Source organism: Schistocerca gregaria, chromosome 4 (genome assembly GCF_023897955.1).
Source record: "Schistocerca gregaria isolate iqSchGreg1 chromosome 4, iqSchGreg1.2, whole genome shotgun sequence".
NCBI classification, from domain to species: domain Eukaryota; kingdom Metazoa; phylum Arthropoda; class Insecta; order Orthoptera; family Acrididae; genus Schistocerca; species Schistocerca gregaria.
The window spans coordinates 74,705,856-74,777,944 of record NC_064923.1 but is presented as its reverse complement, the minus strand read 5'-3'; positions in this window follow the sequence as shown (position 1 = coordinate 74,777,944).

The window sequence follows — 72,089 nt, the reverse complement described above, 5'->3', positions numbered from 1 at the left end:
ATATACATCAGAGTTACAGGAATTATAACATAAGTAAATACATAAAATAATGAGAATGGTTTTCAGAACATTAAATTCACACATGAGCACTGAAACAGAACAGGATTAATAAGGTCTAAACATCTTTACAAAGAAAATAATATAGTATTTGAAAAATTCTACAAGATAAATCTTATTAGATAAACACATAAAGAAAGGAAGAAGACAAATACACAAGGGTACACAAACACATAGTTGGATAACACAAAATGAAAGGATAGGGTTTGTTTTCAGTGTAACATTTAAACTGCACTCCAACCCAATTTCATTCCATAGATCTTTCGTCTTATTTGAACATTTGTTTCCACAAAAAAAAAAAAAAAAAAAAATCCTCTCCAAGCATGCTTTCTGTATTTATGTTCACATATTTCTTACCTCATTATTTATTTTCCAGTATCCTACCTCATCATTTATTTCCAAGAAAATCCTACCTATACCTGCTTTCTGTACTTTTTTCGTATAACTTCTCAATGCATTTCTTCCAATTCATTGCAACTCATTCTCTTATATAGTCTACCTCCTCTGAAGCTAACTGAAACCTACTGAGCTCAGATGCTAAACTAAGGGACACAATGCAGCAGCACAAAACAATTAACACAAACAGCAATGACAAAAAAATGCAAAGTGGCAAAAAAGGCAGCAATATAGGACTTACCAAAACAAATGCAACATTACAACTAATATGAAGCAATGAACAGCAACAAGAAAAATAAATCAGTAGTAAAACTCGCTTGACAGAGTAATACAAAGTGAAAGTCAGTAACACTATGCCTGGAAAACAGCAGTAGCAAATGCAGTAACTTATATCTAAACTTGACAAAGCTCAAGGAGAAAAAATATTTCAGTAAAGACAACAATGCAGAAAAAGGAAATGTCTATTCACATATTAATATCTATGTCATTAAAGTGGTGCACCACAAAACTAATTCTATAAAAGATATTACCAAGTAGTTAAAAAGAAAATTAAGTATGCAGTAACTGTTATTAATCCCCTCTTATTGTTCTTTCCTTTCCAAGTGCTCCTTTTTCAAAGAACGTGGATCATAAAATGATGATTTAATAAATCTGTTGACAGAAAGTGTTCACATTAGCAAATGCATTTAATTTTATTTTATAAAACCAATGCTGCAACACAGCTGGAAACCAGATATCAAATGAAATAAGCAACTATGAAAGGCAAAGCATAAAAACATCATTCAATAGTGACATTTCATAAGTTAGTACAAATTCTCTCCACTCTCGTAGAAAGACGCTTGTCATTATCAGGTGTGCAGATGTAAGCAAGTATCTTTACAAGTAATGAGCGTGTGAGCGTGTCGTTTTTGCGATGCTTTCTACAAAGGAATGTCAATAGCGAGGATAATGGCCTCTTTTTTTTTTTACACCTAATGGCTTTCTTTTGTCAGGTGGCTGTCGCACAGCTGGGTGCCCACGACGCATTATGTGCAGATGGTCACGTAACTGTCTTACCGAAATTTTTACGACACTGGTTTCCGCTGCAGTGGCAATCTCATATAAAAAAATTTCACAGGTCAAGAATTTGCGTTACACGTCTGTAGAAACAAAATCCTATTGATATAACAGCGTCCAAAAAATTTTCGTCGGCATTGCAATACATTCACACATTTACATACATTTCATAACTCTTAAAGGACGATTTTTGGTTTCCAACAACCTTTTTCACAAGTCAAGAGTTCCTAATCACTACTCATTATTCCTTACCTTATTACACATATACATATTCGTCGACACTTCTTCAATATTTCATCATAACAGATACGTAGCATAATCAGATAACTCATATAGCATCAGCTTATTGATCATAAACATATCGCAACAGCATAATACACATAGTCATCGTAATAATAACATCATAACACCTCAGTCAACTCTCGAAATCGTCGTAGCTTCCTCCAATAATTTCAAAACCCAAAAAAAAATTCTCTGCTCATGTCAAAAGTGACATCTGCCTCAAACATACTTTAAAAATTATGATCCCATACCAAATACATCATTCAAAGCTCTCATAGTACACAATGGTTCTGAAAAATATGAAGGGTTCACATAGCACAGACAAAATACAATTTCATAAGTGTAAAGTTATCCAGCTGTGTAATTGCAAAAACATCTGTCACTGACGTAGTAAAAAAAATGTTTGTTTCTCTGTTAAATAATCAGATCGCTGTGTAATTTATGTGTTAGAGAAATATGGTACCGATGGATAAAGTTGTATAAGCAAATACCATATTAGCTAGGGCTCCTTGTGCTTGCCATACACATGGTACACAAAGTAAGCGTGTACCCCCCTGAGGATTAATGTAATTATATCCTCAGGTGTTGCAGATTACAGCAATGGAATGAAATGTATCACGAAAAACTTTCTTTGTAATTCAAAAATCTTGAAAAATAAATTTAAGTACAAAATTAATCACTCAAATGCGTGTCCTGTAGCTCTAAATGTGCGTCTTGCTGTAAGAAATTCTGCGGAAGTGTCGTAGTTATCCTCCTCTGAAAGCTAAGTTCTGCGGAAGTCAATGTACTTACCTCATGATAAACAAAAGTGAAATTCTTTGCGTATAGGTATCGTAGTTACTACGCTTACTGCCGTGATGAAGTAAGTACTGTACTGTAACATATTGTTGTGCTACAGTAAAGGCTGTCTCATTGTAGCTGTACCACAAAGTTACTACTAAAACATGTATTACTTTCCAGAATAATACAGAAAACATGTGCAGATATAAAACAGGTACAGTGCAAAAGCAATAATATAAATTGTGTCATTCATTAGTAGCATCGTGATATAATCGTGTAGCTGTCAAATAAACTAACCACTGTGACATCTGGTATCTTGCAGAAAGTACTTTAAATCCAGAATTTATTTTCAAGTAAACCAAAATGTTGCATTAAAATCTCATTAGCAGTACCAGTATATGTTCTAAGTATGTAAGCCTGATAGTCGTTACATAATCGTGCAACTAACAAGCAAGAATGTACAAATAACAACACTGTGTCGTCTGTTCACTATAACAATGCATTCGTAATTTCTGCTTAAATATGTTCCCTAGGTTCAAGACTGGATAGTGAACTTCAAAACATTGTTGCATGTTAACAGTTTCTAAGTCTGACAAAGCATACTAGTAACGTGAAGTGAAAAATTTTATGGCAGACACTAAGTTAAAAAACAGATTATCTCAAAATAAACGGTTTTACATGTGAAATGTGGTGCAATCTTTTACTCTTCCTAGTGGACAGAGTTTAAACTGCAAAGCAATTAACATGTTGTATACGTCGGTAAGGAATGCTAAAATTTTTCTCAAGGTTAGCGTCTATATTGTTTTTCGCTGAGCCAGCCGGCGCACGTGGCTGCCTGCGGTGGGAGTCATTGTCTGTCTCTTTGTTGGCGCGCGTCGTTATTGGAATTAGGAGACCTAACTTCTACAAATTCACCTTGACGAGAAGGCCCTGCCCTGTTTGATGCTCGCCAGTTCTGATGCAATTCAGGTCTGTCTTTACGATCATATCGTCTGTCGTCATGTCGGTAATTTCTGTAATTAATTTCTTGTCTGTCACGTGGTGGAGACTTTCTCTCTGAATTATCACTGCACGTTGGACCATTGCGTCTGAAGTTATACTGTCTCCCGTAATAATAATTGTTTTGGTTCCCATATTGTCTGTTTCTATGGTAGTCTCTGTGATAGTCATTACCACCGAGAGGTGATCTTTCCCTTTAATTATTACTACTCTACCAACGGTTGTCATACGGTTGGTGTCTGTTTTGGTCACGATTTACGTTGTACGAATAGCCTTGTCGTGTATTATTTCTGTCATCGCGGAATTGTGACAGGTGTGACCTGTAATTGTTGTGCTCCTGTTTTCGCGTTCCGCGATTGTCAGTGTCAATTTCCAGTTCTTGTAACAGTCCCTGAAAAGCTTCAATATCGTCTTTGCATCGTCTTGCTAAAATAATCTGTCGTAAATGTTCAGGTATTTGATTAAGCAAATGTGGATGAGTTCTGAGGGGCTGTATGGGTTTGAAAGATACTGATTCTTATGTAACATGTCTTCGAAATATTTGACAAGACTGGACAATGCAGATTGTTCAAAATGTTTCATCATTATGATGCTATGTTTTGTGTAACTTGAGACGAATATGCTGAGAGGAAGGAATGATAAAATTCTCCTTCACTGTGGCAATCGTGAATGACCTATCGCATTCTTACAGCTGGTTCATTCTCCAAGTAGCCACACATAAATTCTAATCTGTGCTCTAATGACCAGTTGGGAGGAAAACAATGAAAGAATTGATAGAGCCACGCTTGTGGATGAATGTCGTTGCCAGAATTCTTAAATGTTTTGAATTTACGTGCAGCAATGAACAGCTTATAGTCAAAATCATCGTGTCGGCGAGTAGCATATCGGTCTTTGTTACGTCGTGTCGGCGGTTCCATCTCAAAATTCGGTGCACCTTGCCAATTTCTTTCATGATTTCCGAAATGCCCTGTGTTATTGTTTTGTGGCTTTTCCGTATTTCTAAGTCCCTCTTCCCATGTTGGAGCCCGAGTGTCCTCTGAAATATGTAATTTTTGTATTACCTGCGTCAACTGATCTTGTACTTCCCGTATTTCTCTTTTGTACTGTGTATTGATTTGATTTTGATTTTGTTCGAATTTTCTAATTTGTTCATACTCTTCTGTGTCAGTGAAGGCTACGGGTCTTGTGTCATTCAGATCATCATCTACCTTTGTAGATAAGTTAGTGAATTGATCCGAAAGTTCGGCTACTTTCTCCGATAGTGAACACATTTCCTCGGTGTGTTTTTCTGAACCAAGTTTCAGAGTGTCCATTTGTGTTGAAATCGAATCTACTGTGTCCTTTAAGTTTTCCTGAGTTCTTGCAAGTTGCGTAACCGAATCGGTGGATGCAACTGAGTCCATTTTAGCTTGCAAGGTGTCGTGATTTTCACGAACAATAGTCTGCAGTTCTTTTATGGCTGCTTCGTGATTCTGTAAGGCATTTTCATGCCGCGAAAAAATAGGTTGAAAATGCTCACAAATCTGTGTTTTTACGTCATTACAGATTTTTTGACATTTCGATTCAATGTTATGTAACTCAGTAGTTAAATCTTCATGTGTTTGTTCAAGTGTGGTGTCTAACTTCCAAAGATTTTGTTCCATTGTGTCTAACTTTTGCTGTGTTTGTCTCTGGTGTTGTTCCATTGTGTCTAATGTTTGAAGCTTTTGGTGTGTTTGTCTCTGATTTTTTTTCCATTTGTTGCATTAATTGCAATAATAATGTATTAGTGTCTGGAATATGTTTCTCTATGCTTTTTGGCAGTGCATTTGCACCGGCAACATTCACATCTTGACAAGTAGCAAATGTGTCTTGACTTATTTGAGAAAACGGTGAGGACGCAAAACCTGAATGTACAGTATTTCCTACATTATGTCCTGTCATTTTGGATTCCTGACGCGAGCTGTTGCCGACCGATCGATCGATAATGCTTCTCTATTCACTAATTGTTTCACTGTCTACACCATTATTTGCAGCCCGCTCCATTTCCCTATGCACTATTACCAAAGTACTACTTTGACATTAGTTAATTCATTACATGGTGGCGCTAACACACTGCTTTCGTCTTCACTGTCATTCCTCAGTTTACTTTGGAGCCTAGTATTACGTTTTTCACACGCCATTATTGTCACAATATTTCACATGATAATACAGAAAAACACAATTTGATGTGCAAAAACAAGAGAACACATGAACATAGCAAATAATATCTAGTTAATTGCAAGCACAGCTGCGAAATACTTGGTGCAAATCTACATGCATGCCACAACTGTTTTACTGTAAAACAATTAAAGACTGCCACTACAAAGGAGATTCTCTCTTCAATTACGCACTAGCAATAAAGAAAATCTACACTAATTACACAAACTAGAAAAAAATCAGAAGATTCCAGTGAGGTATCCTAGGCTAAGGATCGACATATGAAACGTCCCCTTAGAAAAATTATTCTACACTGTGCTTAAACTGACATACAATATTTTTAGCGCAACGCAATCTGACTTTCAAAAATCCATACAAACGAATGGCCCTGACTAACATTAACATATACGTTTCACAAATCACTTACCTCACAAAAATCTTCCTTACTCGAACTACTGCAATACAATGAGCACCACTACTGCCATCTAAATTAAAGATTCAAACTACGGAAGACACTTACTACTGATAGGGATAGTTAGCAAATGAATGATTTTAATAGGGAACAAACAATGTATTTACCTTAATAGTCATAATATATATAGCAGTTCATGACATGCAGTCTTACAAATTTCAAAACTCCGCCATCTCTCTCCCCACATCCACCACTGCTGGCGGCTCACCTCCTACTGCGCAACGCTACGCGCTGTTATCAGCCAACTGCCCAACACTACAATGGCGAGTATTATAACAATGCCAACCAGCCACTGACTGCACACAGCACAGCCAGTGATTTTTTATACAGGCCGCTATGTGGCGTTACCAATAAAAAAACCTAAACAGCCTGCTTACATATGGCTGTTTAGATTTTTTTATTGGTAACGCCAGTAGCACTCTGTATGAAAAATCACTGGCTGTGATGTGCGCAGTCTGTGGCTGGTTGGCATTGTTGTAATACTCGCCATTGTAGTGTTGGGCAGTTGGCTGTTAGCGGCGCATAGCGTTGCGCAGTTGGAGGTGAGCCGCCAGCAGTGGAGGATGTGAGGAGAGAGATGGCGGAGTTTTGAAATTTGTAAGACTGGATGTCATGAACTGCTATATATATTATGACTATTAAGGTAAATACAGTGTTTGTTCCCTATTAAAGTCTTTCATTTGCTAACTATCCCTATCAGTAGTTTGTGCCTTCCGTAATTTGAATCTTTTATTTAGCTGGCATTAGTGATTCTCGCTGTATTGCAGTAGTTCGAGAAACGAAGATTTTTGTGAAGTAAGTGATTTGTGAAACATATAGGTTAATGTTAGTCAGGGCCATTCTTTTGTAGGGATTTTTGAAAGTCAGATTGCGTTGCGCTAAAAGTATTGTGTGTCAGTTTAAGCACAGTCTTGAATAATGTTTCTAAGGGGACGTTTCAACTGTCGGGGGTGTTGGTTAAGTTCTCCTGTAATCCCTGTTTCTTTCCTGATCTCAAGTCCCCTCCCTTGTAGCTTTGTTTTGTCACTTTTTCTCTTCCACATGTATGTAAAACATGAGAGGAAGGGTGGGTAAATGAGTTAGTCTTCCCTTTCAGAATTTAATAATTGTTTGGGCTTGAAATAATTGGTTGATTTTCTTTTTGCAGCTGATATTAAATGACAATTTGATTATAGTTGTCTGATTTTAATGAAAATACCAATCTGATAAAAAATTTAAAAAAGGTGCTTATCGTCGCCGCCACTAAAGCGCGGGGTCCCAGTTTCGAATCCCGACCGAGTAGCAGACTTTCTTCACTCTGGGATTGGGTGTCCGTGTACTTCACACCACTTCGTCTCATCTTTATTGACGCGAAAATCGCTGAAGTGAGGTCAAACAGAAAGACTGGCACCAGGCGGCTGAATAAAACCAGCTCCGGTTTTCTGGGCCACTAATACCATAGGTTCATATTTTATTACAAATTTGCAATTAATACTTCACACAGTAAACCTGTAGTAATAATTACAACCATTGTTTTGTTGTTATTATTTGGACTTACTTGCTATTACTTAGTGTTGCAAAATACTAACATGAATTCCTTACAGAGGAAAGGAAAAACTGTTAGAAGCCGACCTCGAGGAGGATCAGTCTGCATTCCGGAGAAATTTGGAACAGAAGAGCTAATATTGACGCTACGGTTTGTCTTACAAGATAGGTTAAGGAAATGCAAACCTACGTTTATAGCATATGAAGACTTAGAGAAAGCTTTTGATAATGCTGACTGGGGTACTCTCTTTGAAATTATGAAGGTAGTGGGGTAAAGTACAGAGAGCCAAAGGCTATTTACTACAGAAATCAAATGGTAGTTGTAAGAGTCGCGGCATGAAAAGGAAGCAGTAGTTGAGAAGGGAATGATTCAAAATTGTAACTTATCCCCAATATTATTCAGTGTGTACATTGAGCAAGCAGTAAAGGAAACCAAAGAAAAGTTTCGAGTAGGAATTATGGTTGGAAGAGAAGAAATAAAAACTTTAAGGTTTGCCTATGACACTGTAATTGAGTCAAAGACAGCAGAGATCAAGGAAGAGTAGCTGAACAGAATGGGCAGTGTGTTGAAAGGACTGTATAAGATGAACATCAGCAAAATTAAATCGTAGACAATAGAATGTAGTCGACTTAAATTAGGTGATGCTGGTTAGGTTAGGAAACGAGACACTTGAACTGGGAATTGAATTTTGTTATTTGGGCAGCAAAATAAATGGTGATGACCGAAGTAGAGAGGATATAAAATGTAGATTATCAATGGCAAGGAAAGTATTTCTGAAGAAGGGAAATTTGTTGTCATCGAATATAGACTTAAGGGTTAGGAAGTCTTTCTTGAAAGTATTTGTATGAAGTTTAGCCATGTATGGAAGTACAACATCGACGACAAACAATTTAGACAAGAAGAAAACAGAAGCTTTCCACATATGGCGCTACGAAAGAATGCGAAACATTGGTTAGGAACATCACGTAATTACTGAGGAGCTACTGAAGAGAGAAGAGAAATCTGTGGCGCAGCGTGGCTGATATAAGGGATCGGTTGGCAGGACACGTTCTGAGACATCAAGAAATCACCAGTTTTGTATTGGAGGGAAGTGTTGGTTGTAAAAATCGGAGAGAGAGACCAGCAAATGAATACAGTAAGCAGGTTCAGAAGGATGTAGGTAGAAGTAGATGCTTCGGAGATGAAGATGGTCATACAGGATAGAGCAGCGTGGAGTGCTGCTTCAAACTAGTCTTTGGACTGAAGACAACAACACTAATAACGACAAAAAATGCTGTGTGACAGTTTTAAAGAATAAAAAAAGAAATAAATAAGAACAAGAGTTTTCCTTTGTGATGACTAATACAGGGGACCTGGAGGAGGAACTCCGAACCATTTCTGTAACGTAGGGATGGCCGTCAAACCAATGATTCGATCATTTCACTAGTCTTTGTAATTCCTTTTGTTACAGGTGTGTAAAACTGGCCGTAACATTGTCCGTACCGACGGCTTAGCTAAACCAGGAGCATTATAACAACTCGCAGTAAAATGACATTTGACTTTATGTTTGGAACCATGAACAAAAGTGACTCGCCAAAAGAAATTTCTGTCCTTAACAAATTGGCTGCCCTGCGAAGAACGGGAAAAATTCACCCAACGACAAAGTTAAATGATTTTCACGCTAATTTAATGGCAATTTTATTTGCTGCCCGTCTCGTTTTTTTTTTCTGTTTTTGTGATGATTTCGTAGGTGGCGCAATGGAAAAAATTTTGACGCCTGTGAGATAATTGTTAGCCACTGAGCTGGTTTATTTCGAAAAATACTCGCCATTGCAGCCAACGTGTTTGTTATACTGTTTACATGCAGCTGCTAAATCCGGATTTCGTTAACCGATTTGGCATTAGCGCTTTTAGCTGTTCATTAAATACTCCGATGTCGATTCCGAAAATGCGGTTATAGCTGCCAGATTCCACTTCCACAACCGCTGTTCTCTTCCATATAAACGCTGTAACGTTTTTGAATCGCGCTTGCGTTGTAAAATTCCTATTTTCTTTTAAAAATCTGTGTTGTTACGAACTTACCAAATTTACTTGTGTGGACGAAGGAAGTTATTTAATTCCGTTATTTAATTGAAGAGAAGAACATTTTATCTTCAGTAGAAGCAAATAAATTCATGAATGATGTATGTTCGGTGGATTAGAGAAATCTGACTGGCAACAATGGCCGTATTCTGCATGGCTGACTATTTTATACGGTGCTATATCAACCTGGAAGGCTTGTAATACTTTTTGAACTTAATCTGACAATTTAACCAGCGTGCTTTCAACGTAAATGACATGAAAATATGCCGATTTTCACACAAAAGTTTGACCCTACATATGAATAATGTGATCTGACTTCAACTGATGACGCATTAAGAAGTAGGAAAAACATTCATAGTGCAGCGTTAAATACAAAAAATCTCAAATAATGAACACACTCAAACCTTCTAGCTCGATATGAAAGTATATTTGCGTCCTCTCTTATAGAAAGAATGCTTGCAAAGGGGGTATAAAACCACACGTCTTATAATCTAACAACTGTTCGCAAAAAACACCGACTCACAGATGTCACTCAGAATATGGGTGTATTCAGGTTTAGCGGAAATTCTGAAAGCACAGAGCGCCACAGTCCTATATTACACTTGCTATAAAATGCATGCAAAGTGGTTAAAACTATTCCTTCTCATCACAGTTTGTCTGAGTAGCTATTCCGCTCAAGGCGCAACATATTTAGTAAATTCGTATCAACAACTGATTTAAACAGGAATAACCTTCTCAGGCTGACCCTTGGAACACTGCTGAGCATTACGTGTTCTGCTTGTTTTAGATTCATTTTAGTTTGAAGTATTGTGCAAGGTCTTCATCTGTGTGTTAATTCAGTTCTTTTTAAATTTTACATAAAGACCTTCAGCCGTGTTAAATTAAAATTTTGAAGATTGATTTTATGAAAAAAATTATATTTCCGTAAAATTTGTTCTACCTGAAGTTGTTTGTAGTCCACGCCCTAAGCCGTTAGTTGTTCCATGTGTTATGTGTGGCCTTTAGCCGAGGATTTACGTGGACCCCTTTTAATAAGGCCTTCAGCCGTGTGTATTCTTTAAAGGAAAAATTTTTATGAGAAGGAAGGGGTTTATTGTAATTGTTTGTCTGACATGTTGTTCAGGCCTTCAGCCGTTGTTTTAAATTTGTTTGTGGCCTTCAGCGGTGCAATAAGTTAATATTTCTTTAATTAGGCTTTCAGCTCTTATGTTATAAGTTTAAAAAGAACTTTATTAATTTGTTTTAATTACAGTTGTCCTTCAGACGTATAGCGTAGGCCTTCAGCCGCTAATTGTTTTCAGTTTCATATTTTTTAAAATTACCTTCTATTTTTAATTGCTTTGGATTTCTAAGCCAGGCCTTCAGCCGTTCTTTCTTTGGTGTTGTTTTGGGCCTTCAGCCCAGAAAGCATCTCAAGTTTTCTTTAACTAGGCCTTCAGCCGTATTGCCTAATTGTGATCTTTTAAAAGCAATGTGTAAATAAGAGGTTCTTAGAAAAATAAAGTTGTGTGTTTGTTTGTGCAACTCACAGTAACTGTTTACGGCGCCATCCACAATCGTAAACTTATCCTGTGCGCTCTCTGAGTACCTACCAACCAGGTTTCACAGTATTCAATACAGCTTCGAGTTTTTATTCATCAAAAGATAGCAGAATTCAGTAAAAAGGTTACATATGCCTCTCACGAATCACATGGTTTACAAGACCATAAAGCGTCAAAAACAGAACGAATGGAACCCCCTGTACGAGGATCATTGTATAAGTAATACAACATTTTTGTTTTTAAAGAACAGGTTGGATTTTTTCTGGGTTCCAGTATATTATATTATTCCTCACTCTTTTGCCCACAAAACAATGTTGTTTATATAATCTCTGTCCAATGGACTGCCTTACACCACCTTACTGGTAGGGCCTGAATGCTTGCATGGTACAACTCTTGCTGCATCAATAAATACCGTCACCGTCATCCATGTGCTGCTTCCCGGCCTGCCGCTGTGGCCGAGCGGTTTTATGAGCTTCAGCCCGGAACCACGCTACTGCTGCAGTCGCAGGCTCGAATCCTGCCTCGGGCATGGATGTGTGTGATGTCCTTAGGTTAGTTAGGTTTAAGTAGTTCTAAATCTAGGGGACTGATGACCTTAAATGTTAAGTCCCATACTGCCTAGAGCCATTTGAACCATTTTTTGAGCTGCTTCCCATAGAGTGAATCCCTCACTGGGCCAAACAGTAACGAGATTTGGGCTTTAGGGTCGATGACGTAGGACAGTCCAGTGACGTTGAAACGTCCCCTTACAAAAATTATACATAACTGTGCTTAAACTGGCACACAATAGTTTTTAGCGCAACGCAATCTGACTTTCAAAACTCCCTACAAAAGGATGGCCCTGACTAACATTAACCTATACGTTTCACAAATCACTTACCTCACAAAAATCTTCGTTACTCGAACTACTGCAATACAGCGAGCGCCACTACTGCCAGCTAACTAAAAGAATCAAACTACGGAAGGCACTAACTACTGATAGGCATAGTTAGCTATTGAAAGATTGTGATAGCGAACAAACAATGCATTTACCTTAATAATCATTATATATATATATATATATATATATATATATATATATATATATATATATCAGTTCATGACATCAATTCTTACAAATCAAAACTCCGCCATCTCTCTCCCAACGTCCACCACTGTTGGCGACTCACCTCCAACTGCACAATGCTACGCGCTCTTAACATCCAGCTGCCCAACACTACAATGGCGAGTATTACAACAATGCCAACCAGCCATTGACTGCACACAGCACAGCCAGCGATTGTTCTATAGAACGCTACATGGCGTTACCAAAAAAAAACCTAAAGAGCCTACTTACATAGCCCCCATGCTCCCCACAAAAAAATTTACAATTTGTTCTGGGCAGTGGCCAATACAGATTTGAAAATTTTTTTCATAATTACAATAACAAAGAAATGAAATGCACACATCTATCGATACAATGTTGGTCAAAAGCTAAAATTTTCTCACTGTCCATAAAGACAGTCCTGATCATTCATCAAAGTAAAATTGCAGTGTTTTTCTCAAAGTCTGAGTAGTAAAAGAAAATGCACACAGAAGTAGTGGATTTCCATGCAGTCTTGAAGAAGTAGTGTTGTCCTTCCAACGGAAAGACAGTGCTGACTCTTGACATGCAGACAGGTAATGGGCCACAACAGAGCAAACCCACAGCAGAGTCAGTCGAAGTTTTGAAGAATATTGGTAGGTAGGTCATCACAGAGTAGACCCCTTGTAGTCCTGGTAGAGATTATGGTATTGGTCGGCCACCAGAGATGCAGACCCACTGTAGACCTTGTAGAAATAATGGTATTCGTGAGTCATCAAAGGTGTAGACCCACTTCAGTCCTTGTAGAGATGGCTAGCAGCCATCTGTTGCGACTGTGCAGGTGCACAATCACCATCGAAGAGTCTTGCGGAGAATATAGCAAGTCCATAAACCACCACTTGTGCCCTCACAAATTTTTTGAAATGTCCTTTGAACCAGCAATGCTGTTATCCAGTCCCTTACTGAATTATTAACACACGTGCAAACACTATCAGGCCCTACTTCTCACATATTGTCCATATACTATGACCAACAGAAACGTGTGCAGTGAAATGTAATTTACAAGTTACTTAATTTGATTAACTGGTGTCAATTACAATTTTGTAACATAAGAATACAATGACAAAGGTACAAAATACATCTTTAAAGAACATAACAATACAGATAACATTTGCAGTAGTACAGGCTTTACAAAAAAATCGAAATAGCAAATACATCAGTGTTACAAAAATTATAAGTACATACATAAAAGATCAGAATAACTTTTGAAACATCAATTTCACACATGAGGATTAGAACAAAACAGAATAAATAATGTGTAAACATCTTTATGAAGTAAATAACATGTTATTAATACAAATTATATTTGAGGATAACAGTATTCCTCATCATAGTGAATAAAGCTTAGTGTTAGAAGAGAAAAAATTCTATGAAACAGTACACAGAGACAGGAAGTAAATAAATATACAAGGGTACACAAACACATAGTGGGATAACACAAAAGGAAAGGACAGGGTTTGTTTTCAGGGTAACATTTGGTACTGCAGTTCAACCCAAAACTTCATTCTGTAGATCTTTCGTCGTATCACAACATTTGTTTCCTCCAAAAAAATCCTATCCAAGTATGCTTTCTGTATTCTGTTCACATCCTCTTTCAAAAATAGTTTTTCTCCACTGTACACTACTTTTTTGGCCAAACGATTTTCTTATAGCTTCTCAATGCTTTTCTTCCAATTCATCACAGTTAGTTTCTTATATAGTCTACCCCCTCTTAAGCTAACTTAAACCTACTGAGCTCAGATGCTAAACTAAGGGAAGACGCAATGCAGCAGCACAAAACAAATTAACACAAACAGCAATGACCCAAAAAATGCAGATTTGCAAAGCAAGCAGCAGTAAATGTAATAACTTATATCTAAACATGACAAACCCACAAGCAGAAAAAATATTATACTAAAGACAACAATGCAGATAAGGGAAAGTTATAATCACATCTTAATGTCCATGTAATTAAAGTGGTGCACCACAAAAACTAAAGCTACAACAAATTACCAAGTACTTGACAAGAAAAATATATATACAGTTACTGTTATTAGTCGCTTCTTATTGCTCTTTCCATTCCAAGAGCTCCTTTTTCGAAGAATGTGGATCATAAAATAATTATTTAATAGATCTGTTGACAGAAAGTGTTCACATTAGCAAATGCATTTAATTTTATTTTATAGAACCAATGCTACAACACAGCTGGAAAACAGATATCAAATGAAATAAGCAACTATGTACAAAGCATAAAAATATCATTCAACAGCGATGTGGCATTTCATAAGTTAATACAAATTCTCTCAACTCTTGTAGAAAGACGCTTGTCATTATCAGGTGTGCAGATGTAAGAAAGTATCTTTCCAAGTAATGAGCGTGTCGTTTTTGCGATGCTTTCTACAAAGGAATGTCAATAGCGAGGATAATGGCCTCTTTTTTTTTCTCCACCTGCGCCTCTGAAAAGCACACACTAATGGCTTGTTTCCAGGTGGCTGTCGTGCAGCTAGGTTCCCACGACGCATTACGTGCACGTGGTCACTTAACTTTCTTACCGACATATTCACGACACCAGTTTCCGCTACAGTGGCATATAAAAATTTCACAGGTCAAGAATTTGCGTTATTCATCTGTAGAAACAAAATCCTATTGATATAACAGTGTCCAAAAAATTTTCATCGGCATTGTAATACATTCACGCATTTACATACATTTCATAACTCTTAAAGTAAGATTCTTGGTTTCCAACAACCTTTTGCACAAACCAGAGTCCCTAACCACTACTCATTATTCCTTGCTTTATTACACATATACATATTTGTCGACATTTCTTCAATATTTAATCATAAGAAATACGTAGCATAATCAAATTCCTCATATAGCATCAGCTTATTGATCATAAACATACCGCAACAGCGTAGTACACATCGTCATCATAACATCATAAAACCTCAGCCGAATCTCAAAATCGTCGTAGCTTCCTTCAGTAATTTCAACACCTAAAACAATTCTCTTCTCATTTCAGTAGTGTCATCTACCTCAAACGTACTTTGAAAATCATGATCCCATACCAAATACATCATTCAAAGCTCTCATAGTATCTCAATGGTTCCGAAAAAATAGGAAAATTTCACAAAATACAGACAAAATACAATTTCATAAGTGTGAAGTTATCCAACCGTGTAATTACGTAAACATCTGTCACTGATGTAGTAAAATAAATGTTTGTCTCTCCCAGTTAAATGATCAGATAGCTGTGTAATTTATGTGTTAGAGAAATATGGTACCAATGTGTAAAGTTGTATAAGCAAATACCATATTAGCTAGGGCTCCTTGTGCTTGCCATACACATGGTACACAAAGTAAGCGTGTACCCCCCTGAGGATTAATGTAATTATATCCTCAGGTGTTACAGATTACAGCAATGGAATGAAATGCATCATGGAAAACTCTCTTTGCGATTCAAAAATCTTGAAAAATAAATGGCTTAAGTGCAAAGTTAATCTCTCAAATGCGTGTCCTGTAGTGCTAAATGTGCGTCTTGTTGTAAGATAATTCTGTGGAAGTGTCGTAGTTATCGTCCTCCGAAAGATAAGTTCTGCAGAAGTCAATGTACTTACCTCATGATAAACAAAAGTGAAATTCTTTGCGTATAGGTATCGTAGTTACTACGCTTACTGCCGTGATGAAGTAAGTACTGTACTGTAACATATTGTTGTGCTACAGTAAAGGCTGTCTCATTGTAGCTGTACCACAAAGTTACTACTAAAACATGTATTACTTTCCAGAATAATACAGAAAACCTGTGCAGATATAAAACAGGTACACCGCAAAAGCAACAATGTAAATCGTGTCACATATTAGTAGCGTTGTGATATAATCGTGTAGCTATCAGAGAAACCAAATGCTAAGTCATCTTTAATCTCACCGAATGTACTTCAAATAAAGAATGTATTTTCAAGTAAGCCAAAATGTTGCATTAAAATCTCATTGACAGTACTGGTAAATGTTGTGAGTATGTAAGCCTTATAGTCGTTACGTAATCGTGCCACTAACAAGCAAGAAGGTACACACACAATAACACTGCGTCGTCAGTTCACTATAACAATGCATTTGTAATACTTGTCTAAATAAGTTGCCCAGTTTCTTGACTGGATAGTTAACTTTAAAACATTGTTGCATGTTAACAGTCTCTCAGTGTGACAAATTGTACTAGTAGCGTGAAGTGAAAATTTTTATGGCAAAGACTAAGTTAAAAAGCAGATTATCATTCAATAAACGGTTTTACATGTGAAATGTGGTGTATACCTTTACTCTTCCTCAGTATACAGAATTTCAACCTCAACGCAATTATCATGTGGTATACATCGGCTAAGAATACTGGAGTTTTTCTCAAGATTATTTTTCTCTGAGCCAGCCGGCGTACGCGGCTGCCTGCGGTGTGAGTCATTGTCTGTCTCTCTGTTGGCGCGCGTCGTTATTGGGATTAGGAGACCTAACTTCTACAAATTTACCTTGTCGAGAGGGCCCCGCCCTGTTTGAATCCCGCCAGTTCTGATGCAATTCAGGTCTGTCGTTATGATTATATCGTCTGTCGTCATGTCGGTAGTTCCTGTAGTTTCTTTCTTGTCGGTTACGTGGTGGAGAATTTCTCCCTGAATCGTAACTGCGCACTGGACCGTTGCGTCTTAAGTTATTCAGTCTCCCTTGATAATAATTATTTTGGTTTCCATATTGTCTGTTTCTCTGATTGTCTCTGTGATAGTCATTACTACGGAAATGCGATCTTTCTCTGTAACTATTATTACTCCGCCAGTGGTTGTCATATGGGTGGTGTCTGTTTTGGTCACGATTTGCGTTATAAGAATAGACTTGTCGTGTCCAGTTATTGTTTCTGTCGTCTCGGAATTGTGACGGATGTGAAATGTAGTGATTGTTTTCCTGTTTTCGCATCCCGCGACTGTCTGTGTCAATTTCTAATTCTTGTAAGAGTCCCTGAAAAGCTTCAGTGTCGTCTTTGCAACGCCCTGCCAAAATAATATTCCTTAAATGTTCAGGCAATTTCATTATGCAAATGCGGATGAGTTCTGAAGGGCTATATGGGTTTGAAAAATATTGATTCTTATGCAACATGTCTTCAAAATATTTGACGAGACTGGAAAATTCAGATTGTTCAAAGTGTTTCATCATCTTGATGCTCGGTCTTGTGTAGCTTGAGACCAATATGCTGAGAGGAAGGCATGATAAAATTCTCCTTCACTGTGACAGTCGTGAATGACCGATCGCATTCTTACAGCTGGTTCATTCTCCAAGTAGCCGCACATAAATTCTAATCTCTGCTCTAATGACAAGTTGGGAGGAAAACAATGAGAGAATTGATGGAGCCACGCTTGTGGATGAATGTCGTTGCCAGAATTCTTAAATGTTTTGAATTTACGTGCAGTAATGAGCAGCTTATAGTCAAAATCATCGTGTCGGCGAGTAGCATATCGGTCTTTGTTACGTCGTGTCAGCGGTTCCATCCCAAAATTCGGTGCACCTTGCCAATTTCTTTCATAATTTCCGAAATGCCCTGTGTTATTATTTTGTTGCTTTTCCGTATTTCTAAGTCCCTCTTCCCGTGTTGGAGCGCGAGTGTCCTCTGAAATGCGTAATTCTTGTATTACCTGTGTCAGCTGATTTTGTACTTCCCAGAATCTCTTTTGTATTGCGTATTAATTTGATTCTGATTTTGTTTGAATTTCTTAATTTGTTCATACTCTTCTGTGTCAGTGATGGCTACAGGTCTTGTGTCATTCAGATCATCATCTACCTTTGCAGATAAATTAGTGAACTGATCCGAAAGTTCGGCTACTTTCTCCGATAGTGAACACATTTCCTCAGTGTGTTTTTCTGAACCAAGTTTCAGAGTGTCCATTTGTGTTGAAATCGAATCTACTGTGTCCTTTAAGTTTTCCTGAGTTCTTGCAAGTTGCGTAACCGAATCGGTGGATGCAACTAAGTCCATTTTAGCTTGCAAGGTGTCGTGATTTTCATGAACAATAGTTTGCAATTCTTCGTGATTCTGTAATGCATTTTCACGCCGCGAAAAAATAGGTTGGAAATGCTCACAAATTTGTGTTTTTACGTCATTACAGATTTTTTGACATTTCGATTCAATGTTATGTAACTCAGTAGTTAAATCTTCACGTGTTTGTTCAAGTGTGGTGTCTAACTTCCAAAGATTTTGTTCCATTGTGTCTAACTTTTGCTGTGTTTGTCTCTGGTGTTGTTCCATTGTGTCCAACTTTTGAAGATTTTGTTCCATTGTGTCTAACTTTTGAAGATTTTGTTCCACTGTGTCTAACTGTTGCTGTGTTTGTCTCTGATTTTGTTCCATTTGTTGCATTAATTGCAATAATAATGTATTAGTGTCTGGAATCTGTTCCACTATGCTTTTCAGTAGTGCATTTGCACCGGCAACATTCACATTTTGACAAGCAGAAAATGTGTCTTGACTTATTTGAGAAAACGGTGAGGACGCAAAACCTGAATGTACAGTATTTGCAAGATTATGTCCTGTCATTTCGGATTCCTGACGCGAGCTTTTGCCGACCGATCGATCGATAATGCTTCCCTGTTCACTAATTGTTTCACTGCCTACACCATTACTTGCAGCCCGCTCCATTTCCCTATGCAATATTATCAAATTACTACTTTGAACGTTAGTGAATTCATTACATGGTGACGCTAACACACTGCTTTCGTCTTGGAGCCTAGTATTACGTTTTTCGCACGCTATTATTGTCACAATATTTCACAAGACAACACAGAAAAGCACAATTTGAAGAGCAAAATAAGAAAACACATTAACATAGCACTGAAAATAATAACTAGTTAATTGAAGGCGCAGCTGCGAAATACTTGGTGCAAAGTTACATGTGTGCCACACCTGTTTTATTGTACAACAATGAATGACTGCAACTACAAAGGAGATTCTCTCTACAATTACGCACTAGCAATACACAAAATCTAGACTAATTACACAAACTACAAGGAAAAAATCAGAAGATTCCAGTGATGTATCCTGGCAGGGTCGCCATATGAAACGTCCCCTTAGAAAAATTATGCATAACTGTGCTTAAACTGACACACAATAGTTTTTAGCGCAACGAAATCTGACTTTCAAAACTCCCTACAAAAGGATGGCCCTGACTAACATTAACCTATACATTTCACAAATCACTTACCTCACAAAAATCTTCGTTACTCGAACTACTGCAATACAGCGAGCGCCACTACTGCCAGCTAACTAAAAGAATCAAACTACGGAAGGCACTAACTACTGATAGGCATAGTTAGCTAATGAAAGACTTTAATAGAGAACAAACAATGTATTTACCTTAATAATCATAATATATATATCAGTTCATGACATCAATTCTTACAAATTTCAAAACTCCGCCATCTCTCTCCCAACGTCCACCACTGTTGGCGACTCACCTCCAACTGCACAACGCTACGCGCTCTTAACATCCAGCTGCCCAAAACTACAATGGCGAGTATTACAACAATGCCAACCAGCCATTGACTGCACACAGCACAGCCACTGATTGTCCTACAGAGCGCTACATGGCGTTACCAATAAAAAAACCTAAACAGCCTACTTACAACGTTTGTGGTGGACAGACTTGTGTGAGGTCATGCGTTGTCATGGAGAAGAAGTTAGTTCGCATTTTTATGGCGATGAACATATGAAGTAGTTTCTTCAGTTCCCTGAGGGTTGCGCAGTACACTTCATAGTTGATGTACCGCGGGGTGTGGAGTGATGGTCGGGGGAGGGCAGGTGAGGGGGACGGATGGACGGATTGTGTGGCGCCACTCCATGGAGTACCCTTTTGTTTCCGATTCGAAGTTTCATCGCCTGTGAAAACTGGTCGTACGCAAGCAATCCCGCGCAAATGGTCCGTCCTTGCTGTTTATGGTCTTCTGTTAGGGAGCGAAGAACTCAGTGGCCATACACCTTTGAGTACCCCAAGTGGCGAGCTAGTGTATCAGCACTAACAGTAGAGAGGTCCAATTTAGCGGGTGAGCCGTTTGATCGTGATCCGAAGATCATCTCGAATGACAGTGACAGCACGTTCCAACAGTGGAGGAGTCACAGCTGTGTGCGGCCGGACGATACGCGAGAGATCGGACAGGTTTGCACGGCCTTGCTGCTATGATGACAGATGCCTCCCCCGACGACTCACCTTGCTTTTGTTCGCTACCAGATCTTCGTAGATTTTCTGCAAGCGCCTACGAAAATCTGCAGTGCTCTGGTTTTTCTGTCACTATTGGAACTTCACGAACACATAGGTGCTTAAGCTGGAACATTTCACGATGTCCCGTGAAAAATTCCGCATTTTTTCAAGCAAAATTCGCCGTAAAAACAATGGTTTGTTACTTATTGAATGCTCATGGTAATTTATGATTCCCGTAATAGTACTAGGTAAGTGGCACAGTAATGTACACTATGACCTACTTTCACGGATGAATAAACGAAAGACCATTATTTATCTTTGAACATGGGGCAAAGTCTCCCAGACTGAACAAAGGATTTAACCTTGGTCACAATGTGAGTACATTTATAAACCTTTGGATTCTACGAGGGAAGTATTTCGCCAAACCGCACTTGTAAACGATGTTCTCACTGTAAATTCCTGTATGTTGCAACAGAGAAATGGCCATTGAAATGAAACATTTGGCAAGTCGTCGAATTAGAGCTATAAATAGTGTGGGCACCGTGCACGCGAAACATATAGCCCCAGAGGTCCCGCAAGCACAAGTGTGTTTTGGGGTCCATTCCACACGGTCAAGCTACTTCATGCAGTGACTGACAAAAGTATTCGGCTACCAGGCTTATGTTTTATTTTTATTTCATTATATACAGGCATAACATATAACAGGAGTTGTCTCGGCACAAAATGGTATAGAACTATGTACAAAATAGCAGAACACCATTTTCTTATTTGCAAACTTAACTCAAACGACATAAACATTAATACATAAAAAAACACGCCCACTATCACAGCCACAAAAGTTTTCGGGCAGCAAGTAAAATCACAGTCTTGTACATTTTAATACCTTGTATGCAGTCCTTTTTACTTAATCACTTGTCCCAAGCGTATGAACATGCTGTGAACGAGATTTTGTGTACAATCAATACTTATTTGTCGCCATTCTTCCAGTATTCGTTCCTTTAAAACTTGTTTTGAAGTCACTGGCGTTTGTCGTACTTTTCGCTTCAATTCACTCTAAAGATTTTCTATTGGCTTCAAGTCTGGGCTCTGAGGAGGAGTATCCAAAACCTTAGGGCAATTATACGGCGGCCATTGTCTCACAATATCAGCTTTATGCTTCGGGTCATTGTCTTGGTACAATTTGAACGTCGTCGAAACCTCGAAACTTGCAGCGCTTTGCGGTAAGTTTTCTTTTAGGATGTTCAAATCCTTATGCTCGTCTATTGTACCTTCAATTGTTCAAATGGCTCTAAGCACTATGGGAGTTAACATCGTAGGTCCTAACATTCTGCATGGCGTCTGTTTGTTCTAAGTCGTGTCTCCCTACCACTTTCGTACAACGACGCTCTGAGCGTGTTTTTTAGGGAATTAACTAGTTTGAACCTGGGACTTGTTGCTGGTAATGAGACGCCAGACCAAACATGACATGTAGAGTTCAGAAGAGTTCAGTGAGACTAGCGATGATATAAACAAATACTTAATGATTTCAGCGTCAGCTCCACTGCACTCCCTGTAAAAGAATCTTAATACTAACTAAATTTAGTGGAAGGGGTTCAAGGCTTTCCTATTTTTAGTTAGCTGGTAAAATAACGTCGAAAAAGCAGTTACGTTTACCATTGGAAATTTTATTCTACTCACAAAACATTGTTTATAAATTACACTATTGATAAAAGGAAATGTTTTAATACAGGATGATAAAAACCAACTGCGTTCAACAAAAATGTGAACGAATATTCCCTGAATGGGTTTCCAAGTTCTACAATCGATCGAAGGATGAGCTATGCCATATCACATCTATAATCTAGGTTTAAATTTTCACCAAAGAGAAACCTATCAAAATGGTCTACAGTGACCCTCAATTATCTTTAATTACTTATCTAACTTGTCGTAAATTACAGTGGCTGATGTGGCTTCTCAATAATTATATAAGAGAAAAATCATCGCGTTCCAGATGTTAACTTACGTAGCTAATGTGAATACCATGAGCTTCAATTGACGATCGATACTAGTATTACGTAAAAGGGGATGTAACAGATGAGACTTCTGCAGTTCTGAGTGAAGCCTTATGCGCTCAAAAATGCGGCATCGCGTGCGTTCATTAACTTGTTGGTGTTCGTCAGGGGGCGGCGGACAGCACAGCTCCGCTCACCTCGCCGTCTCGGAAGCAACTCTCTCCTAACTTCTCGTTACTACAATTTACCGAAGTTGGTTTAAAAGAAAACTGTCTGGCTGTGTTTTCGTCTGACCAATCGGGGTCTCAATGTTAATCTTAAGCTCCGCCTACAAAAATTCTGTCTATCCAATGAGAAACGTTATACTTTTCGTGGTGGGGCAATGTTTTTTAAGTCTGCAACGTAACAGAGACGCGAAAAAGTCTCACGCTAAAACTTGCTGCTAGTGTGGCCCTTTTAGTGTTATCGTAAGATCTCTCCTGTTCTTCTCGAGCGCTCTAGCTTTTAACATGTGCTGGGGGTGGTCCTGGTGGTTAGCTGGACACGTGGGTATCCGTCCCTTATCGTAGGGCCTTCTAGCTTAACACGGCTCTGCTCTCGGCTTCTGTTCTCGTTTCTCCCCTCGGAACTGCGTCTGTCTCACGGTGGGAAGGTATGACATGCATTTAGGCATTCTCGTGTTAATCTGTGGTATTCCATTTGCTCACTCGTTGCTCGTACTACTTTGGTTAATTTAATGTCACGATTTATCGGAGCTATGTGACATACTACTGGATTTGCTTATCATGTCAGGGATTTCATGGAAGGTGTTGGATTTGCTTGACACCTTACAAGGTCATCAGTCCCCTAGACTTAGAACCACTTAAACCTAACCAATCTAACGACATCATACACATCCATGCCCGAGGCAGCATTCGAACCTGCGATCGTAACAGCCGCGTGGTTCTGGACTGAATCGCCTAGAGCCGCTCTACCACAGCGGCCAATTGTACCTTCAATGAATGCTAATTCACATACCCCAGATGACGACATGGAACCCCAAATCATGACACCTCCAGTACCGTTTTTAACTGTGGGTTGCAGATGCTTCGATTGAAATTCTTCACGTGGTCTTCATAGGTCTTCCGTTTGAGGAGAACACCTGCACTTGACATTTATCGACAAAGATTACTTCTTCCCCCCGACTGACACTTTTATGTACATGCTGCTTTCCGAAGTTCAGTCTTTCCTTTCTATTCCTCTCATTTATCATGGGCATCTTCCTGCTTACTCGACCATTATACCCCTCTCGTCTGATAATTCGTCAGGCTGTTTCAGGGCGCACATCCTTCTCATACTTCTGCTGCACTGCGGCAGTAATGTTCGTTGCTGACAACCTTGGATTTACTTTAATTTTTCTTATTACTCCGGTTTCCTCTCTTCTACTCGGTTCTACTCGTTTCGGGTTTATCTTCAATTCTATCTTCTCTGTTGAATCTTCGTATAATGTCACCTACAGTACTCTTACTCATTTGTAACAATGCGGGAATCTGTCTTTCGGAGCCGTCCGCGGTGGTCTCGCGGTTCTAGGCGCCCAGTCCGGAACCGTGCGATGGCTACGGTCGCAGGTTCGAATCCTGCCTCGGGCATGGATGTGTGTGATGTCCTTAGGTTAGTTAGGTTTAAGTAGTTCTAAGTCTAGGGGACTGATGACCACAACAGTTGAGTCCCATAGTGCTCAGAGCCATTTAACCATTTTTTTGTCTTTCGAACGTCCTTTAACGTTATGGAAAATAAAAAGGTATTTGTTTTCAAATGCGTATTGTTTCCTTTCCGCCCCATAGTACTGTGCACCATGCGTGTTAACAACACGGAAGAGCCGGCCGCGGTGGTCTCGCGGTTCTAGGCGCGCAGTCCGGAACCGTGCGACTGCTACGGTCGCAGGTTCGAATCCTGCCTCGGGCATGGATGTGTGTGATGTCCTTAGGTTAGTTAGGTTTAAGTAGTTCTAAGTTCTAGGGGACTAATGACCACAGCAGTTGAGTCCCATAGTGCTCAGAGCCATTTGAACCATTTGAACAACACGGAAACGGAGCACGGAATGAGCCTGCTCGGTCTCCACCGTCGCTTATGCGACATGTGCCAGAATGATAAAGTGACTGCATGTTGTGCTGTCTTATAATGCAAATATACACTCCTGGAAATGGAAAAAAGAACACATTGACACCGGTGTGTCAGACCCACCATACTTGCTCCGGACACTGCGAGAGGGCTGTACAATCAATGATCACACGCACGGCACAGCGGACACACCAGGAACCGCGGTGTTGGCCGTCGAATGGCGCTAGCTGCGCAGCATATGTGCACCGCCGCCGTCAGTGTCAGCCAGTTTGCCGTGGCATACGGAGCTCCATCGCAGTCTTTAACACTGGTAGGATGCCGCGACAGCGTGGACGTGAACCGTATGTGCAGTTGACGGACTTTGAGCGAGGGCGTATAGTGGGCATGCGGGAGGCCGGGTGGACTGCAGCGACGCACGGATGCACGCCAAGACCATAGGATCCTACGCAGTGCCGTCGGGGACCGCACCGCCACTTCCCAGCAAATTAGGGACACTGTTGCTCCTGGGGTATCGGCGAGCACCATTCGCAACCGTCTCCATGAAGCTGGGCTACGGTCCCGCACACCGTTAGGCCGTCTTCCGCTCACGCCCCAACATCGTGCAGCCCGCCTCCAGTGGTGTCGCGACAGGCGTGAATGGAGGGATGAATAGAGACGTGTCGTCTTCAGCGATGAGAGTCGCTTCTGCCTTGGTGCCAATGATGGTCGTATGAGTGTTTGGCGCCGTGCAGGTGAGTGCCACAATCAGGACTGCATACGACCGAGGCACATAGGGCCAACACCCGACATCATGGTGTGGGGAGCGATCTCCTACACTGGCCGTACACCTCTGGTGATCGTCGAGGGGACACTGAATAGTGCACGGTACATCCAAACCGTCATCGAACCCATCGTTCTACCATTCCTAGACCGGCAAGGGAACTTGCTGTTCCAACAGGACAATGCACGTCCGCATGTATCCCTTGCCACCCAACGTGCTCTAGAAGGTGTAAGTCAACTACCCTGGCCAGCAAGATCTCCGGATATGTCCCCCATTGAGCATGTTTGGGACTGGATGAAGCGTCGTCTCACGCGGTCTGCACGTCCAGCACGAACGCTGGTCCAACTGAGGCTCCAGGTGGAAATGGCATGGCAAGCCGTTCCACAGGACTACATCCAGCATCTCTACGATCGTCTCCATGGGAGAATAGCAGCCTGCATTGCTGCGAAAGGTGGATACACACTGTACTAGTGCCGACATTGTGCATGCTCTGTTGCCTGTGTCTATGTGCCTGTGGTTCTGTCAGTGTGATCATGTGATGTATCTGACCCCAGGAATGTGTCAAAGTTTCCCTTTCCTGGGACAATGAATTCACGGTGTTCTTATTTCAATTTCTAGGAGTGTAGAATGGCAATTGGCTTACGTTGGTTGCCACGCGTACGTGTATGATCAGATCCAGATGAGGGGCCAATCACAAAGGAAACAGGGACTAAACGACGGTAAAAATGAGAAATATTACGCGTAAGATAGTGGTTATGCGAATGAATCGGTTGATATGTTCAGTTCGCTACGAATAGAGAATGAACCGATCGAGAAACGTGATGGAGAATAAGAACATGAAGATATGGTTGAGTAAATCAGCGAAAAATCTTTCAGTATGAATGATATGTTAAAACTTTTATCTACACAAATTGAGCACAAGGTAGCACCATTAACAGTCAAATTAATGGTCTTGATAACCTACTCAAAACACAAGTTGGTGGACTTAATATCAGCTGAAAACGCTAACTTATGCCATGAAAACACAGAGCGTTGTAATCAGTAAAGAGATCGAAAAGATAGACGAAAAAGCAGACGTTTTGAGTAGTGCCGATTTGCAGGGGAGGAATGTGGTGTCACCGCCAGACACCACACTTGCTAGGTGGTAGCCTTTAAATCGGCCGCGGTCAGGTAGTATACGTCGGACCCGCGTGTCGCCACTATCAGTGATTGCAGACCGAGCGCCGCCACACGGAAGGTCTAGAGAGACTTCCTAGCACTCGCCCCAGTTGTACAGCCGACTTTGCTAGCGATGATTCACCGCCTTTTAAGCTCTCATTTGCCTAGACGATAGTTAGCATAGCCTTCAGCTACGTTATTTGCTACGACGTAGCAAGACGCCAGTATCCGTACTATTGATATTGTGAATCATGTACCATAAAGTGTGACGTTCTCCATTAATGGATTAAAGTTATGTATTCCACCAGCTACGTCCGTTTTTCACAATTCTAATTCCCTTGTCATGTTCCAGACCACACGCCAGCCTGCGTGCATTTCGGCCTCCTTTACTTACACAGTGTTGGCTCTCCTCCCAACCACAACATTGGCGACGAGAGTAAAAGTGTTCTTATCGGTATTGCCCTGATTTACTTGGGTAATGGCTTCGCCACAATCTCCAGATGTACTGTCCGAATTTTATCGCTTACAGTATCAGCATACGCAGGCCTTACTGGATGCCCTTGGACAGCTCGTCCAGGGTCAACGTGCGATGCAAAACGATGAGGCAGCAGCCGCTCCTCCGCTAACGCAGCCACAACACGCTGTTGCACCAACTTTTCGACCTTTTGAATGTGCACTGGACAGCTGGACGGAGTGGTCACGCCAATTTGGATTCCATCTCGCCGCCTACAGAATTCAAGGTAACGAGCGGCAGTCATTTTTGTTGTCTTCGGTCGGCGTACAAACGTACCATGTGATAGTCAAATTATATCCCCGACGCGACGTAGCAACTCTATACTACGAAGAAATTTTGTCTGCATTAGATGCATATTTCAAAGAATCAGTCAATGTAGTTGCCAAACGGTATACCTTCTTTCGTACAAAACGTACGGCAGGTCAGACTAATCGGGAGTAGGTTGCAACCTTGCAAGGCCTTACTAGGGATTGTGCTTTTGAGTGTCAATGTGGACTCCCTTATTCAGATATTATGGTACGTGATGCAATTGTACAGAACGTTTCTGATGTTCGTATAAGGGAACAGATTTTGAAACTAGTCAGTCCCCCCCTTCAACAAGTGATGGACATATTGGATCGGCAGGACACACTTGACTTTGCTCGTGAATCATTTGAAACTTCGCCAGCAGTGTGTCAGGTTAACCGGCCCGCCGGGCGAGCTGCACGGAACAGTACACAGTCCTCGCGCCCGGCCGCGCCGCTGCCGCGAGGCTCTCAGCCACGTGTGTCGCGCCGGCAAGCAAATGCAGTGATCAAATCATGCCCGCGGTGTGCTACTAAACATTCGCGTGAGAATTGCCCGTCACGCGAAGCTATTTGCTTTTTCTGTAATAAAAAAGGACATGTTCAGAGTGGTTGCCAGAAAAAGCTCAGATCGGAAGCTCAAAACCGTTCCAGGCCCTTTCCTTCGTGCCGGATCGGCATCGAACCAAGGATACTCAGGCTCGCGAAACTTCGCCCATGGAAATTCATGTAGTTCATTCCACTCCGCCCAGTACCATTCTCTCTAACAGTGACTGTGTTCGTCCCAAAAATAGTGTGCGTCGACATCGCCGGAACGCCCGTCAAGTCGCAAGTGATTTTGGACCAGTGTCAGTTCACGTTGCACGAGACAGTCGCTCTTGTCGTCAGCAGGACAATAAACTTTGTGTAGACTTGGACATTAACGGCAAAGTGATGCCATTCCAGCTCGATACAGGAGCTGCAGTTTCACTGATCAATCAAGACACTTACAAACTGCTGGGCACACCTCTGTTGCGTGCCGCAAATCTTACGTTAAATGGCTACTCCGGTCAAGATATCCCTGTGTTAGGACAGTGCAGCCTTCTGGCAACATACAAAGGACAAACAAAACTTGTGTCATTTTACGTCCTTCGTTCTTTTTCTGCAGTGAACTTGTTTGGTTTCGATTTATTTCATTTGTTTAACTTGTCTATAGTAAATCGGGTCCTATCAGTGAATCAGATGGTGTCTTCAGACAGTGTTTCTCGTCTAAGTGAAGAATTTGGAGACATTTTTGCACCGGGCCTCGGTTGCGCTAAGAACTATAAAGCACATTTGGAACTGAAAGTAAACGCGCAACCGAAATTTTACAGAGCGCGCAATGTTCCCCACGCATTGCGTGATGAGGTCGCAAAAACATCACACGATTTGGAATCACAAGGTGTGATTGAACTTGTGCAGGCTTCTCTTTGGGCATCACCCTTAATAAATTTGCCAAAACCTTCCGGAAAGTTGAAACTTTGTGTGGACTTCAAGGCAACAGTGAATCCAAAACTGGTGATTGCACCTTTTCCTTTACCCCGCCCGGAAGATCTTTTTGACAAACTGTGCCCGGGTAACTATTTTTCGAAGTTGGACCTCGGAGATGCGTACTTGCAAATACCGGTGGACGAAGAATCCCAGCGCGTTTTGGTGGTTAACACGCATCTTGGTTTGTATCGATTCAAACGATGCCATTCGGGTGTGCATCCGCCCCTGCATTGTTTCAGCAATATCTACAAACTGTTTGTGCGTCGGTCCCTGCTGCTGCAAATTATCTGGAAGAAATTGTGATCTCTGGAAAGACGGAAGAAGACCATTTGGCCAATCTCAGAACATTATTTCAGGTCTTGCGACAAAATGGTCTTCGCTTGCGAAAGGACAAATGTGTGTTTTTTGTTCGGGACTTGCCATACTTGGGACATGTAATCAATGCCCAAGGCATACATCCCAGTCCCACGCACCTGCGTGCCATACAAGACTTGTCTTCGCCGCAGAATTTGAAGCAGCTACTGAGTGTGCTGGGAAAAATTAATTATTATCACCGTTATATCCCACATGCCTCTTCCATTTCAGCTCCGCTTCATCGCTTACGCCGTAAAGGTGTTCCGTTCGTCTGGACGACGGATTGCGAACGCGCCTTTCGCCGGTTGAAATCGGCGTTGCTTTCCAATACTTGCCTTACGCCATTCGATCCCCAGAAGCCCCTTTTGTTGATAGTGGATGCATCGGATTTCGCGATCGGTGCTGTGCTTGCGCACAAAGAAGGATCGCACGATCGCCCTATTGCCTCTGCGTCGAAATTGCTCACGTCTGCGCAAAGAAATTATTCACAGATCGAGAAAGAAGCATTGGCTCTCTTATTTGGTGTTACAAAGTTTCATGATTCCTTGTATGCTCGTCACTTTACTATAATCACAGAACACAAACCTCTGACATCGCTTTTTCATCCGACAAAACCTGTACGTCCACGTACAGCGCAGAAATGCCTTCGCTGGTCTATTTTCCTCTCGCAGTACCGCTACGATATCTTGTATCGGTCCACTGCTAAGCACGGAAACGCCGATGCATTGTCCCGCTTGCCTGTTGCTGAGGATAGGGCATTCGATTCCTCCGAACTTGCTTGCATGTTCATTGATGCGAAAACCGATGACCTGGTGGAATCGTTTCTGATTGATTTTCGTCGTGAAGCTACAGCCACAGCTGCCGACCCTGTCCTTGCTCCCGTTCTGCGTCTTGTTGATACGCAATGGCCCTTGTCAAAGTCACGGATCGGGGACCCGTTGGTTCGCCGATTTTTTGCTCACAAGGAGAGACTTTTTGTTCGACGTGGTGTTTTGCTGTAGCGTTCTGATAACGATCAGTCCAGGGTCGTGGTGCCACGTTCGTTACAGTCCTCTGTCTTACAGCTTGTCCACCAAGGACATTGGGGTATAGTGAGAACGAAACAACTTGCTCGTCAGCACTGTACTTGGTTGGAATCGATGCCGCGATTACGAATATGTGCTCTTCTTGAATGGTGTGTGCCGAACAACAATCAGCACCACCGCGGAAATTCTTTGCATGGCAAAAAGCCACTTCCCCTTGGCAACGCTGACACATCGATTTTGCTGATCCATTCTGGAATGCTCGATTGTTGGTTGTGGTAGATTCATTCAGTAATTTTCCTTTAGTTGTCCGGATGTCTTCCACGACGTCATCTGCCACCATCCAAGCGGTATCTGCTATCCTTTGCATTGAAAGTCTTCCACAGACTATTGTTTCCGACAATGGCCCACAATTCATGTCAGCAGAATTTCAGTCATTCTGCAGGGCCAATGGTATTCAACATCTGACGTCCGCGCCGTTTTCGCGACAGTCAAACCGTGCCGCTGAACGATTGGTCAGGACTTTCAAGTCACAGGTGTTGAAGTTGAAAGAGTCGCATTCTCGGGAGGACGCGTTATTGCTCTTTTTGTCATCGTATCGCTCTCAGCCCCGAGATGGTCGGTCTCCGGCTGAGTTGCTCCACGGTCGTCATCATCGAACCTTGATGTCTTTGCTAAATCCTCCGCATCAGGTTCCTGTGTTTTTGCTCCAGGCGACGTAGTCTACTATCGCCACTATCGAGGTTCACGGCGTTGGCTCGAAGGGCGCATTCTTCGCTGCCTCGTCCGCTCTATGTATCTGGTTTTTGGGGCCTCTGGTGAGGTGCGTCGGCATCTCAATCAGCTGCGCCTCTGTCGTCGCACGGGATCTGCCGCTCGCCGTCTGCTTTCAGCGACGGTGCCGTCCGGTCAGCGCCCTGGGGACCCATCTACTGGCTCGCCTCAGCCCCAGGTGTTTCCGCATCTGCCTTCCATTTTGTCCCATGGCGCCACGCCGCCACCGCCACCGTCGCCGCCTGTTCTCCCGCCGGCGACGCCCGCTGTGGACGCGTGGCTGCAACCGCCTGGCGCCTCCCTGGGTCACGTGCCGCCGATCGCTTCCCGTGACCAGTTGTCCTCTGACATGGAACTCTTGCCCGCTCCGGACCATCGTCTTCGCCCGTCGGGTGCCCCGGCCCGATGGAGGTCGACCCTTCGGCCCCTCCTTTCTACGGGCGCATACACCGCATGTTGGCGTGCACCGTGGAGCAGGTTTTCAGGCGTTTCCTAGCTCCCCGCGGTCCGAATGGCAGGGTGCGGGTGGCACAGCCTCGCCTGTTGTTAGGCTCCCCACCTTGTCGCATACGTCAACATGGGGTCCTCCCCACGGCGGGCGGAAGCCTTATGCCACAACCGTACGCCGATTTGCGGGGGAGGAATGTGGTGTCACCGCCAGACACCACGCTTGCTAGGTGGTAGCCTTTAAATCGGCCGCGGTCAGGTAGTATACGTCGGACCCGCGTGTCGCCACTATCAGTGATTGCAGACCGAGCGCCGCCAAACGGCAGGTCTAGACAGACTTCCGAGCACTCGCCCCAGTTGTACAGCCGACTTTGCTAGCGATGGTTCACTGACTTCTAAGCTCTCATTTGCCTAGACGATAGCTAGCATAGCCTTCAGCTACGTTATTTGCTACGACCTAGCAAGGCGCCAGTATCCGTACTATTGATATTGTGAATCAGATACCATAAAGTGTGACGTTCGCCATTAATGGATTAAAGTTAAGTATTCCACCAACTACGTCCGTTTTTCTCAATTCTAATTCCCTTTTCATGTTCCAGACCTCACGCCAGCCTGCGTGCGCTAAAACGCGTGCATTTCGGCCTCCTTTACTTACACAGTATTGGTTCTCTTGCCAACCACAACAGTGACTATTCCTAATGGCTAAATTATATGACAACTGGGCAGAAAATCTATAAAAGATTTATGTGAATCCTGGTACCGAAAATTAACGCACTTAAGAAGTAGGCGATCCGAATCCGATATTTTGTGGGAGCTGTGGAAAAAAGTTCCCAGAAGATTCGAAGAGATACGTAGGAAGCAGTCATTCGAGATTTTCTGCGCCTTTAGAAATAGTAGAAGGTGTAAGTCATTGGCGAAGTAATCAGGAATATCTCCATAGCAACGACAATACGGTTAATCACAAAGGCAATGAAGAAAATGACCGCGATACCTGTCGCGCTAATATACTGAAGACACAGTTAAAAAAATCACGACTTTAACAACGTGGAAACCTGAAGACCGCGTATGTCGCAGGCTAAATTAATGCTGACAGATTTTCACGCTCCGAACGTAAGAAACTGTACAGGAATAGACATAATGGATCTAAGATTCGACAGAGCGACCGCGAAGCACCGCAGATCGCTGCAAGCAAAGCGAGAGATTTGCCCAGGAATGAGTCACGGCAGGCAGGCGATGAAACGTGTACTAGCGTGCGGACAGAGGGCCAGCCGGCAAAGATCACATCAGACCGATCAGCTATTCGCATGGATGCTGTAGTTAGGCAGGAGAACAGATGAGGGCGGCGTCACAGTAGAATGCAATGAACCTGCTTCGGCAGATAACGACACCGAGGCAAGAGAAAACGTGAAACTGTTTGTAGGCGAGGAAGAAAACGCCGACGACAATAAAATTTGCGAAAACGTATTGTCAGGGATTACTGACTGGCATGAACTGGTTGATGATCGGTACCACGGGCTAGATCGATGCGAGTGGGAGGATTTGAAAAGGAATCAAGCGACCAAAAGGTCAGGCAGCAGTGAAAGGAGAAAAAGGGACGTCGAGTTTAGGACGTGGCCCGACATCATTGAGAAAATGGAAATATTTAGCACCGTGCAAAGTTCACGTTCAGCAGTTAGTAATGAGGTAGCAAGCAGTGAGAAAAAGGGCGCCGCGCAAAGTACTCGAGCTGCCAGTAAAACTGAGATTAATGGTAAGAAAAGAAATACGGTCGCAATGAGGGGAATGGAAGAAGGTGAAATCCTCAGCGATGCTGGCGAACCATTCCTGATTAACGAATTACAAGCTGGAAAGAGGGGTGTCAGTAGGCCTCAAGGAGTAGATACGAATTACTGAGATTCACGAGGACTACACCAAATACGAAGTAAAGGTACATGTCTTTACAGCCGATGCAAGTGACTACCCAGACGAAGAACGTATTGTGAAATAAAAGGAACTAATAACATTAGGTGGAAAACGAGACCCTGAGTATTCAAAAACCGAAGAAAGGTGGGAGGAGGAAATTAAGATGCATTTTTGTTATAACCGAACAGTGAGCCAGAATGGTCAGAAAGAGAAGATAGTTCGGATGAAGAAAATTTGTAGCAACAGAAATAGAGAAACGCGTGACGAAAGATTGTCTTTTTGTACCACCACAGGAAGCACAATGGTCAGATAGAGAAGATAGTTCGGATGAAGAAAATTTGTAGTGACAGAAATAGAAAAACGCGTCACGAAAGGTTGTTTTGTACCATCACATGAAGCAACTTTAAAAAAAGAACCGGAAGCAAACACAGAACGCAGAGAGAAAGAACCACCGGACGATGTTATATAAAGTACTATCAAAAACGGGTTGAGGTCGCAAAAGACTTCGAAATCCCGAAACCAAAGGAACCCCATGATACAGACAAAGTGGAAGTAGATAACAATCCTTGGGGTGAAATTAGATCACTTTAAGACTTGTTATGGTAAGAACAGGAATATGACATTATTCTTTATAGAGTTGCACATACCACTACCACAATTAGAGGGTTTGGGGCTGGTTCATTTAAAAATTAAGCAAGTGCATTTTCAAATATAAATGTATTTACAGTGGCACGTTTGAAGTGCAAGGAGCTCCTCACACAAATGCATACTATCTGGTGTACCCAAAATCGAAGAACCCCTTAGGTGTTCGTAACACTGTGGACTTGAAACCTGACGTCCACAGAACAGAATAAAAGGAGTATTGCCTGAAAAGGTGTCCTGAATAACATGAACAACGTTATAATATATTTATTTTTCCAATAAAATATATTTTTTAAGACATGTTACAATGTTGTGAAAACTTGCTGTTATTGTTTTACTAATATATATCTATGAGTTTCAGATTCTTAACGATGTAACTGTGTTCAGAATGAAATGGACATTCCAAAACAGTGAAATAACATGCCAAAAGGCTGTACTGCATAATGCAGCTTGATAGTGGACTGCTAATGTGTGAAACAGGCAGCATAATTTCTTGATAAATGAACAGGGCAGGAAAGGGTCTTTCAAAAGACTGTTAAAAGTGTCAATGGGCAGCCATGTATTCCTTTGGTAAAACAAGGTTTGTAAATGAAGGTGTTGGAGTGGACTGCCTGAAATAAAGAAGCGGCAGTGAGAAAGTTTATGCTAATTATCAAGTGTTGTATTATTTTGTTAAACTGCAAAAAGATTAACTCAGCCCAAACACATCATTGGTGAAACTAATAATTTTTTCTAATTGTTTTTCATGCAAACAAAATAAGGTAAAATCTTAAGTAGTATTTTTGAATAGGATAAAAATTCAAAAATCTCTACCCATATTGTCTTGAAAGCAAAATAAACAGGCTGCATTAAGTTTCTAGCAAACAACTGTAAATGCTGAATAAACTTTAAATAATGTTTATGTAAATGCTTGTGTCATACTTTATCACTTGTATTTATGTAATAAGTGTTCTCTTATATATGTATCATTCTGATGTTGGTGTATCTATTACTATTCCCTGCTCTAGATAACACAGAATTTTTTCTCCACAGTGAAATGTTATATAATGTAACTAATTCTGTTCTTTTGTGAATGAGATGATATGATGCTCTTTGTTTTTGTATTGTTATTGATGCAAAGTGAATGTTGTCGTGATGTCTATGCAATTTTTTTCTTTTTCGCCTAGCACTGTTTGAGGTGTCACGGATGTTTCATTGATGTATCTGTAACAGGAAACATATCTGAAACATGGGCGATGTGTAACACTATTAACGGTATTACCCATAGAGGTCTTATCTAACTTTGTATGCTTTATTCTTACGGTATGTTACATCTGTATAACCACGCTCTTTGATGTAACATCCTCGTAAATGTTTTATTAATTATTTATGATAATTTCTGTAATTATAATTAATCTATGGATCTAATTTCATAAGAAATGTAAAAGAATTTAAGAATCAAAACTTTAACCTGGAATACTAGTTGATGCGTAGAGCACGTAGCTTTGCAATCATGTAAAACTTGGAGGGATTTCCCTTTGCAACGGAACTAGCTGCAGGGAATAGAAAAGATGGATCCGGCGGTCGAACAGCATAACTCCTTTGTGGCATGAGTCAGTCGGTGGCTAGCAGACAAAGGATGCGAGTCTTGTGAACTGAAAGAGGCAAGAAGAACTACGAGATTATATAATATAGCCTCGGACGTGGAAGTAATTCGGTATTCATGGCATACTTTGATGAGCTCTATGCTATGAAAATCCGACCCTAAGAAGAGAATTTTCAGAGCTTGTTGCACACGATGAATCCGAGTATCCTATTTTACTGAACTGAAAAGTAGTTATCTTCTCTAACAAAAGTTAATGAACTTTATGGAGTCATGAAGTACATAATCATTTGACGAGCACAAGTTTTGAAATACTACATATAGTTTGCATTAACGAACAGCTTAAAGTTTCATCAAAGTACAGTTACCAACAGAAGATTGTATTCAATTCAAAGATCTTTTTATTGAAATAATAGTGTCGACGGCATCATGTGTTACGTAGCTAATAGTGTTTTCCATATTGTGTTGTGACGAAAGTGTTCAGCTCGATATGAGCCTACTGATAGATTAGACTCTGGGTCCCCATGCTAATAGCTGAGCCAGATTTAAATGTAGTATTACAATAAGAGAAAGGTTACACGTATCCAAACTATAGTAGATCCAGGCATCACATATTCCATTTGAGCTGAATAATGTAAGGAAGTGAATGTTCCTTGAGAATGCAGATAATAATCAGTACAGAAGATGCAATTACTTAATATCTGTTTCAACAGCTGTAATTTCCTATAATTAAACTGACGAAGGAATCTCTTGTTCAAGTCTGCTCACGTTTATCTATAATTATCACTATATTTCTACTCTAATAGACAGAATGTGTTACTGAGATCCAGTTATTGCCTAAATGTATTAACACTCCTCCTGTGTAGTTCAAGTCAAATCACTGGTTCATTGCTTGCTAAAATGTGCTACTGTCTTGTATGTTATCAGCAGAACAGAAGATATCAATTAAAGTTAGTTCCAATAGATAACTTTTTCCTGAACAGTGCTAGAGTTTACTGGGTACAACCTTGCCCAATTAGGTTGGCGACCATTTCCCTTTACGTCATTACAGTCTACTTGATTTCTAGTTGTTCTTGGTTCGATTTCCATTTGTCTTGCTACTGCTTCCTTTCAATAGCGATCTGTAGGGAAACAAAAAATGGTTCAAATGGCTCTGAGCACTAGGGGACAACATTTGAGGTCATCAGTCCCCCAGAACTTAGAACTACTTAAACATAACTAACCTAAGGACATCACACACATCCATGCCCGAGGCACGATTCGAACCTGCGACCGTAGTGGTCACGCGGTTCCAGACTGAAGCGCCTTGAACCTGCCGGCCACACCGGCCGGCAGTAGGGAAAGAAAAGTAAGTCCAGTATATTTCCATTACACGCTATCACGGTAGCAAAACTACTTTCAAGGGAATAACATTATTGGCATATTACTTATTTAATAATATTTGTTAGTGTTAAACGTGGCTTTTCCCTTGACAGAACTAGTTGTGCTGTTGGCGGAAGAATGTTATAGCATCAGAAAGCCATTGCAGTGGCGGCACTGTATCCTTAAGCTGGCATCACACTGGCATTTACATTGGAGCTTGGCATCATGTTGGCGTTGTGATGGTGTCATGCTGGAGTCACAACAGGCGTCGTGCAGGCAGTGCAGAAATGCCATCACTGTGATGGCGTCATGTTGGCTTGATGGCGTCACTCATGCATCACATTGGCATCATGACGATGCCTTACAAGCGAAACGTACCTGTGTATCTTGGCATAAATGTTTCATAGAACAAAAAAATGATATCATAGCATGTTCTGCAAAATGTTAGTCGAGTGGCACCAAGCTCGAAAACATAAAATTGGTAGGAGTTCAAATCTAGAAATTGGGGAAATCGGTAAATACGCCAAAATAGGAATGTACTAGCCAAAAAAATCGCCCTTTATGTGGAGTGTGTCGTGTAAATACAGAAAAAGGTGGATGCAATGTAAATAACTAACTCCCTGACGTTAAGTGTAGCTTTTCAATGACAGTATAAAATATTGCAATGGAGCATACCTCGCAATGGTGGCTCATTGCTCACCAATTTGACTGTGATAGCCATGCTATATTTCCTGCTACGTGATGAGCTTCTTCACTGCATTCTTTGTTGCAAATGAGGACATGGATGTGTGCTTGAAATGTTGTGATTCACCTACGTCACAGTACAGCAATACTCACAACCATCAGTAATCCAATGAGCCGTAATCCGGTACTGGGCCAGAACACAGATGTTTAATGAGGTACAGTAGCAGACTTATACATCGAGTTTGTTTCGACTGCCAAGCAATCAGAACATAGGCATGACAATGAGTGGCTATTAACGAAAATTTCGTTTGTAAATTTTACACACACACACACACACTGCCCACCCAATGCTACACATACTAAACAAGTAGTCTACATGTAAATATATATATCCTCTATAATTATAGATTGGTTCGAGCCTGATGGGTAGTAACAGGTATTTTTTATAGCAAAAGGTTGTTAACTTAAAGTTCTACTAGGAAATTCCACAAGAATGTGTAGCAGTAGAGTTGGGAGTGTACATCCAGACACATGTAGAGTGTGATAACAACAGTATTATGCAGGAAAATAAGAGGTAAAATTAAACTCCGCAAATGCTCTCAGCTAGAGGATTGGCAGGTAGGAAAGGAACTAATTTTTAAAGCCATAAAAAAGGTTGTTTACAGGAGAAAATAGTATGTGTTCTAGTTTGAGCAAAACAAACTACTGGAAGGGTAGCCATTCAAGCCAGCCAAGGTAACTGCAAATACCCTTACATAGGACTAACAAGCCCCACAGGCTGACATTAAAGTAACATTACTAGAGGTACTGCCTCCGCCAGAAAGAAAGACGTATTTTACTATCCACCAAAGATCCGATGCACTTACAATTAAAAAGTGGTGAGATGTGATACTTCCGTGTGACTTACATTCTGCAAAGTGGTGGTAAATATTAATGTAAGGCACTTTGACATTGTGGTGTGTGTGAATTCTACATGAAATGTTAGTCTTCTACGAGAACTGAGAGTGACTGAACCTAAGAAAACGGTAGCCAATAGTGAAACTAAGAATTGGAAATTTTCTGTAATCACTTCATAAATATCAGGACGGTGCAACACATTTTTATTAAATATTGAGATGTTGTGAGCGTTAGGGATTGTGTATGTTAGAATATTTGTTCGACACATATATTGATTAGGCACCTCCTATTTTTGCTGTCTCGACACATACATGCATTTGTATTCAAGTCCCAGCTAGTCAGAACAAACATTCTGAATGTTGTATTAAAGCAGCAAGAAAAACACATCTTTCGCCACTGTATCATCATGAGTCTTATTAGATCTTGTCTGTATTCTTAATGGTAGCAAAAGAATGTGACATATGCCACAGTAAATATGTTATGACCACAGCGCTACATTTAGTGAATCTGTGTGGTGGTACTCAGGTTTCCTACTCCGAGTGAACTAGATGTAGCAGATAGGTTGTGGGGAGGAGCTGACATTTGTTCTATATTTCATCGGTGATAGCTGAAGTTACTCCACCAGTATAGCGAGCTGGTAGGAATTCCATCATTTAGGCACATGTTGTGTACTCTTATCCTATATCCGAAAATGATACCATGAGCTTGCTGGAAGAGGCGAGTCAAGCAAATCAACTCAAAATATCGTGTGGTTTGTGTTTATTTATGTACTTCGGCCAATAATCTGAATTAGTAGAGCACCTGCAGTCTCCCAAGAGATAGTGAGCATATGCTTCTTTGACGTAAATGTCTAGCGAAGGTTCACTTTGTACACTACCGATTTTTTCTTGTGATTCATAAGTGGAATTCAAGTTACTAGCAAAGCATGTGGTGCAGTAGTTAGCACATTGTACTCGCATTTGGGTGGATGATGATTGAAATCTGTGTCTTGAGCAGTGTTCTTTAGAGAGACGAATAGATATCACATGTCTTACGTTCTGTGCGAAACCATGAAAGGCGGTGTAGATGGTGTGTAAACAACTGTAGAGAGATGTTATATTTTTAAAATAGGTATGCATATTTACTGAGCAATTTACTCACTAGACAAAATTGCATGATTCAATGTATTCTACTGTCTACTCCTTCATTCAGTCCCTAGTGTGGGTTTATTGTCATAAATAAAGCACAGTACTTGCTGCATCAGCCTTTTAAACAACAAGAGTCGCTTTCTTCAAGATATGTCATACTATTAGAACATGGTATATATTCCAACTCCTTACTGCAGATTTGATTCAGTGATACTTCCATGTGTACTGCACAGTGTTCAGCTACGTACATCTACATCTACATGATTACTCTGCAATTCACATTTAATTGCTTGGCAGAGGGTTCATCGAATCACAATCATACTATCTCTCTACCATTCCACTCCCGAACAGTGCGTGGGAGAAACGAACACCTAAACCTTTCTGTTCGAGCTCTGATTTCTCTTATTTTATTTTGATGATCATTCCTACCTATGTAGGTCTGGCTCAACAAAATATTTTCGCATTCGGAAGAGAAAGTTGGTGACTGAAATTTCGTAAATAGATCTCGCTGCGACGAAGAACGTCTTTGCTTTAATGAATTCCATCCCAGCTCGCGTATCATATCTGCCACACTCTCTCCCCTATTATGCGATAATACAAAACGAGCTGTACTTTTTTGCACCCTTTCGATTTCCTCCGTCAGTCCCACCAGGTAAGGATCCCACACCGCGCAGCAATATTCTAACAGAGCTAGTATAATGTTGGGGTGCTGTGATGCACAAATACAAAATAACCAAACGGTTCTATCAAAAAGAATTGACAGATACTTACTGATGGGCTTCTTCTTCCCAGCTGAACGTTTCTTCTGGCACGGGTCACACTGGACAGATGTACTGGTTGTAAATTACAGCACGTATGCAGCTGAACTATAAAAATTAAAGTTACTTAAGGGGTGGGGGGGGGGGGTCAATCTTGTGCGCCACTGTGCCCTGGTGCCCATTGGAGTTTTTGAAAACACGTCTAACGCTATTGGCTACAGAGGGAGGGAGGAGGGCCGAATTCTGGGAATAATGTCGTTCCCCCAGCGCCGGACCCGCCGTCAGCGATAGTGGGACAACTGATGCCGATGTCATTAGCTCCAAGAATACTGACGTCAGCCATCTTTGGCCCAGAACATGCAGTGCTCCTCCACTGCCAGGATGTCTTCAACCATGTCCTTTCTTTTCTGGGTGGCCACCCACTGATACACCCACTCTCTACAGGCCCGCACTGACTATGTTTTCGTGTCTCGAGCGTACAGATTCAGATATTTTTAATTCAAATCCGGAAATATCACCATTCATAACTAATCACAGCACCTTGCACTAAAATGATTGTATCAGTGGAACATTAACAAGACTATTGCAGATAGTTGAGTATCTGTCTTAAAACACATATTTAATCTTTCTCTCGTGGAAGGAACATATTCCATTGATTGGAAAAGATGCACTGTACGACATGTCAATAAGAACGATCACCAACTTGTGATTACCGATCAATCAGTATTGGTTGCTGCAATTGGGAGATAGGTACCTTACATCCGTGCTTTAAAAGAACTATCAGACGCTCAAGGCGAATCTCACACATTCGCTATCTCTCTCTCTCGCTGTCTCTCTCTCTCTCTCTCTCTCTCTCTCTCTCTCTCTCTCTCTCTCTCTCTCTCTCTCTCTCTCTCTCACACACACACACACACGTACACACACACCTCAAAGCTCCAATACCATTACAAAATTCGAAATTCCCACCCAGAACAAACTGAATAAGATGGCGTAAGAAGTGAAAACCAGATTAATTGTCACAAAGTGATTGTTGGAAAGCACAGTTTACACCCTCTGTAGAGGGATGAAAAAGTGGAACAAAAAAAAAGTCTATACATACGCAGTCCACCTCACCCCCACCTCCTACTCATCCATTTACGAAGCCCATTCAATCAGCATCTCCCCACTACATTTTGAAAACTAGTTCTTAACTTACCAAACCATAGTTTAAGAATAGAGAAATAAAACTTTGTTGAGAGTACAAAATATAGCAACAGCAGCACAATAATCTAACATTAGTTGATTTCATTTTAGGCCTGCCATTGTGGTCAATATACGCCACATAGTATTAAAAAATCCTGATTAATTGCAGAAGACAAACTGGAGCAAAATATCAGACAGACACATAAACATCATTATATAATAATGATTTGCATTATCTTATCTGTTAATATATTTCTGTTAGTAATTTTTAAATATAAACTCTATAATCTCGAAACTATTATCATTCAAAATTACTTTATATATTATTCCAGAGAATTTCTTTCCTCAAGGCAGAATAAAATTTCATTTATTATACAGGACGTTAAAGAAAGCGCTCCCTATTTTGAGAGGTGGTAGTACGGACCAAAACAAGACAAAAAGTCCAGGAAACGAGTGCTGTAAAATGGATGCCTTAAGAGCTGTGAGCTCTTGCTCATTTTAGGTACTGTGAAACTCGCGTCTTCTACTGAATGTTCTTTGCTATTACGAATGACCAACAGAATGCTGCAAACAAACGAGTAAACAAATGAGATCACTTTATTCTGTTATTGTGCTGCAGAAGAGCTTTTAGTGTAATCTGCTTCCCCCACATTGTTATCTATGTGATCGTTCCAATTTACGTTATTCGTAATTGTAATCCATCAGTATTTATCTGAGTTTACAGCCATGAGATTTGTGTGCTTTATCGTGTAACTGAAATTTAGCGCATTTTTTTCTAATGCTCGTGTAGATGACTTCACACTTTTCATGATTTAGGGTCAATTGACACTTTTTGCGCCATACAGATATCTTGTATAAATCATTCTGCAATTTGATGATCTGATGACTTTACATGACGGTAAATGACAGTATCATCTGCAGAAATCTAGGAGGACTGATCAGATTGTCTCCTAAATAATCAGGAACAACAGAGAGAGTATAACACGTCCTTAGGAAACGCAAAATATTACTTCTGTTTTACCGAATTTCTTTCCGTCAGTTATTGCAATCTGTGACAAACAGAAAATCACGAATCCAGTGACCCAACTGAGACGATACTCCATAGGCACGAAATTTAATTAGAAGTCGCTTGTGTAGGACGGAGTCGAAAGCCTTGTGGAGAACTGAAAATATGGACTCAATTTGAAATCCGCTGTGGATAACACTCATTACTCCGTGAGAATAAACAGCTAGTTGTGTTTAACAAGAACTACGTTTTCTGAATCCGTGTTGGCTACTTGTCAATAAATCGTTTCCTTCGAAGCGATTCAGAATGTCTGAGCACAGTATATGTTCCAACATCCTACTGCAAATCGACTTTAGTGATATGGGTCTGTAATTCAGCGGATTAATCCTATTAACTTTCTTGGGTATGGATTGGACTTGTGCAAATTTCCAGTCTTGGGCCACGGATCTTTCTACGAGCGAGCTGTCTATGGAGCTACTGAATCAGCGTAATCTGAAAGGCTCCTGACTGGTAAAGAATGTGGATCCGAATCTTTGCGTCCTTAAGCGTTTTAACCTGCTTCGCTACACTGGAGATACCTATTTCTAAGATATTCATATTGGAAGTTGTTCTTTATTCGAATTCAGGAGTATTTACTTCGTCTTCTTTTGTGAAGGAATTTCGGAAGACAGTATTTAGTAACTCTGCTGTAGAGGCACTGTCATCAATAACCTCACCACTTTCACAGCGCAGTGGCGTTACAGATTGCGTCTTGCAACTGGTGTACTTTACATACGTCTAGAATCTCTCTGGATTTTATGATAGATTTCGAGACAGAGTTTCGATATAGAAACTATCAAAACCGTCTCGAACTGAAGTTAGCGCTAAATTTACAGCTTCTGAAAAACTTGTGATTCTTGAGTTTCTCCCGGCGTATTTGATAATCTAAATATCCACGGGTGTACTGCCGATCTATAGTGTCCAACAGGCACAATAATTTGGCGATCAAACATGTCGCCATCATCAGGTGAACTGACGGACTGAGCTCCTGTGAACGTGCCGGCACGGAGATCCGTACGCTATGGCTGCTCAGGGGGAACTGGGTTCGGTCGCGGCGGCGGCCGATTTAAATACCCTCCGCCCGCGGCGCGCTCCCTCCGCCGTCCGCGCCCCGCGCCACGGTAGCGCGGTGGAACAGATTGCGACGGCGTCTGAGATGACGTCGGTGTGATGGCTCTGTCCGCCGTGGTCGTCACAACTATACGATGCTGAATGACGATTCTTACCGGAAGATCAGCGTTGACCCTACAAAGAAGGTGGAGAACAAAACGATGGTTCTTCTCAAGAACGCAGATTTACCGGAGGGTGGCGCTAAGAAATTGTTACCCCAAGGTCCGGTACCGCCTAGACTATATGCACTCCCGAAGGTTCACAAAGAGAGGGTACCATTACGTCCCATTGTCAGCAACATCAGGGCACCTACATATTTGTTGGCCAAATACCTGACGGGAATATTAAGTCCTTATGTGGGTAAATGCCCTCATCACATCCGTAATTCCGTGGATTTTGTTAAACGCCTTGATCGCTTCAGGTTGGATGAGTCAGATATCATGGTGAGTTTTGACGTCGTTTCCTTGTTTACGAGGGTACCCCTGCGAGAGTCGCTAGAATTGATTAGTCAGAAGTTTGACGAGAATACCACTGAACTTTTTAGGCATGTCTTGACTTCCACGTATTTCCTTTTTAATGGAGAATACTACGAACAAACGGAGGGAGTCGCCATGGGTAGCCCACTCTCACCGGTGTTAGCGAATTTCTACATGGAGAACTTCGAGGAGGAAGCCCTGTCGTCATCCGAATGGAAACCTACTTGCTTTTTCCGTTACGTGGACGACACGTTCGTTATCTAGCCACATGGTATGGATAAACTCCTTGACTTCCTTACACATCTAAACTCCATACACCCCAACATCAAATTCTCTATGGAGACTGAAACGGAGGGTAAATTGACGTCTTGGTCAGGAGAAGGGCTGACGGCACCCTAGGTCATGGGGTGTATCGAAAGACAACACACACTGATCTGTATTTGCACGCAGACAGCTGCCACCACCCTTCACAGAGGAATGGGGTACTTAAAACTCTAGTACATAGGGCGCGCACTATCTCTGACGCAGAGAGTCTACCCCAGGAATTGGAACATCTGAGAACGGTATTTCGAAAAAATGGGTACTCAGAGTGGCAGATCCAACGTGCTCTCCGCCCAACCACTTCAGCACAACCTGTTGAGATGGATGAAGTCACGAGGGAGGCGGTAGGCACTGCATTTGTTCCATACACAGGCGCACTCTCGGGGAAAATCGCCCGCATTCTGAAGAAACACCGGGTCGGAACTGTGTTTTGTCCTCCGAATAAAACTCATGCACTGGTGGAGAGCGCCAAAGATGACCTCGGTTTGAGGAAGGCCGGCGTGTACCAGATTCCGTGTCAATGTGGCAAGTCGTATATTGGTCAGACGATGCGTACCGTCGAGGATCGATGCCGTGAACACCAGAGGCACACTCGACTGATGTATCCGAGAAAGTCGGCGGTCGCTGAACATTGTTTGTCGGAAAATCACGCTATGGAGTATGACCGCACGAGGATTCTGGTACAGACGTCGAGATACTGGGACAGCGTTGTTAGAGAGGCCATCGAAATTCGCGCCAATGACGACCTCATAAACCGTGACTGTGGCTATAATCTTAGCAAGGCTTGGGAACCAGCGATTGGGTTAATCAAGAGTAAATCGAGCAAACGTATAGTTGTGACGACCACGGCGGACAGAGCCATCACACCGACGTCATCTCAGACGCCGTTGCAATCTGTTCCACCGCGATACCGCGGTGCGGGGCGCGGACGGCGGAGGGAGCGCGCCGCGGGCGGAGGGTGTTTAAATCGCCCGCCGCCGCGACCGAACCCAGTTCCCCCTGAGCAGCCATAGCGTACGGATCTCCGTGCCGGCACGTTCAAAGGAGCTCAGTCCGTCAGTTCACCTGATGATGGCGACATGTTTGATCGCCGAAATATTGTGCCCGTTGGACACTATAGACCGGCAGTACACCCGTGGATATTTTGATTATTCGTCAGTCTTGCTGATATTGCATTCTTTTAAATGTGGCATGCTTTTTTATTTTCTTCTGGGATAGTGTTCCTACCTGTTTTGTGTACCATGGGGAATCAGTATCATTCCTTTCTAATTTATTTGGTGCTTATCTCTCAATTGCCGTCGATACTATTTCTTTGAATTTAAATTACATATTCTCTACGTTTACATAGGTTGGAATGAATTGAGATTCGTTTCTTACAAAGGCATCAATCAAATTTCTATCCGATTTTTTTTAAATAGATGTATTATGCGTTTATTTTTTGTGTGTTTGGATGTTACAGTATTCAGTCTAGCTACAACAGTCTTGTCATCACGATCACTAATCCCTATTTGGGCAGGATTATTTGCTGGTAAGAGGTCAAGTATGTTTTCGAAGCATTTACACGTTGAGTGTGCTCCTAAACCTGTTTTTCAAAACAGTTTTCTGAGAAGGCTTCAGTACGATTTCAGACGATGTTTTTGCCTGCTACCGACTTTAAACATGCATGTTCGCCAACATATCGAGGATAGACAGAAGTCACTACCAACTGCAACTGTGTGATTGACTGAGTGGGGCACCTATTTTAATGAGACTCAAGTTTTCTTTCAACTGTTCAGCAACTGTATCTTCTGAGTCGGCGACAGGGGTGGGATGGGGCGTCGGTAAAAGGAACCAATTATTAATTTATTCCGGTTGTCAACTACACTCCTGGAAACGGAAAATAGAACACATTGACACCGGTGTGTCAGACCCACCATATTTGCTCCGGACACTGCGAGAGGGCTGTACAAGCAATGATCACACGCACGGCACAGCGGACACACCAGGAACCGCGGTGTTGGCCGTCGAATGGCGCTAGCTGCGCAGCATTTGTGCACAGCCGCCGTCAGTGTCAGCCAGTTTGCCGTGGCATACGGAGCTCCATCGCAGTCTTTAACACTGGTAGCATGCCGCGACAGCGTGGACGTGAACCGTATATGCAGTTGACGGACTTTGAGCGAGGGCGTATAGTGGGCATGCAGGGGGCCGGGTGGACGTACCGCCGAATTGCTCAACACGTGGGGCGTTAGGTCTCCACAGTACATCGATGTTGTCGCCAGTGGTCGGCGGAAGGTGCACGTGCCCGTCGACCTGGGACCGGACCGCAGCGACGCACGGATGCACGCCAAGACCGTAGGATCTTACGCAGTGCCGTAGGGGACCGCACCGCCACTTCCCAGCAAATTAGGGACACTGTTGCTTCTGGGGTATCGGCGAGGACCATTCGCAACCGTCTCCATGAAGCTGGGCTACGGACCCGCACACCGTTAGGCCGTCTTCCGCTCACGCCCCAACATCGTGCAGCCCGCCTCTAGAGGTGTCGCGACAGGCGTGAATGGAGGGACGAATGGAGACGTGTCGTCTTCAGCGATGAGAGTCGCTTCTGCCTTGGTGCCAATGATGGTCGTATGCGTGTTTGGCGCCGCGCAGGTGAGCGCCACAATCAGGACTGCATACGACCGAGGCACACATGGCCATCACCCGGCATCGTGGTGTGGGGAGCTATCTCCTACACTGGCCGTACACCTCTGGTGATCGTCGAGGGGACACTGAATAGTGGACGGTACATCAAAACCGTCATCGAACCCATCGTTCTACCATTCCTAGACCGGCAAGGGAACTTGCTGTTCCAACAGGACAATGCACGTCCACATGTATCCCGTACCACCCAACGTGCTCTAGAAGGTGTAAGTCAACTACCCTGGCCAGCAAGATCTCCGGATCTGTCCCCCATTGAGCATGTTTGGGACTGGATGAAGTGTCGTCTCACGCGGTCTGCACGTCCAGCACGAACGCTGGTCCAACTGAGGCGCCAGGTGGAAATGGCATGGCAAGCCGTTCCACAGGACTACATCCAGCATCTCTACGATCGTCTCCATGGGAGAATAGCAGCCTGCATTGCTGCGAAAGGTGGATATACACTGTACTAGTGCCGACATTGTGCATGCTCTGTTGCCTGTGTCTATGTGCCTGTGGTTCTGTCAGTGTGATCATGTGATGTATCTGACCCCAGGAATGTGTCAATAAGGTTTCCCCTTCCAGGGACAATGAATTCACGGTGTTCTGATTTCAATTTCCAGGAGTGTATAATCTCTACTCATACTAACTCACAAGAACGATCAACTTCGATTTCACTACAACTACTTTTAACAGCAATAAACACTCAACCACCAACAGTATTTGATCTATCCTCTCCGAAAACGATTAGGTCCTTTGTAAAAATTTCGCCTGAACTTATTTCCAGCTTTTGTCAGCTTTCCATACCAATTCAGTGCTTTAGCGCTTGAAGCTCCGGTTCTTTCCCAACTGAGTTACACAGTTTACAATAATGATTGATACCATGTCTGCTCTCGTCCTGTGTTCATCCAACGCCCGTTGAAACTGAAGCTCTTTCTGCACTGTTCCGAGACCCCCTAACCTGAGAAACCGCGTAGTCCCGTCCACACAGCCCTCGCTACCCGTTATCCGATTCCTGAGTGTAGTAGACTCCTGACCTATTTAGCGGAACCTGGAAACCCACCATCCTGTGGTGCAAGCCGAGGGATCTGTAAACTACACGACCACAGAACCGTCTGAGCCTCTGATTCAGATCCTCCACTCGGCTTTGTACCATAGGACCAAAGTCGGTTCTGGCGACGATGCTACGAATGGTGAGCTCCGCTTTCATCTCGCAAGCAAGACTGCAGTCTTTACTAATTCAGCTATCTGCCCGAAACCAGGGACAATCTGTTCCTGTCCAAATACCATCAACATGAGCCATCAACAGCAGTTGGCTCCACCCTGTGCTTTTGATGGCATCCGGAAATACCCATTTCACATTTGGAACGACTCCTCCCTATACGCACACAGAGTGCACACTGGATTCCTTTCCCTTCTTCGCAACCATATCTCTAAAGGTCCCCACTGGACACCTGGACAATGAGGATTTAAATACAGAGAATTATGTCATTCCTTTTCAGTTTATCATTTACAAAGTTTTATTTTAGTTATATCATAACTTCACTATAAAACTCGTATCTCGATATATATTTCAACAATAAAGAAATAATTTCTTGGCAGACGCTCACTTAGAGTTATACTTAAGTAGTGATGATCCTGAGCTTCCCAGAGATAGCACTTAGTATCTACGGCGAGACGCCTCATTTATAATATGTAGTGACATACATAAGCCTTCCATCTCTTCTACTGAACAAATGTTCACAGGGCTTAAGGTGGGCATTTTAGAGGCTATCTTCACTAGACTTTTTTGCTCTGAATGATCGGTCCTGCCATTTCCCTGAGTACTGACCATTCCTTCTGAGACTCTCTGTATAAAACAAGTATTTGACTTCTGGACGAAAATCTGGCTACCAGTCAAATTCATTTATTGTTAATCGTTATTAGTTTTTAAAGCTTCTAAGAACAACAGGCTTTAATAATATAGGAGGGTCACTCCAAAAGAAATGAACACTATTTTTGTAAAAATACAGTTTTCATTCTGCATGTGTGAAAGTTTTACAGTGTGTAGATACATCCTTCCCGTTTGTTTTCAGAGTTAGTTCACCCTGTTCCCGTGAGTGGCGCCGTTGCAGCATGTCTTCAAGGTGGCTGCTACACTTGACGTTCGTCAGAAGCAACGTCCTGTCATAGAATGCCTGAGCTGTGAAAAAGAGACAGTGGGAAACATCCACAAGAGGTTGAAAAAGGTGCATGGTTCAAATGGCTCTGAGCACTATGGGACTCAACTGCTGTGGTCATCAGTCCCCTAGAACCTAGAACTACTTAAACCTAACTAACCTAAGGACATCACACACATCCATTCCCGAGGCAGGATTCGAACCTGCGACCGTAGAGGTCTCACGGTTCCGGACTGCGCGCCTGGAACCGCGGGACCACCGCGGCCGGCAAAAGGTGCATGGAGATGCTGCTGTGGATAGCAGTACAGTTAGTCGGTGGGCAAGCAGGTTACGTGATGAAAGCGGGCACGGCAATATTGAGGACTGTCCTCGCAGCGGCAGGCCTCGTACTGCACACACTCCAGACAATGTGCAGAGAGTTAGCGAATTGGTGACTGCTGACACGCATCACAGTGAACGAATTGTCACGCTACGTTGGGATAGGGGAAGGAAGTGTTTGCAGAATAGTGAAAGTGTTGGCGTTAAAAAATGTTTGTGCCAGGTGGATTCCCAGGATGTTGACAATGGGTCACAAAGAAACAAGAAAAACGGTATGCAGCGAGCTTTTGGAACAGTACGAGAATGGTGGAGATGAATTTCTTGGAAGAATTGTGGCAGGTGATGAAACATGGCTCCATCATTTTTCATCAGAGACGAAGAGGCAATCAATGGAGTGGCGTCATGCAAATTCACCCAAGGAAAAAAAATATTCAAAGCCACACCTTCTGCTGGAAAAGTTATGGCTACTGTGTTTTTCGATTCCGAAGGACTCTTGCTTCTGGACATCATGCCAAGTGGAACCACCATGAATTCTGATGAATATGTGACGACACTCTAAAAACTTCAAGCTCGACTGAGTCGCGCTCTGCCACATCGGCAAAAGCAGGGTGTTTTGCTGTTGCACGACAATGCACGGCCACATGTCAGTCAAAAACCATGGAAGCGATCACAAAACTCGGATGGACAACACTGAAACACCCGCCTTACAGTCCTGACCTGGCTCCATGTGACTATCATCTCTCTGGGAAACTGAAAGACTCTCTTCGTGGAACAAGGTTTGAGATAATGACTCCCTTGTGATCGCTGCCAAACAGTGGCTCCAACAGGTTGGTCCACAATTTTACCGTGCGGGTATACAGGCGCTGGTTCCAAGATGGCGTAAGGCAGTTGAGAGGGATTTAAATTATGTGGAGAAATGAAAATATTGTTCCTAAATGATGTATCTACGCACTGTAAAACTTTCAAACATGTAGAAGAAAAGATGGATTTTTTTTAAAAAAATTTTGTGCATTTCTTTTGGAGTCACCCTCGTAAATAAGTGTCTCAACGTCGCAGACACATTGATCTCGTTATTATGTGCTTATTTCAACCTTAAACTGCCACTTTCTGACACAGATTTACGAATGTAAAACAATAGTAGTTTATTCTGGCGTAACCACAAGCGCTGGAACGAAGAAGAAGAAGGCAAAACTAGAGAAGGTGGTGGAGCGACGTCAGCCAATAGCCCGCTGGCAAGGTCCGTGCAGCGCCAGGAGCGACCTCTGCAAGAAGTGAAGAAAAGCGCCGCTTCTTCCAGCCTCGGGCGGGCGTTAGTGGACAGGATACAGGATTCGCAGGGTGTTAGCACGGCCTAGCAGAGAGTGCTACGATATCAGATTGTAGTGATCCATGCACATTGCTTGTTTGAATGTGGCCCGCCCCCATTGTTGAGTGGCCAGCGCGGCGGTCTGTCAAACCAACGGGCCCGGATTCGTTACCTGGCTGGGTCGGAGATTTTATCCACTCAGGGACTGAGTTTTGGGTTGTCCTCATTATCATTTCATTATTACCAGTGGAATTCACCGGGAAACCACCACTGGAATCACTTCCCCAGACGCTCATGCGGTGGACCTCTCTGACGAGGCTTCCCCCATGACAAGACCTGCCGTAAGACAGAACAGAAAGTTTTTAAGTTTGAACATTGTGTATAGCGAGGACTCGAATTTATGTTGCATGTCGCCAATCGCTTGCGACACCTTTGTACATTAAAGTTTAAGTGCTGTCAGTCTGCTTTATACAAATAAAACTACTAATGTTATTTGCGTGAATTGTTATATAGCATTCCGAGAACGCAGCAGTGCTTAGGCACCTTATACTAGACGAGTGGGCAACACGCAACAAAGTCTATGCACGTATTACGTAGAATGATAATTTGAAAATCAATAAATTCTGCCGGCCGCTGTGGCCTAGCGGTTCTAGGCACTACAGTCTGGAATCGCGCGACCGCTCCGGTCGCAGGTTCGAGGCCTGCCTGCCGAGGGCATGGATGTGTGTGATGTCCGGTTAGTTAGGTTTAAGTAGTCTAAAGTTCTAGGGGACTGATGACCTCGGAAGTTAAGTCCCATAGTGCTCAGAACCATTTGAACCATTTGAGCCAGGAAATTCTGCTCAGTGGTTATTGCCCTACGTCATCCCCAGAAAGAAGCAGAGTGGGTGAGTATGAAAAGTATGTGTTAACTGTCGGTTCCATATGAAATGTCTTTAACTCTTTGCAATAGATGAAACTCGAAATTATTATTCTCACAGATACTTTGTTCTTAAAACAGTGCCGGTTATGTAAGCGTTGACTACAGCAAAAATAAATACATAAATAAAATCAATAATGTGTTAAAATACTAAAATGTGTTCGCTTCTATGTCACAGAATATATATTAGCCAAATGATGAAAACGGCCATCCCGTCACCCATGCAGCTGTAGGTTGCCTATCTGATAGCTTCCAGGGGCAACAAAAAATTTATTTTTTACTATTTCATATAATTATCGACCAAATTTAAGAATTTAAAATGCTATCAGAGTCTACTCATTAAGAGCTATAATCGTACGTTAAACGATTATCACAATAGTGAAGTGTTAATGTTAGAAACTGTTTTTGTGTCTTGATTCGTCCTAAGTAACAGCCTGCTATTACCTGTAACAACTTTGTTTTCAAATTTGTAAATACTTTGCGACAAACTCAAATTTATAAGTGCACAAGTAGTAAAAAGCATCTTCCCTGTTTAAGAGAAAAAGTATAAAAGTTCAAAAAAAAAAAAAAAGAATGGTACAAATGGGTCTGAGCACTATGGGACTTAGGCCAGCCGTTGTGGCCGTGCGGTTCTAGGCGTTACAGTCTGGAGCCGAGCGACCGCTCCGGTCGCAGGTTCGAATCCTGCCTCGGGCATGGATGTGTGTGGTGTCCTTAGGTTAGTTAGGTTTAATTAGTTCTAAGTTCTAGGCGACTGATGACCTCAGAAGTTAAGTCGCATAGTTCTCAGAGCCATTTGAACCATTTTTTTTTTTTTGAACTATGGGAGTTAACTTCTGAGGTCATCAGTCCCCCAGAACTTAGAACTAATTAAATGTAACTAACCTGGCACACATCGATGCCCGAGGCAGGACTCGGACCTGCGACCGTAACGGTCGCGCGGTTCCAGACTGTAGCCCCTTGAACCGCTCGGCCACTCCGGCCGTCAATAAAAGCTCACTGATGATGTTGAAACTTCGGAGAAACATGCCTGGATATCGGATGAAAAGAAAAAGTTGTGTTTTCCTCAAAGAGCACGCATCCAAAAAGAAATTTACTTGTAAACGAACACGGACAGAAGAGCTTCAACATCAAGCTGATTATTTCCAGACTATAATCGTCCAATATTTGAAAATGAGAGCACAAAAACTTTACACTTAATTTCAAACCTTTTCGATCTTTTTCCCATAGGCACACAACACAAAGACATTTTCGTCGTTCATGCGGTAAAACTTCAGTATCGAGCATAAGGTTTAATTTATTACTTATTTACTGTTAACTTTGAAAGCAATAAATTTTGTAGACAGTATCTATATGTATATACTTATGTACCTGCATAATTGCAAGGCCGAATCACACATAGTGCAGGGGATATGACGTTATAAACTTTGAGATGCGTGGAAAACTAGCTTCTTTTAAAACGGAGCGCAAATTACCCAGACAATGCTCCTCCATTGTTTGATAATGAGAGTACTTCGCGATTTCCAAGAAACTTTAAACATAATTTCAAATCTTTTCTAATATATCATGTACAGGATTTCGATTCTTTAAAGTGTCGTGCGTTGAGGTTACTGTTGTTAAAGCTAACCACTGTACAGACCTGTATCGATGCTGCTTCCTAATTGGGCTAGCTGGCTGTACTCTTTTTAAACTCTCAAAGTTATTCCTTAAAGAATCGAATGTTGCGGGTTACTGGTCCCTTTCTGTTTTCAAATTGGCGTCCTATGGTTCTGTATTCCTGTATTCTGGTTTTCGGTGAAAGAGGACAAAGAAATAACTGTGGTTGATCATGGTCGTATAAAAAAGCCATAAGATTTTTCTTCTTTTGTCAGAACTACTTCGCAGCAGTAGTTCTCTCTTCTGTACGTGACAAAGGAGTAAACGCCTCGCGGCAGGAAGCTGCACTCGACTTGTTGACATCGTCTTCCAGTACTAAGGGTTGGCAGTAGGTGTTACTCGCCACGATGACCGACCTCAGGCAGTATCAAGAACTCAGGTGGCTAGGTACAGTCACGTTCCAGAACAAAGCAGCACGCGTTGTTACCTCGCAATGAGAGCACGGTAAGCGATGCCAGGAAATGTTCTCGCGAGCGAGGGCAACGGCTTGCTGCTGAAGTCAATAATTTTGCGGACGGGGAGAAGGATAAAAGTCTGACAGCGAGGAAAGGAAAGAAGATGGAACGTGGAAGAGAACGTTGACAAGCAAAAGTTTAGAAAGTCACTGGCGTGCAGCATTCAGAGAGAGGACCACCGTGGCAAATGAGGCGGGATTCTCATGTGTTACAAAGCAGACGCAGCAAACCGGACGCAATAAAAATTTCACTGATAGTGTAGGCAATATCGGGAAGGGCCAAAGCAACAAAAGCGGACGCTTTGCTACGGGTGTCCAAGTGTACATCTTGTGTAAACGGTATAGCATAATTGATAACGAAAACTGTCACTGGTGGAAGTATGCGGTAAGAGATGCTAAATCTTCCAATATACGTGGGTCAGCAAGGGAGCCATTTGCAAGATAGGTGAGAATATGTGGTTTCGAGACAGGACTGACTTTGCAAGCGGTCGTATGCTTTAATCATAAACATATGTCCAAGTGATGCTAAATATTATCATCTTCTCAATAACCTTCAAATCGTGAGCTACACCCACACTTTTTTATATGAAATTAATGAATTTACTCATGGCACTTTTGTTACCTATGTCTGCTGTCACTTTCAGAAATCAAATTAATAATCGGATTAACTAATTTAATACGATTGAATTTTGAATTGCTGGTATATCCATGAATCTCCACAATAAAATAAAAACATTGAATGGTTGGAGGAATATTAATGAGAAAGTGTCGTATTTAAGCTTACAAAAATAATGACAAGTATTTATTTATCCTTTTATAGCTGGAGTCGGGTTGATAAATGTTACAAAAGGAATGACAAACATAAATCACAATAGCGATGGTGTTTAGTTGTCAAAGTATTTATTGGGGTGGAAACCATACAAATTCTCCTCTGAATTCATCCCTTTTATAATGCCATCAGACTTTGTTTACATGAATTCATAGTGCGTCCAAATCCTATTGAAATGGAATTAACTACAACCAAGTGCATCACAATGATGGCTGTCGGAGAACAGGGAGCTGTGAATATCATTTAACAACCCTACGCTGGTGCAGCAATACTTTACCCTTTCACCTTGAGTCAGGTGGTAGCAGAAAACGGCACTACTAGGCGATGAGTGGCACACTGCGGCTGCTGTAATGTCCTGACGCGTCCACAAAAACTTGCACTCTACGTGGACTTGAAACTTCCTGGCAGATTAAAACTGTGTGGCAGACCGAGACTGGAACTCGGGACTTTGGTCTTTCGCGCGCAATTGCTCTAGCAACTGAGCTACCCAAGCACGACTCACGACCCATCCTCACAATTATACATCCGCCAGTACCTGGTCTCCTACCTTCCAAACTGCACAGACTTCATTCTGGAAACATCCCCCAGGCTGTGGCTAAGCCACGTCTGCGCAATATCCTTTCTTCCAGTAGTGCTACTCCTGCAAGCTTCGCAGGAGAGATTCTGTGAAGTTTGGAAGGTAGGAGACGAGGTAGTGGCGGAAGTAAAATTGTGAGAACAGGTCGTGAGTCGTGCTTGGGTAGCACAGTTGGTAGAGCATTTTCCAGAGAAAGGCAAAGGTCCCGAGTTCGAGTCTCGGTCTGGCATACAGTTTTAAACTGCCAGGAAGTTTCAGATCAGCGCACACTCCGTTGCAGAGTGAAAATTTCATTTTGGATACGCGGACTTGGGTTCTGATTCTTAGAATTAGGGAAACTTCTCTGTCAGAGACTCACAGGCACGACGGAGCATCTGGAATTGTCGAATCTCAGACGGCCGACTCAGGACGAATAAGTTCAGACTTGTGACAGGCGATATGTCTGAGATGTTATCCAGTTCCACTGTTGGTACAGTGGGAAACTGTCACTGGTTCTTAGTCCACCAGAAGTCACAGACAACAACTCTCACCCATTAGGGAAAGACCTGAAGTTCTCTACCGGGGGAGGACCAGAAGATGAAGAAGGCCCGGAATCACAATCTCTTTCCGTGAAGCCTCGGTACTGGAGGCGAACTAGCAGGAAAAAACCGCCTCCACGTTGTACAAACCAAGAGAAATACTCTCTACTCATTGAATATCCCCACATGGCTGTTCTGCTGGCCTCGTAGCAATCCAGACACATCACCAGGATGGGGGAGCAAGCCTGTGCTTTGCATATCCCAATCAGAGACTCAGAATCTCTATCGTCTGAAAAAAGAAGATTCTAGGCGAGGGGGGCGTCATTCTCACGATAAGCATGGCGATGTTTCGGCAAGAAACGGCTACCTGGACAGAACCACAGTCCCTCGATTATGGAGGGATCTAACCTTTCCAGGCCAACTATTTCCAATTCTTAAAAGAAAGCTGTAAGCTTCCCACACAGTGCTGCCCATGAAATATATGTTTTTGACACTCGTTAAAAGAACCTGGCGACTTCCTGGCGTCAAGGGAGTTACTGCCTTGCCTCCACGTACACCAGCCACTCTGTTCTTTTCGTCCCAGCTTCTAATTTGAGAATACTTATAGTTTAATGCTACGGTTTGCACAAAAACTCATATTACAGTAGTCTCTCTCTTAAATGGCTTCCTCCACCCAATTTCTGCCAAACTGGCGGCTTCTTGCTCCGACCCTAAGTGGAAAGAGTGGAATCCTTTGGCCCGAAGACCTTCTTCAGGTGGAATTCACAGACACTGCTTCTCCGAATCACTCGCACAGCCAAGTCGCTGGACAGAACGTTTATGGTCCACAATCCATCTTTCTCCCTGTTCTCCGTCGCCTCCACTGTGGCCCCTCGGGTACAAGTTTTCTACAGGCTACAGACGCAGTTATATGGACATTCTGCCCACACCACTCATACCAAATGTAGTACTGGGGAACATGGAGATCATAATCAAAAATATGAATGTTAATCTGACCGACAGTTCCGTTAATGTGAGAGAGTGGCGTACCACCTCTCAACTTCAACACTGAGTATTATCATAGTTGGTACAAATGTATTTAAAATATAAATTTTTCGATCAAACCCATCCAAATTGGTCTCAAATTTCACCCAAGGGCTACTTAAACACAAAATATACACTACTGGCCATTAAGATTGTTACATCAAGAAGAAATGCAGATGATAAACGGGTATTCATTGGACAAATATATTACACTAGAACTCACATGTGATTACATTTTCACGTAATTTGGGTGCAAAGATCCTGAGAAATCAGAATCCAGAACAACCACCTCTGGCCATAATAATGGCCTTGATACACCTGGGCATTGAGTCAGACAGAGCTTGGATGGCGTGTACAGGTACAGCTGCCCATGCAGCTCCAACACGATACCACAGTTCATCAAGAGTAATGACTGGCCTATTGTGACGAGCAAGTTGCTCGGCCATCATTGACCAGACGTTTTCAGCTGGTGAGAGATCTGGAGCATGTGCTGGCCAGGACAGCAATCGAACATTTTCTGTATCCAGAAAGGCCTGTACAGGACCTGAAACATGCTGTCGTGCATTATCCTGCTGAAATGTAGGGTTTCGCAGGGTTCGAAGGAAGGGTACAGCCACGGGTCGCAACACATCTGAAATGTAACGTCCACTGTTCAAAGTGCCGTCAATGCGAACAAGAGGTGACCGAGACCTGTAACCAATAGCACTCCATACCATCACGCCGGGTGATACGCCAGTATGGCGATGACGATTACACGCTTCCAATGTGCGTTGACAGCGATGTCGCCAAACACGGATGCGACAATCACGATGCTGTAAACAGAACCTGTATTCATCCGAAAAAATGACGTTTTACCATTCGAGCACCCAGGTTCGTCGTTGAGTACACCATCGCAGGCGCTTCTGTCTGTGGTGCAACGTCAAGGGTAACCGCAGCCATGGTCTCTGAGGTGATAGTCCATGCTGCTGCAAACGTCGTCGAACTGTTCGTGCAGATGGTTGTTGTCTTGCAAACGTCCCCAACTGTTTACTCACGGATCGAGACGTGGTTGCACGATCCGTTACAGCCATGCGGATAAGATGCCTGTCACTTCGACTGCTATTGATACGAGGCCGTTGGGATCCAGCACGGCGTTCCGTATTACTCTCCTGAACCCACCGATTCCATTGGATCTCGACCAAGGCGAGCAGCAATGTCGCGATACGATAAACCCCAATCGCGATAGGCTATAATCCGACCTTTATCAAAGTCGGAAACGTGATGGTACGCATTTCTCCTCCTTACACGAGGCAGCACAACAATGTTTCACGAGGCAGCGGCGGTCAACTGCTGTTTGTGTGTGAGAAATCGGTTAGAAACTTTCCTCATGTCAGCACGTTGTAGGTGTCGCCAGCGCGCCAATCTTGTGTGAATGCTCTGAAAAGCTAATCATTTGCATATCACCGTATCTTCTCCCTGTCGGTTAAATTTAACATCTGTAGCACGTCATCTTCGTGTTGTAGCAATTTTAATGGCCAGTAGTGTCGTACTACTTGAGCACGTTACATGTTATATTATTCTGTACATTTCTCCTTCTCCTTCTTCTTCTTTTTCTTCTTGTTCTTCTTCTTTATCTCAGTGTTTGTTGGTACCAGACCGTCGTTTTATTCTGTTTATCATTAATTTTTCATTGACCACTCGACTGTTAGATTTCTCTTTCTTCTCAGTTAATTCGAGCTTTCGTATCAAAATCGTGCTATGAAGCCATCCCTGTGTAAAGTAAATCTGATGACGATATTTAGTTTGCATGTAATACTGGGCCTGAGAACTTGGCGCATGGAAACGACTGGCTATACTGGATTCACCATAAGAATAAAACATATTAATATTACACCATGTATTCTTCCGCCTTTGCTCGACACTCATGGGATTTCGTTTCACGTGGAGCGGAAACCAAACTGTCTCGAGTAGAAGCGAGTAGGATAATAATGTGCACATCGACTGAGCGATGATACGTGGCAATAACTCTACTGACGCATTTAACTTGGATAGCATTGGCCAGCGAGCCGGCCGCGGTTGTCTCGCGGTTCTAGGCGCGCAGTCTGGAACCGTCCGACTGCTACGGTCGCTGGTTCGAAACCTGCCTCGGGCATGGATGTGTGTGATGTCCTTAGGTTAGTTGGGTTTAAGTAGTTCTAAGTTCTAGGGGACTAATGACCACAGCAGTTGAGTCCCATAGTCCTCAGAGCCATTGGCCAGCGAGTTGGTGCACTAACCTGCAATGATGGGAGCAGTTGCAGTTAAGGACATACAAAATGACGACCAGAGAATCTATGTAGCTGTGAATGTCATTTAACGTTCAAACAGAATGAAATAATATTCGGCAAATCTCCAGCAATGCCGCATGCTTCTTGGAGCACCAGACAGAAAGCATAACATGCTCTCGTTCAGTTATAGTATTGTGATCAAAAACAAGATTGATGAAAATTCGTAAGTTAAACACAGGATGATTTTTTCTGCGCGAGATATGTGTGACGCAAAGGCGTATAGCAGGAATTTCAGCGTGTAGCCGTCACTGAAGACATTACCTACTCGTCTCGTAGTCTCTGAACTAATTCCATATCTGAAAGCGAGAAATACCTGTCAGTACTGCAATTGTTATCTGCTACACTGATAACGAGTTGATCAGCAACGGAAACCACGAGCGCGCCATTTTCTCCTCTTCTTTTATGACGTGCCGTGCAATATCCCACCAGCGTTTTGCGGTGACGCGTGACAAAGCATCGCGAATTAGTTCCAGTACGTCTGGCAGCTTAAATGCTTTCTTATTCCTCGCGACAAGTGCCTTACCTTGGCTCCAGATAAGTTCTGTTGGGTTCATACTGCAGTGGCACGGCGCCAACCGTAAAAATGCAGTGTTTGTACGGTGTACTCGATGCTGTGGTAATTGTTTGCGTGTTTCCACGACACTTGACACTCTGGCTAATGTGAGACAACATCTGTGGTATAAAACAATGGACGTAGTTCAAATAAAGAATATTTTATTTTCATTTTTGTCCTAAATTTTGATTTGTTATGTGTTCTTAATTTAAGCAACCTTTATTAACAATCATTTATATAAAATATCGATAATTAAGAATTTATATTTCCAATGAAATCTGGATTTTTACGTACAATGTATAACGTGAAGACGTGCATTTTTCATTAGAATTGTCGTCATATGGGTTAATTAGTATATATTTGATGTATTTTACATGAAGATGTGTGTAGTTCATACTGAACGAAAGAAACAAATACAGAAGTGATATTCGAACCGTCGAAGCATGAATTGTACCGAATTACCATTCAACAGCGGAACCGATTCAGCTAAACATCCTGTTTACAAACAACCGTTAACTTTAGTATATACACTCCTGGAAATGGAAAAAAGAACACATTGACACCGGTGTGTCAGACACACCATACTTGCTCCGGACACTGCGAGAGGGCTGTACAAGCAATGATCACACGCACGGCACAGCGGACACACCAGGAACCGCGGTGTTGGCCGTCGAATGGCGCTAGCTGCGCAGCATTTGTGCACCGCCGCCGTCAGTGTCAGCCAGTTTGCCGTGGCATACGCAGCTCCATCGCAGTCTTTAACACTGGTAGCATGCCGCGACAGCGTGGACATGAACCGTATGTGCAGTTGACGGACTTTGAGCGAGGGCGTATAGTGGGAATGCGGGAGGCCGGGTGGACGTACCGCCGAATTGCTCAACACGTGGGGCGTGAGGTCTCCACAGTACATCGATGTTGTCGCCAGTGGTCGGCGGAAGGTGCACGTGCCCGTCGACCTGGGACTGGACCGCAGCGACGCACGGATGCACGCCAAGACCGTAGGATCCTATACAGTGCCGTAGGGGACCGCACCGCCACTTCCCAGCAAATTAGGGACACTGTTGCTCCTGGGGTATCGGCGAGGACCATTCGCAACCGTCTCCATGAAGCTGGGCTACGGTCCCGCACACCGTTAGGCCGTCTTCCGCTCACGCCCCAACATCGTGCAGCCCGCCTCCAGTGGTGTCGCGACAGGCGTGAATGGAGGGACGAATGGAGACGTGTCGTCTTCAGCGATGAGAGTCGCTTCTGCCTTGGTGCCAATGATGGTCGTATGCTTGTTTGGCGCCGTGCAGGTGGGCGCCACAATCAGGACTGCATACGACCGAGGCACACAGGGCCAACACCCGGCATCATGGTGTGGGAAGCGATCTCCTACACTGGCCGTACACCTCTGGTGATCGTCGAGGGGACACTGAAATGTGCACGGTACATCCAATCCGTCATCGAACCCATCGTTCTAGCATTCCTAGACCGGCAAGGGAACTTGCTGTTCCAACAGGACAATGCACGTCCGCATGTATCCCGTGCCACCCAACGTGCTCTAGAAGGTGTAAGTCAACTACCCTGGCCAGCAAGATCTCCGGATCTGTCCCCCATTGAGCATGTTTGGGACTGGATGAAGCGTCGTCTCACGCGGTCTGCACGTCCACCACGAACGCTGGTCCAACTGAGGCGCCAGGTGGAAATGGCATGGCAAGCCGTTCCACAGGACTACATCCAGCATCTCTACGATCGTCTCCATGGGAGAATAGCAGCCTGTATTGCTACGAAAGGTGGATATACACTGTACTAGGGCCGACATTGTGCATGCTCTGTTGCCTGTTTCTGTGTGCCTGTGGTTCTGTCAGTGTGATCATGTGATGTATCTGACCCCAGGAATGTGTCAATAAAGTTTCCCCTTCCTGGGACAATGAATTCACGGTGTTCTTATTTCAATTTCCAGGAGTGTACAATTCCTCAGAAAAACTGGAAGCTGATTCTATCTGTAAACTTTTGAAACCGTTAACAATAACCTGTTTCTCACGACTTTTGTTACAGAGCGGGAAGCAGCATCAGCCATTTTCATATTGCGTATTAACAGCGTGACAATCAGAGCAGAAAGTACAGAGACTGCGACCATGCACGATTTTTGAAATGTAAGACGTGTATGTTTCTATTGTCTATTGTCAAACTACAATTTATGAAAGATGTTTATATTGTATTAATACGGTTAAGTAAGAATAATTAATATTTCTCATTTTGGAAACAATTGTGGTAGCAGGAAATGTCTCCATCGAAGTATTGTTGGCGGGAGAGACCGCACATTGATATAATTTTAAAAAGGGCGGGAGAGACCGCGTATGGATACGTTTTAAGAAAAGAGTGGGAAAGACCGCGCATTGATACATTTTGTAATGGTAGCAGGGATTGTCTGCACCAGAAACAATTGTTGGCGAGAGAGACCGCACTTCAGCATTCGTAGGAGGGAAGTAGTAAGCGAGATGTGAAGTGAGTCCGTAGCAGGTCTGAAGCGAGAGGTTGAGAGGAGCGTTGTGTCTGCCGGCCACCAGCTATGATTTACAAGAGATTATAAACGGTTGTACAGAGACATCAGCTAACTATCATCATAAGAGGAACTAATATTATTGAATTACGACTGAAGATCTGTTTGTGCAACAATAGTTGTAAGATTATTGTAAAAAGCAAGTCCCATTTAGACGTTTGTAAAATCATTTCATTACCAACAGCAAATATTTGAAGAATCGCTATCAGAATATAATTAATTTTTGCCAGCAATATTGCATTCCTGATTATAATCCATCCGAAAAACCATCAACGTAAAACTCGCAAAATTTTATTGTTGTCAAGAAAAAGTTTAACTATGAATTACGTAATTTCAGTGAAATTAATTAAAGAATTACGTCAGATCTGCTATTAAAGAATAACGTCAGCTTTGGTAATAAATACAGCCACTTAGTATGACAACCCACAAGCAGCTAATCGAGTATAGTAAAACAGAGTAAGTATATTCATGTCGCAGTTCGATGTAGCAGTCAGATGACGATCCAGTAACAGTAAAAAAGGTAATGAACAGTTTTTGGTTATTGCAGGTAACGACTGAGGGCCACGACGACGACACATTCTATATTTCGTCAAAATAATCAGCAAATCATTTTTAATAAGCAGCATTTAAATTTGTATGCGAATATTGCACTTATTATTATTGAGAAAGAGAATTAATTTCAAAGGGAAGATTTCATTTGTTATCATTAAGCAAGTGATGGAAATCCTAAGGGAAGGTTTCATAGGTTATTGTAGAAGGGAAGGTTGCGTAATATAAACTACATAGCTAAACTGTGAGCAAGAAAACGTTGATGGCATTTAATGAATTAGAATATCATTAATAGATAATTGTGTCCTACTTCCAAGTGGGTAACAACAGCAGTGTATGTGTGCTACGGCTGCTGAGCAATCATCGCTTTTGTGTTTGTTTAAATAAGGTTTATTCTTATGATGAACAAAGTATAGCCACGGGGAGGGGAGATGTCCCTAAGGCACGACTGAAGAAATGCGCGGGAAAACGGGCTAATCATCAAATGTAAAAGCTTAGAGATAAGTATTGCCATGTGTTGCTAGATAAGGGAATTATCAAAATTGGCATTGGTCTCATCTCTTAATATCACTATGCGGTGAGAGCAATGTCTGTTTTGATAGTTACCGTACCCAGCAGCAGATGGCAACACTTATCTCCAAGCTTCCGCATTTGAGGGTGAGACCGTTTTTCTGCGCATTTCTTGAATTTAAACTAAAATCCGAAAACTCTCTCCCTGCGGTGAAAGCGGTGTCCGAGAGAAGCCGACGGTCCTCAAGTCGTCGTTTTCTATTGTGTGAACAGCACCGGGGTGGCACAGACCGCTGGCTTTTCGGAGAAACTGGGCAGGCGTCTGGTCGGCGTGAGTCGCCAGATGGACCTCAGCAATGAGCGTTTCTTTACGCTGTGCCCCATTCCCTGCAGGCCGGACGCTGTGAGGGTGGCAGGAAAGGTGGATTAGATCTTATTTGCCTCGGGAGAGAACAAAACCCGGAATGGAATGTCGGCCGTGCTTTCTTAGAGCCGCTGAACCGATAGTCTCCCACCTGGCTACAGCGTTTGTTGACTCTAGCGCGGCAGAAAATAGCGGGAAAAACGATCATGGATAGCGAAAAAGAAAAGCCTGAGTAGGAGATCGGAGGCAGTTTTCGGAGGAAAGCAAGCGCAGGTGCTGTTTACTTCGGTTAAGTTCAGGAACATTTCTCAAGAGTGGGAGAGATTGTTGCTACACTACTGGCCATTAAAATTGCTACACCACGAAGATGACGTGCTACAGACGCGAAATTTAACGGACAGGAAGAAGGGAGTGTCATATGCAAATGATTAGCTTTTCGGAGAATTAACACAAGGTTGGCGCCACCTACAACGTGCTGATATGAGGAAAGTTTCCAACTGATTTCTCATACACAAACAGCAGTTGACCGGCGTTGCCTGGTGAAACGCTATTCTGATGCCTCGTGTAAGGAGGAGAAACGCGTAAGATCACGTTTCCGACTTTGATAGAGGTCGGATAGCCTATCGCGGTTGCGATTGATCGTATCGCGACATTGCTGCTCGCATTGGTCGAGGTCCAATGATTGTTAGCAGAATATGGAATCGGTGGGTTCAGGAGGGTAATACGGAACGGCGTGCTGGATCCCAACGGCCTCGTATCACTAGCAGTCGAGGTGACAGGCACCTTATCTGCATGGCTGTAACGGATCGTGCAGCCACGTCTCGATCCCTTAGTCAACAGATGGGGATTTTTGCAAGGCAACAACCATCTGCACGAACAGTTCGACGACGTTTGCAGCAGCATGGACTATCAGCTCAGAGACCGTGGCTGCTGTTACCCATGACGCTGCATCACAGACAGGAGCGCCTACGATGGTGTAGTCAACGACGAACCTGGGTGCACGAACGGCGAAACGTCACTTTTTCGGATGAATCCAGATTTTGTTTATAGCATCATTACGGTCGCATCCGCGTTTGGCGACATCGTGGTGAACGTACATTGGAAGCGTGTATTCATCATCGCCATACTGGCGTATCACCCGACGTGATGGTATGGCGTGCCATTGGTTACACGTCTCGGTCACCTCTTATTCGCTCTGAAGGCACTTTAAACAGTGGACGTTACATTACAGATGTGTTACGTCCCGTGGGTCTACCCTTCCTTCGATCCTTGTGAAACCCTACATTTCAGCAGGACAATGCACGACCGCATGTTGCAGATCCTGTACAGGTCTTTCTGGATACAGATAACGTTCGACTGCTGCCCTGGCCAGCACATTCTCCAGGTCTCTCACCAATTGAAAACTTCTGTTCAATGGTGGCCTAGCAACTAGCTCGTCACAATACGCCAGTCACTACTCCTGATGAACTGTAGTATCGTGTTGAAGCTGCATGGGCAGCTGTACCTATATACGCCATCCAAGCTCGTTTGACTCAATGCCCAGGCGTATCAAGGCCGTTATTAAGGCCAGAGATGGTCGTGCTGGGTACTGATTCCTCAAAATCTATGCACCCAAATTACGTGAAAATGTAATCACATGTCAGTTCTAGTATATTTGTCCAATGAATACCTGTTTATTAACTGTATTTCTTCTTAGTGTGGCAATTTTAACAGCCAGTAGTGTAGTTTGTTAATATTTTGCCAGCTTGGAAAAATAAGAGATCGGTTAGCGTCTCAACAGTTTTCTCCGAGGCGAGAAGGGAAATTTTTCTGCGGGGGAACGGCTTACCAACTTTAGATTGGTAGACGAGTGTGTTTTCGCTGGGATTCCAAGAACAACTCGGAGGTGGATTTTGCGAGTGCTTAGGTCTTACACTTGGAACCTGGACTAGGGCTCGAGACTTGGAGGTCTTTAGACGCTTGATAGAGACACATTCAGAGACTCCAGTCTTCAGCTGGTGTTCACGTTCGGCGTCCGACGTGGGCCGTCAGAGGCAAGACGTCGCATGCCGTCCACGTTTCAGAAGAGAGGAAATATGCGAGGATAGGTTGATAATGGTTACGAGAATATATAACTTAATGAGAATTGCTCTAAGTAATTGATGGACCACTACTATTTCAGGCCCTTTGGGGTTTTCGATTTGATGACCTTCACTCGACGGCAGATTAAAGCATTGGTCATGTCGTCAGCAGAATCGCGTATTTCTTCTTTTTTCGATGATTTGCTAATTGTTAATCTGATTCTTTTCTTTAGTGAAACCTTGTTGGCTTTCTTGTACTACTGTTGCTTCTAAGTGAGTCTTTTTAAAGAGTTTATGTTTTAAGTTCCTTTTATCACAGGATGTAGGAAAATAATACTATGTTATTATCAAAGCGTACTTGTTCTTGCTTTCACTTGTAATTATAATAAATTTAGGTTAGTTTGGACTATTATTTAATTTCAGTTGCTATACGAACCTCATACCGTCTTATTGCTTACTACTCATTCATGTAAGTACCGCACCCTGGTCTGGGCCATTAATTTTGTAACATTTGTTTTCCGCGACAGGTCTTCATGTCACATTTGACTCTGTGGGAAGCCATATGCGCCTCGTTTGGGTGCAGTCGACGCAGATCAGAGTGGCGGCGACTAACAGATCACGATCTCGCTGGGCACCTTGCAGTTTCGGCTGTTCTGGTCAATAACGTCCAGCCATCTCTTCCGTGGTCTTTCCCCCTGTCTTATCCCTCTAGGTCAGCAGTCAAGAATTTTTTTTAGAAGTCCATTATCATACAGTCTGTCTACATGTTCCTACCGTCTGTTTCGCTTTAGATCTGTTTCCTTGTGTATAGAATCAGCTTGTAAGTCTTTTCTAATGTCTTCATTTCTGAAATTGAAAAAAATATCTCGATATTTTTCATCGCTATAGTACGAAACAGAGCGTCCATTTGCGAAATTTCTTGCATCACCTTTTTAGATTCGTTTTTGAAACTAAAGGAAATATCAATGGCTAGCCCCAGTTGTTTCAGCAAATGCTGAAAGATTTTCTAATCAGAAATAGGTGTTATCTGACAGCAGAAGTTCCCTCACGTTTGAGAACCTCTAAATCCTGACTGTCATATGCTGCAATAAAACTACCATAGTACTACAACAATATTCCAAGATCCTCAAAGAATGAGATTTCTTAAAGGAAGACGTAGAGATTTTAAGTTAATTTTTCTTCTAGTAATTTCAGTTTCAACCTCTTATAAAATTTTTCATTGCTCTGGTTCATTTTATTACTCACTAAACATCGATTCAGCCCTACTTTCACGTCATTTCAGTAACAAATTTTCAGAAATTTTAGACGATAAAAATTCGGGTCCTGCTGTTTTCAAATGTTGTTTCATCCTCTTTCGAGAGGAAATTGTGGAGAGGAACACACACACGACACAGATCTGCAAGTCCACGGTATTGGTGATAAGTTGCGAAAACCGCCCTGAAACACATGTGCTACAAAACGCCACTGCTTCCTGCGCATGTACCCCGACATCAGTGTGGGGTATCATCACCGTGCACACGTACACAGGCCGCATAAGGGGTTGGCATACTCTGGATCAGGTGGTCGAGCAGCTGCTGGGGTATAGCCTCCCATTCTTGCACCAGTACCTGTCGGAGCTCCTTAAGCGTCCGAGGGGTTTGAAGGCTTTCAGCGATACGTCGACCGAGAGCATCCCAGACGTGCCCGATGGGGGTTTAGGTCTAGAGAACAGGCACACCATTCCATCTTCTGTTTCAAGGTACTCCTCCGCGATGGCAGCTCGGTGGGGCCATGTGTTATTATCCATCAGGAGGAAGGTGGGACCAACTGCACCCCTGAAAAGGCGGACATATAGGTGCAAAATGACGTCCCGATAAACCTGACCTGTTACAGTTCCTCTGTCAAATACATGCAGGCGGACATACAGGTGCAAAATGACGTCCCGATAATAATGACCTGTTACAGTTCCTCTGTCAAAGACATGCAGGGGTGTACGTGTACCAATCACCAATCATAATCCCACCCCACACCATCAAACCACGAACTCCGTGCAGGTCCCTTTCAAGGAAATTAAGGTGTTGGTATCTCGTCCCTGGTTTACTCCAGATGAAACCCCGGTGAGAATCAGTGTTCAGACTATACCTGGACTCGTCCGTGAACATAACCTGGGACCACTGTTCCAATGACCATGTACTGTGTTCTTGACACTGTGACCAGGAGTCAGTGGAATGCACCTTGCAGGTCTCCAGGCGAATAAACCATGTCTGTTCGGTCGTCTGTAGACTGTTTGTCTGGAGACAACTGTTCCAGTGGCTGTGGTAAGGTCCAGAGCAAGGCTACCTGCAGTACTCTGTGGCCGTCTGCGGGCACTGATGGTGAGATGTCGGTCTTCTTGTGGTGTTGTACACTGTGGCTGTCCCGTACTGTAGCGCCTGGACACGTTCCTGTCTGCGGGAAACGTTGCTATAATCTTGAGATCACACTTTGTGGCACACGGAGGGTCCACGCTGCGGCCTGCTGTGTTTGACCAGCCTCCAGTCGCCCTGGTATTGTACCTCTCATAACGTCATCAATATGTGTTCTTTGAGCCATTTTCAACACACAGTCACCATTAGCACGTCTGAAAACGTCGGCACACTTGCTGCACCGTACTCTGACATGCACCAACCCACCTCTGCGTAATTTGGACTGCTGCCAGCGCCACCGTGCGACGCCAGCAGGTCAAATGCACCGCAAGGTGATTTAAAACCACAAACCGCCCACCAGAGCGTTGTTTCACCATGTATCAGCATTATCCTTAATTTATGAACATGACTATATATATATCATCATTGATTTGAATCTTGATTTCCTCATTAGAATTATTTCCTACCAGCGCATGCATAGGCGCTTAGTTTCTAGATTTTCTTGACTCATCAGTCTTCTAACTGGTTTGATGCGGCCCTCCGAATTCCTCTCCTGTGCCAAACTTCTCATCTCAGAGTAGCACTTCGATGTATTCCAAGCTCTGTCTCCCTATACACTTTTTATCCTCTACAGCTCCCTCTAGTACCACGGACGTTATTCCCAGATGTCTTAACAGATGGCCTATCATTCTGTCCACTCTTATTTTAAGTATTTTCCACATATCCCTTTTCTCTCCGATTCTGCGGACAGCCTCCTTATTGCTTACCTTATCGGTCCACCTTATTTTCAACATTCTTCTGTAGCACCACCTCTAATTCTTCTTCACTTTCGCTGAACATTAAATGTCATCACCGAATCTTAATATTGATATCCTTTCAGCTTGAATTCTAATCCCACTCTTGAATCTTTCTTTTATTTGCGTCATTGCTTCTTCGTCGCATAGGTTGACGAAGGACTTCGTTCTTGGTTTTCCACTCTCATTGTCCCCTCTTGGTTCTTGTACGTATTGAATATTACACGTCTCTCCCTATTGCTTACCCCTATTTTTCTCAGGATTTCGAACTTACAGCATTTTACATTGTCGAGCACTTTTTCCAGGTCAACAAATCCTATGAATGTGTCTTGCTTCGATTATCAACCGCAACGTCACAGCATTGTTTTTGATGCCTTTATCTTTCCTAAGGCCAAACTAATCGTCACCTAACAAATACTCAACTTTCTTGCCAGTTCTTCTGTAAACTATTCTTGTCAGCAACTTGGTGGCATTAACTGTTAAGCTGCTTTTACGATAATTCTCGCACTTATTGGCCCTTGCAATGTTGCAAATTGTGTGGCTGATATTTTCCCTAAAGGCTAATAGTGTATCGCCAGTCTCATACATCCAACACACCAACGTGAACAATCGTTTTTTTGCCCCTCCCTCTCCCTCTCCCTCCCCACCCCCTCCGTCCCCCTTCTCCTCAATGATTTTAGAAATTACGGTGGGATATTATCTGTTCCTTCGCCTTATTTGATTTAATCTTCCGAAGCTATTCTGAGTCTAGCATTAAATCCCTGGCTTCTTCCCTACCGTCCCCTGTTTCTTCTTCTATCACGTCATCATATAAGCTGTCCCTTCATAGAGGCCCTCAATGTACTGTTTCCACCTATCCGCTCTCTCCTTTGGATTTAACAATGGAGTTCCCATTGCACTCTTAATGTTGCCACCCTTACTTTAAATTTCACCAAACGTTGTTTTGACTTTCTGTATGTTGAGTCAGACCTTCGGACAATAATTTTTTTTCGATTTCCTCACATTTCCTACAGTCTTAGCTTCCCTGTAGTTCCTGTTTATTTCATTTCTAAGTCACCTGTATTCCTGTATTCCTTCTTTCGTCGATCAACTTAAGCTTTTGTTCTGTTGCCCGTGGCTTTTTAGAAGATACCTTCCCTGTACCTACGTTTTTCTTTCCAAATTCTATGACTGACCTGTTTAGTGATGCCCATTCCTCTTCAGGTGAACTGCCTGTTGATGGATTATAGGCGAAAAATCAAGATCTGACACATGTTGTCACTCTTTTCACAAAATTACGTTCATTTTCAGTGATATTCAAAGTTCAAATTCTTGTCGGGTCTTCAGTCGGATCAAACTGTCACGTGCACACAATATTTCCGCTATCCACCTGGCCACCATCATCAGCTGACAAGAGCTAAACCGCTCTCGCCGATAACCGATTCAAACCGCGAACAACGGAACCTTTACATGCATCGAAAATACGAAATCGCATGCGCTGAGGTAATGCGCAAGCGCTCAAACGTTGCTGCTCACCCCCCCCCCCCCCCCACCTACCCCCCTCTCCCCCTCCCCGGCGCAGCGTCTCCAGTGGTGAATATTGTCCGAAAACGACAAGTTTTACTCAGCTGGTATCCATTATCACGGTTAATGATATTATCTATTAGTTTGATTTCAACATGAAATCAGATGTGTATTGCGTCGGCCAGGTAAGGTTAGAGCACTTCTTGGTCCTGTTAAGGGTGATTTCGGTTCGAGGAAGGCTGGCGTTTACATAAAACCATGCGAGTGCGGCAATATATACATTGGCCAGACTGTTCGCACCGTCAATGACAGATGTGTTGAATATCTTGGCCATACGCGATTACTACAACCTGAGAAATCCGCGGTGGCTGAGCACTGCCTTACAGGGGGACACAGGACGCTGTACATCGAGACACAATTGGTTGCAAACGGTTCGCAATTGGTTACAAACGCCTCGCTTAACTGGGAATGTGTTTTAAAAGAATCTGTCGAAACGAGACCAACAGTTAATACCATTAACCGTGATAATGGATACCCGCTGAGTAACACTTGGAATCCTGTTTTATCAGAGATGAAGAAACAACGGTCTGCAGCGCTGTCTCTCACTGTCCATTAGACAATCAGTCCACTTACATGGACAGGTGTCAGGTTGTCTGCCCCTTCTCTCTACGATGGTAGATAGTGATTTAGCCGACGAGAGCAGCGTTGACGAAAGATCGACTAAATATCTTCCACACAAAGGCCACATAACTCCATTCCATGGGTAATAGCTGAAGGTACGTTAAACTATTGAGCGTTCAGCATTCTTGAAGGACTCGTTTGAAATAAATGTCTGAAATCTCAAGTTGGTTTATTTTCTTTAAAACACAGAAAATGGCTATCAAGTCTGTATTTAATATCCCAGCACCAGTTACGTAATGTTGCTGACTGTCTCTGTTACAAGTTCATACCCGAAAGCATCCAGAAGGTATTTAGTTCGACCCTACGTTTTGAAGGCCCTAACTAGTCACTGACCCTTGACCACTTTAGAGTTAACACATTCAGCCGTTCAGTGGACTTCATGTTGAAGAAATGCTCACCATAATGTCTCGTGATTTGCACAAAACACGCCAATCGGAGTTTATGTACGACCTGAAATGTTCACTCGCGAACAACTCACAAAGCTCAATCTACCACAAAATACACAACACTGTAGTCGTTTTTTGTCAACGAGACGAGAACCGATCAAGCGCGCGAATTCCTCATTTTGGTACAAATTTTAACAGCATGGTTTAACATAGGTGTCCACCAGAAGACTGCTCCAGAGCGACTCTCTCGACATAGAACTGAAGCACAAAGCGCTACTCGAATTCGCAGGAAACTCTGAATTACTATTGTCTAGAATGTTAAGCATCAGACCATCTCCAGCACTTCCATACTCGCAGTATTTCTGATGTCA